Raw genomic sequence first — 60948 nt, forward strand, 5'->3', positions numbered from 1 at the left:
CAAAAGACGATTACCGGTGCCTACATTTGCTTCATCGCCTGAGAGATTCTATCAAAGAAAAGCGGCGATGAAAGCTGACTGCTGGAGTACTATTTTTTCATGACAATGCCTCTTCTCACACCTCTCGACTTACTATGCTGTGCGACAATGTGGGTTCGAAGAGCTTCTTCATCCTCCATACTCGCCAGAACTGGCACTAAGTGATTTCCACCTGTTTCCTAAACTGAAAGAACACCTTAGCCGAACGCGCCATGCAATGTCCTCCAACACACGTAGAATCAGTATAAGGATGGCAACTGTCTAAGTAAGGTTGTACTCATGTCCATGTTAAATTATCAACTTCATAAGACAATATCTGGTGTAGCCACCCCGTACACAGATCACACACACAAGACGTCTTCTCATACTCAAAATGAGACGCATGATCCTCAACTTTGGGATGTGTTGCCATTCCTGATGCAATGTCTGGGTCAATTCTTCGAGCTTCCTCGATTCTGTACTGGTGGGTCACTGGTTCTAACCCTACGTTCCAACGTCCCAACGATTCACATAGATGCTCGATTCGATTCAGGCTTGGGCTTCGAGACGACCAAAGCAGACTCCCAATGGCGTTGTTCTGGAGATGGTCAGTCACATCTCGGTGGGATCGGGCATTGTCGTACATGAAAACAGGTGGTGAGGCAAGTGCAAGGTTATCAAAATGAGTCCAATATAGTATCGTGGTACCTTTGTAAATTTAATGTCCCCTGTGAGACGAAGGTTAACAGGTGTCAGCAAAAACGTGAGCGTGACTATCCTGCCCAACCAGTGGCACCCTCACAAACACATGCAAAGGCAAGTGAATTGTTCACCTGAGACACAAAAACACGCATCATTTGGTACAAGTCAAAATAGGGGATCGTGCTTCCTGACATCATGTTGGTGACTGATCATGATGTGTTTAAATTAGAAATGTCCTCCACATGTCGTCTTCATAGAAAGAGAGCTACTTTCCAAAAGTGTAATTACCTGCAGACATATTCTGACTATTCTCTATTCTGTAACATGACATGTTACCGGTTGTACAGAACTTTGTGAACCCTAACCCTAATATCCGGAATCATGATCCTTCAATCAAATTGTCTGTACAGACATAGTCTGGTGCAGCGCTACTGAACTAGCAAGATTCCTCTTAAGTTGGTCCTTTTTCCTCCTGTGTCCTGAACAGTAAGAACAGAAGCATCCAGGCAGCATGTTGACATCAGATTGCCTCCCTCGGCCTCCGTGCCAACATGCTGAAACTGGCTCGAACATCCAACCTCCAATCTGCAGAATGGACTCACAGCCCGTAAAATTACACTAGGGCACATTATGGCTTAATGGAAGACAGTTTCCTTAAGACACAGTAGACGATGGTTGTGAGTATGAAATATCAGCGTCTTGACGTCGTTGGGTCTACTATGTATACATCATAGCCATGTTACAGAGGATAGTACCTCATGGAAACTGGTAGTCCTAGCGCAATACCTTATTTATCTCTTTGAGTGATGATAATGATTCAAGGTGTACTCTTACGAATTGTGAACGATTTTCCTGAAAGAGGACCACCTCCGTGGTCTAGTGGATAGCGTGTATGCCCAGAGAACGAGAAGGTCAATGATTCGATCCACGAACGGGTCATACCAAGAGACGTTAAAAGGTGGTCGTTATTAAGGGGATAAAACAAGGACTGGTCGGCTTGGAAAGACAGACAGACATACAGTTTTATTCAATGATAGGCCACTGGCCAAAAAACAGGCAGTTTGTTGTTTGACATGCATGCGCATTTTCACACATGCGTTTGTACTTTTTGTACGTTTGTATGTATATGAATACTCGTATTGACGAAGCATTGAATATTGTAACTGATTTAAGATATTTCTGACTTTAACAACTTTGTTTGATATAAAAATAAAGAAGTGTCATATATGACATCATAGTGTTCATTTACTTTGTTTATAAAAGTGTAGATAGTGCAGGGTTTCCGAAGATATTTTCCAATATATTTAAAACTAATATCTAATGTCTGAGTAGGACATAGAATGCATTTTAAAAAATAAACAAGATCTCGTGATTTGCTAAACTCAAAAACCTTGTATAAATTATGTATTTGTAGATCTGTATTTGAATTTCAATGCCATTTTAAAATTACTACACCTACATATGGAAATTACTATTCTGTAATGATGAGCAACATCACAACATAATTATCTTTCAAGAATCCTTAACTGAAAAGTTCCATGATTAAGATTATCAGCTTACCTTTGCTTAAATTATGATTGAAAGAAGATAAAGTATATTCATACAATTGATGCTCAAGTAGAACGACCAACACAATCGGGTTATCTCAACACCAGATATCATTGACGTGAAAGTCTGTTTTGTGGCAAGTGCACAACACCGCACGAATACTTAATATCACGTGTCATATATTCATACTTAAGAGGGCATCTGTAACACTCTCCAATGATCATGCAATTGTTTATTCACTTTAAGGTTGTGTTTACAAATGTTAAACTGAACAGCCTGTATTACCTTACACTGAGAAATGCTCCAAATGTCTAACCCCTAGCAAAGGATTACCACTATCATTGACTTAAAAAATATTACCAATATGAAAACCAATTTACTACGATAGAGTTGTTCTATTTACTTATGATGACAAACATGTTTGAGCTTTACTTAATGAAAGGTTAGATGTAAAATGAAGTCCCAAATATCTTTAGCATGACACCGTTTCAATAGGAATGTCTCAACTAAAAGAAGACCAGCTGCACTAAACAGCAAGGTGTCAGAAGACGGATGAAAACCACGCCCAAGTGCATATTTTATTATACTCAACAACAAAAGTTCCTGTGACACCAATAGTTTGGTGTATTCTTAAAACAAGTAAAGTTTGGTTTTCAATAGTGTAGTACATGTATGGAATCAAGTCACAAAAACGCAACTGCTACAGAAAAGCATGCATTCCATGCAAAAGTTGACTTTTATGCAAGCCCAATTTATGTCACTACCCAAGAATGGGTATAAAAACATGTGCGTTAACGGGATGCCATATGCATTGTATAGCATCGTGCTGACAACAACCACTAAAAAACAACAAAATTACGCAATTATTCAACATTACGAAATGCCACGCCTGTCCGAAAATGAGCGTCTGCGAGCCATTGGTAGGCTTGAAGCAAGATCCAGTCAACGTGATGTTGAAAGACAATTTAACGTCCACAGAAACACCATTTGGTGTTTATGGCAACGTTGGCAACAGACGAATGCAGTCAGAGACCATCCTCGGAGTGGCAGGCCACGCGTAACCAATAATGGACAAGACAACTGGATTCGAACAACACACCTACGAAATCGATTCCAGCCAGCAACAGTGACTGCAAGGAGCATCCCTAGCCTTCGACGAATATCTTCACAAACCGTACGTCGTCGCGTCAGATGTGCAGAGATTGTCGCCAGAAGACCCGCCAGACGTCCCATTTTGACAGGATACCACCGTCAAGGATGTTTACAGTGGTGCAGACAGCGTCTACGCTGGACGTCCATGCAGTGGGGACAAGTTCTATTCACAGACGAGTCTCGTTTTCAACTCAGCCACAGCGATTGATGGATTCGAATGTACCGACGTCGAGGTGAACGTTACGTCAATCATTGTGTCATAGAAGAAGATCGGTTCGGGGGCGGCAGCGTTATGGTATGCGGTGGGATTACAGCAAGACAGAGGACTCGTTTGATAGTGGTAGAGGTAAATCTCAATGGACAGCGCTATCGCGACGAGATCATCGGCTCTGTTGTTCTACCGTTTTTGCGTCGTCATGGCCCAGGCATTACCTTTCAACATGACAACGCCCGGACATGTTCAGGATTCTCTCCACCAAACAACGTGAATGTCATCCCTGGCCGGCTCGCTTCCCTGATCTCTCACCAATCGAGCACATGTGGGATGAGATGGATCGGCGCCTTCGACGTCAACCACGTGTTCAACAGACACTTCAGGAGCTTCGAAACATACTCCAGAAGATATGGACAGATATCCGACAGGACTTTGTGCGACACCTGGTCCATTCTATGAGACGAAGTTGTGTTGCATGCAACGCAACCAGAGGTAGACACACACGCTATTGATTTGTAAATTGACATTTTGGCATGTTCATGTCTTTTATGAAATCACGCATTTACTGAAGTCAGTGTGGCAAATTAAACCATTTGAACACTTACAGGAGTCTTTTATCTGTTGCAAACCGAAATTGTTTCAGATTTGGTAAAAAACATAACTTTGCATTAAATCTTATTCAATGTCACAGGAACTTTTGTTGTTCAGTATATAAGAACAAGTTACCACAACACAAATTGAACACCTTGTTCTGAAACACGTGCTCGTGACAAAGACAAAAGTTCAATTCTAGAAACCAAAATGCTGGAGAAACAATTCTAGATTGTTTCAGTCATTTGAGAATGATCTAATAAGATACAGAACAGTTTGCGGCATTGTGAATACAGTGTCAGGATTTGTTACTTTGAGGAATGAAACAACATCAGCCCAAACAATTCAAGTGTGCCACATGAATAAACCATAAGAAGTCAAAACCAAAGAACTATATGCTCATGATGTGCATGCTCTTCAAGAATGAATTTGAAAAACGGAGATAAAGACCAAGAAACCCAAATGGTAATGGTAAGCTTTGGTAAGCAGGGTACATCATCCTATGTAAAGCAGTGTACAGCATGCTATGGTAAGCAGTGTACAGCATGCTATGGTAAGCAGTGTACAGCATGCTATGGTAAGCACCGTACAGCATGCTATGGTAAGCACCGTACAGCATGCTATGGTAAGCAGTGTACAGCATGCTATGGTAAGCATGTACAGGATGCTATGGTAAGCAGCGTACAGCATGCTGTGGTAAGCAGAGTACAGCATGCTATGGTAAGCAGCGTACAGAAAGCTATGGTAAGCAGCGTACAGCATGCTATGGTAAGCAGTGTACATCATGATATGGTAAGCAGTGTACAACACGCTATGGTAAGCAGTGTACAACACGCTATGGTAAGCAGTGTACAGCATGCTATGGTAAGCAGTGTACAGCATGCTGTGGTAAGCAGTGTACAGCATGCTATGGTAAGCAGTGTACAGCATGCTATGGTAAGCAGTGTATAGCATGCAAAGGAATTTTGTAGGTCAAACCCCCAGGATAGAAAAAGTAAATTTAGTACATTGAACCACAGTCAAATTATATGACTATGGTTATTGTGTAGACGAACACCGCATCATTGAGGCATATTGTACAGAGACTGTAAACAATCATAACAGTTAAGTTGAAATTAGACACCGGAGCAATGTGATATGTCAAGAAGAATTCAATAGATGAAAGGCTATGGTAGATATCTGATAGATATCCTAGGATGTGTCGTAGTAGAGAGTCAACACAGTGGCAGCTCACATCCAATAGAATTTCAAGTACTGGAAAAGACACTAAAGACACTGAAAGACACTGAAAGACACTGTTAGAAATTCATGATTGTCAACAATTGGGACATTCCACGAAGAGGTACATGCAGAAACTATCAATGAGCAACCCAATCAGAGTACTCAGATACCTTTGATGGGACACTGGTGGGTGTCAACCATGGTAGCTACACTGACAAAGACGACATCAAGACTTTAAGATCCATGAGATCTAAATCGAGCATTGAAGTGTCCTCATCATCTTATGAGAACAATAGAGAAACTAGTTGCCGAATGCCAAAATCTTCTTGACAGTTGGACGCTAACGCAGGATTCTAGCATGTTTGTCTGGATAATACGTATGTAAATATATTTTTTTCCGTGAGCATAATTATGTTTATGAATGAATCACTATCAAATACTGATGATACCATGTTTTCGCGAAAAGGTGAGCGTATCCTGTCCCTCGGGCGGCGCCCATCACAAACACATACAAAGGCAAGTCAATTCTGAAAAAAAACCATGGGAACATATGTTTCAAAATTGGTGATTGCATCAGACATAATTGTTGTCCCTGGTGCGTCACATTTGTAAAAAATATTTATGTGAAAGCTTTACTGAGTCCGTAGATGTTGAAAGCGTTTTGTCACTCTTAATCCTTATGCCAAAACCTAAATATGAAAGAGAAGAGGATGACTTCAACATTTCAATCGTCAAGTTTCCCTTTATATCAAGTAGTATTCCTGCTGCCCCAGCCATTGGTGTCTACATTTCAAACTTTTGAGATACAATCGAGCATAAACTTTCTACCAAGATTTCACCAGCTTTCTTGGCATGGGATCAAGTCCACAGAAGTATAATTAACTTCCTTTATTAGAGAGAGTACACCTTTTCGGTGTACCTCTGGAATTCAGTGGGAGGTTTTTCAGGGGAAATCTGTGCCTAAATGTCAGATGAACCCTCTGCATCATCGTCCAAATTGGGAACGTGGGAGCTGTACGTTTGTGATAAGATACTCTGAGAAATCCTCTGCTATCTGAAGATTACCTTCAGAAGATGGAAACCTAGTTTTTCCCATAATTGAGAAAAGTAGCCGATAGAGAGCTTTTGAATCAGTCATGTTGTCTTTGATCTTGTTGTTAAGGAAGATGCGCCAAGTGAGCCGTACAGCCAAAGTGAGTTCATTCCTGGAAGAGACATAGATGTGATGGTGAATCCCTTACTCAGTTTTCCTAATTATACAATACATTTATGAATTTAATAAGCATTTGTGAACTTGTGGGTGCATCCCTGACGGATACAATGTTACAGTTGTAAAAAGCAAAATATCACTTTTGGTTCTACCACAGGATGTTAAATTTGAATACACTGAGGAAATAACATTGTAATACTTGCCAGATATCTGGTTGGCTTGGAGTCAGTGTACTGTGTCTGAGTGGGGTATCCATGTTAAACAGTATACTGACTCCGAGCCGACCAGTCCTTGTTTTAGCCCCTTAATGCCGAGCGCCAGACAGGGTAACAACAAGTACCATCTTTTAACGTCTTTTGGTATGACGCGGGCGGGGATCGAACCCCGGACCTTCCGCTCTCCGGGCGGACGCTCTACCACTAGACTACGGAGGCGGTCTTTATTATCTTAAAGGGCCACTGAATGTCAGTGATGACACCTGGTGTTCGCGAAAAGGGTAAGCATTTCCTGCCTTGTTGTATGTAGATATTTAAAAAAGATACATGTAAGTTCCAAAAATAAGAAACTATAGAAGAAGTGGTGCTTAACGTTTTTGCTGGTATTAAAACTAAATCCCAAAAGATGGTGTCTTGTACTAGCAGCACATCTCACCATGTCCTCAAGGACAGTCACCATACGGGTGGCCCTGGGAACCTTTCCACCAAATTAAGGACGCATTCTCTCGAGTAATTTGAGTGAGTGAGTGAGTTTGGCTTAACGCCGCTTTTAACAGTATTCCAGTTATATCGCGGCGTGTCAGCTTAATGTGGGAGGAAAGCCCGAAGTGATGCAGGTCTCAGACGTTTACCACTTCGGTGAAACCCAAGAGCACGGGTATGGTGCTGACAAACCTAGAAAGATAATCGGGGCGAACCGGGATTCCAACCCACAATCATAGGTTTCTGGCGTGCCCAAGCAACGCAACTCACACAGCGAATCGCGGCTCCTTAGACGTGCCCCCTCGGGTAATTTGAGGATGACGACCTCATGTCTTGGTACATGTATGTCATGTATTGCCTTCGGTAGTAAGGACGGACCTAGTCTGAACTGTATGTGTATAATTTTAATGCACGAAACCAGCATCTGAAGTATGTATTTGACATTCTCTTCCGTTCACCACTCACATGTTTGAGGTATTTATTTAATACAATGCAAGTAGGGTGATCATGTAGTATGATCATACTAAGTTGCAGTCTGCATGTTATTGAACATATTGTCATCATTACACCAGTGCGTAGTTAAGATGTAGCTTAATGAGGTTTTTTAATTGTTTGTTGAAGACCAAAGGATATTACATCTTGCATATGATTTGTCCATCGGACACCTTGCTTGTCCCGACTTTTTCAAGGGAAACGTTACAGTCGGATCAACGAGGTTTCACGGTATTTTGTTGTAGACATCATTTATACTAACTGTTCACGGTAGTATGTCGTTATAAGGGTGTGGTGGGGTATCTTAGATGTTAAGACGTCAGCTCGTCACTCAATGGTTTCGTCACCCCACAAAGGTGCAATGTGTGAAGCCCATGTCAGGTTTCCGCCTCTTTCATATTGCTGGAATGTTGCTGAATGTGGCGTAAAATAATGCTCACTCAGTTATGTCTTTATGTGTCCCACCCGTTATATATTTTGTCTCCCCCTGTAATGCGAAACGCTCATGCACTAAACCTTCCATTTCGCTTGGTATGTGAAATACATGGCAAGACGCACACAGCGGTTTCAAAAGTTTTACGCTGAGGTTCATACGAAGACGTTTATGTATAACTTCCTTTATCGCGTGTTAAACCAGTGCTTGGAGAGTCACTGCCTATCTATTACGATATCGTATATCAGTATTCTGGGCGTCCGCCGTCCGAGACATAATAGGCTCTCTTAACGAGACACGACATTTAAATCTGACGAAGTGCCCTCAGCATATTGGGAGAGCGAGTTTTTCACCCTTAAATCTCAACAGACGTTGCATGCTAATTCATCAGCCGTCAAGCCCTGTGTCTCGAGGTTTGACAAAAACAGATAGAATAGAGGCTACAATTAGAAATTTTATGAGACAGAAAAATCTGAATTGCAGGAGACGTATCGCTTTTATTCACAGAGAAGTGCTGAGAGGGAATCCTCTCGGGAATATAATGAGATTGAAGTTGTAAAACACCTTTCAACTAGCTATTCCCGATGCTTGGGGAAAGTATATACCCGTAAAAAGTTTCAAAAGGTTATTGCAGCGAGGGAGCATGTGATTATACCCGACCCTAATCGGACCATAAACTCAGATTAAATACGTTTAACCTTAAATTAAAGTTGGAAATTTTAATGAAATCGAACCAGATTGAATAAGAATCCAATTTATGCCGACCAAAGACGTTAAACTCTGATTCGCTGTCAGCAAAACCCAGTAAACTCGTTAAAACTTTCTTGGTGACCAAGGAAGACTCGTTTCCAAGTGCAAACAATTCTGTTCTTTCTGTGGGTCATTATTCTAACTACAATAAACCTTTAGTGAAAACACCGATGTAATTGTGTCAGTATCTTGTTAAATGAAGAACTGTGGAAACGTGGCATTGAAGCCTATTGAGACAGTTTTTACGAATTCTTTCATGTGTCATGTGCCGGGGTTTGCGCCAGATGTGCTGTTTGTCTGAGGGTGTGTATAAGGTGCGTAGAACCAGAAGTTCAATTTCGTATTCCGGCATGTGAAAATTTTCCTTTAAAATAATCGGAATCTCACGCGCTGTGTATACATTTTCTTACAAATAGTGTGTAATATTTCTTTAAATATATGCAGATACTTATAAGTATATAACTGTTTCAGGCGCTCGATACAGTCAAAATATACTGAACAACAAAAGTTCCTGTGACATTGAATAAGATTTAATGTAAATTTATGTTTTTTACCAAATCTGAAAAAATTACGTTTTGCAACAGATAAAAGACTCCTGTAAGTGTTGAAATGGTTTAAGTTGCCATACTGACTTCAGAAAATGCATGATTTCATAAAAGACATGCACATGCCAAAATGTCAATTAACGAATCAATAGCGTGTGTGTCCACCTCTGGTTGCAATGCAAGCAACACATCTGTGTCTCATGGAATGGACCAGGCGTCGCACAAAGTCCTGTGTGATATCTGTCAATATCTGCTGGAGCATGTGTCGAAGTTCCTGGAGTGTCTGTTGAACACGTGGTTGACGTCCAAAGCGCCTATCCATTTCATCCCACATGTGCACGATTGGTCAGAGATCAGGGTAGCGAGCCTGCCAGGGGATGACATTCACTTTGTTTTGTTGAAGAGGATCCTGAACAAGTCGAGCAAAATGAGGCGGGCGTTGTCATGTTGAAAGGTAATGCCTGGTCCATGACGACGCAAAAACGGTAGAACAACAGAGCCGATGATCTCGTCGCGGTAGCGAGATTTACCTGTACTACAATCAAACGGGTCTTCTGTCTTGCTGTAATCCCAACCCATACCATAACGTTGCCGCCCCCGATCCGATCTTCTTCCATGACACAATCATTGACATAACGTTCACCTTGACGTCGGTACACTCGAATCCGTCCATCGCTGTGGCTGAGTTGAAAACGAGACTCGTCTGTGATTAGAACTTGTCCCCACTGCATTGCCGTCCTCCGTAGACGCTGTCTGCACCACTGTAGACGTGCTTGACGGTGGTTTCCTGTCAAAATGGGACGTCTGGCGGGTCTTCTGGCGACAATCCCTGCACATCTGACGCGAAGACGTACGGTTTGTAAAGATATTCGTCGAAGGCTAGGGATGCTTCTTGCAGTCACTGTTGCTGGCTGGAATCGATTTCGTAGGTGTGTCTTTCGAATCCAGTTGTCTTGTCCATTATTGGTTACGCATGGCCTGCCACGCCGAGGATGGTCTCTGACTGCATTCGTCTGTTGCCAACGTTGCCATAAACACCAAATGGTTTTTCTGTGGACGTTAAATTGTCTTGCAACATCACGTTGACTTGATCTTGCTTCAAGCATACAATGGCTCGCAGACGCTCATTTTCGGACAGGCGTGGCATTTCGTAATGTTGAATAATTGCGTAATTTTGTTGTTTTTCTGAGTATTTGTTGTCAGCACGATGCTAAACAATGCATATGGCATCCCGTTAATGCACATGTTTTTATGCCCATTCTTGAGTAGTGACATAAACGGGGCTTGCATAAAAGTCAACTTTTGCATGGAATGCATGCTTTTCTGTAGCAGTTGCGTTTTTGTGACTTGATTCCATACATGTACTACACTTTTGAAAACCAAACTTTACTTGTTTTAAAAATACACTAATATATTGGTGTCACAGGAACTTTTGTTGTTGAGTATATATCCGTATATATGTACTGGTGGCCAATTTTTTAACATTCCCAGTACGACATTAATTTATCACAGGACATAATTGTGAACATTTATTCTTTAAATGGAATCAGGATTAAAAGAATTAAGCCGTCAGAAGGTTTTCATTCAACCAAACTAATAAATAAGATAAAAAGAGGCCACAAAACCATTTCCATAAGCTTAATAACAATAAAAGCCACACAGTCCTTTCTATTTCTTCAACACACATAATGTTTCTCTGCCAAAAACAGAGTCGATTGTACGATTCCGACTGACATGAGCATGATTGTGTTCATGAATCATTATTAAAAAAAGTGACGATACAAAGTGAGCGTGTCACAAACACATGCAAATGCAAGTCAATTGTTCTGCAAAAATACACACGGTAACATATAGTACAAATGGTCTGCAATGAGATTTCCTGAAAGTTTTGATAAGGCCATGAACGTTGTAACCCCAATCAAAGATCATTTGAGGAAGAATCGCTCGACACTCTTTAAAATCTTCGTAGAAAGAAAGCATTCTCTACATTCACAAAGAGCCATTACCTGCGGAAATATTGTGACAGCAACTTTGAAGTGCAAGGCATAATTCCGTAACATGATCTGTCACTGGTTGTACAGTTCTTTGTGAACCCTAACGCATATCCAATTGTCCGTACAGAGACACATTCTGGTGCTGCGCTGCTGAACTAGCCAGCTTTACCTTTCCAATCCCAGAGAAGTAGGCCCTTATTCCTTCAGCAACAAATTAGGTAAGCCATTCCCTTTAGAAGTGTTCTGGCAAAGGGCTGGGAGTCCAACTGATACTGTGGCGTGTTGACTGGTCGTGCAATACTCTGTTAACCCTTTAAGGCACGTCAATTCTTCAAGCGTCGTGAATCCAACTGTCCTTTCGGACACACATTCTGGCGTAGCCCGAAGAAGTTCTTATTCCTCCAGCAACATAAACATCATTACAACAACTTCCGGGTAACATGTTCACAGCAGATTGTCTCCCTCGCTCTCGGTGTCGTCCTCCGAGGACAGCATGCTGAAGATGTCTCAAACATCGGCGCTCGAGTCTGCAAAATAGTATCACAGCCTGTCAAATTACACCATGGCACATTATGGCATAATTTGAGACAGTTCCCTTAAGATACAGTAGACGATGGCTGTGAGTATGAAATATAAGCGTTTTGATGTCGTTGGGTTTACTTGTTATCTATGATGTGTAGCCATGGTACGGTAAGTGAGTGTGTGAGTTTCGGCACATCGGCAGTATTTCATCCATATCGTGACGAGGAGTACATTAATAATACATATATTTAAACTAAACAAAAACCTGTCAACGATGAAAAGTAAAATGACTAGATGTATCACAGATTATAATTAAAACTAGTAGATAACCATAAAAATATAACACCATACATGACAATACAAGATAAAAATGACCTATATATCGCCAGCCACTGAAGAGAGATCACCATGCAAGGGTCCATGGGGACTTACAGTACTTTTGCTACGTGCATGGACCCCAGCCGGAAGCCATGGTACAGAGGATATTGGCTCATGGAAACTCGTTGTCCTAGCACAATACCTCGTTTATCTTTAGGGTGATTGTAATGAATAAAAGTGTTATTTTCCAATCTTCGAATGCTTTTCCTGAAACCAAGGGGTTTCTATGTACGATATATGGTACATTCTGTGGCGTCTGTTCTTGGTGGCCTATGCCGTTATTGCAATAATCCTTCTCGCAGCGGAGTAAAACCGTATATATTCACCCATTCTTCCCCTTTGAGATTAGATAAAATAAGATGCGGGTTTCAGTAACTAACCTATGTATCCTATCCCATAGATTGTATCTGCAATGGAACCGCCTCCTTGTCCTCGTGGATAGAGTATCCGCCTGGAGCGCGGCCGCGTCATACCAAAAGTCGTTAAAAAGTGGTACATATTGCTATCGTATAAGGCGTACACACACGCGTGCATGATCATCGCAATGTAAGTACAATAATCGTGAAGGCGACGTTAAACCCCATTTCAATTCACCTGTCCAACTTACCTTTTGGTGTAAGTAAGCGAGAAGTTAGATGTGGGTAGGTAAGAGTGCCAGGTAATGTGTATATGTGTGCTGATAAGCCTCTTCCATATATAAAATACTCATTTACCGCAGATCTGAACACTGGATGAGTCATGACATTGGACATGCCTCCAACATACAGACATTACGCGAAAGCAATTCAAAGATCGAAGTCAAGAGAGCTCAATATTTCGATATTATGTCCCTAATCTGCGTCAAGTAATGCTTGGCACCTCATCCCTTCGTACAAATCACGTGTTAGGGAGAACTCTCTGGTGTGCGGTGATTCACCTCGGTCCTTAGCCGATCTGTAAGATTAAATTCTGGCGTGTTAAAGGGCTACAGAAGAATCCTTTAAAAAAGTAAGAGTTTGTGTCTTGCCTGAATAATACCCCTGACAGGTTGTCTGGCTCTGAAACAAGCTTCGTGAAGACGGTTCCTCTCTGTCTGGTCAGATATCCTTCTTAATCCTAAACTTTTGTAAAACTGGGTCGGCCTGACCGTACTCGGCGACGTGACATACGTTTTCCATGATGTTGGTACAAAAATGTACCGCAATCTGAAGATGATGGTTTTGGACACATTGGATACACTGTCAACATCACTGGCCGAGTGTGATTCCCCTGCTTCCAATCGTTCGAAGACGTTGTTTTGTCAGTTAGTCGTGGAATCGCAGTAATGTAAGGCTTTTTGTTGTATTAGATAGATGGTTCGATCTCCTAGCAACGTCATCCCTAAAGACCCTATGACAGCTTGAATGTGAAGTTACCCTGTCTGGCGCTTGGCATTGAGGACATAAAACAAGGACTGGTCGGCATGGTATCTCAGTGGGCTAGCGCTTTTAAACACACGCACGCACGCAAGTACGCACGCACACACACACGCACATTTGGGTTATTATCCCCAGCCACGAAGTCGAAGTGGGATATAGGAATGTTGTCCGTCCGTCCGTCACGTTTCGTTTCCTGGAACAGTACTAAAAAACCACGAGAGATATCTTAACCAAACTTGGCACATGGATAGGTCTAGTGGTGAACTGGTGCCTTTTGACAGTATGGGATTTTTGAAAGTTTTATTTATTGAGTTTCCATGCCAACAACATTGACTTCGACTGAAAATGGCGGTAGTGCTCCTTGCCGGAGTAGATCTTGAAAACCGTACGATTTTTTATACCTTGAACACAACCGGGCGTGTCATATTGGCGGGGGAATATGAGTATTTCCTGCTTGTTTATTTGGTTTTCGTTTTAATTATTCCAACACTGGCATTCTTAATTTGGCATCAAATGATATATTCATGCTACACATATAGTGTAATTGCGTTTTTCCGATGTCCTTCTGTTTGTTTAAAATATAAATCAAAATCACATTATCAATTTATATTTCAGCAAAGACATTCAGCAAGTCTTCAATATACTATTTATGTTATTCGTGATAAAATATCAGTAGTATTCAATACAATTTGTCCTGAAGTGCATTCGATGGGATCGTGACGGAGAAGCGTTCTGTTAATTTTCTCCCTGAAAGACTATTTGATTTCTTCTTTAAAGCACTTTATGAATAACGTCGACGTTTCGATGGCTGGAATCATCTGCAGTTAATACCGTATCAGATGGTTAACGACACTGGCATTGCACAAAGTTGGATGTTTATAACTTTAAGTAGATTAAATACCTAGTGTGGTATCTTCCTCTTGCTAAATGACTTAAATGAAAGATATTGATTATAGATAAAGATAAAGATGAAGAAGGATGAAGGAGCATGAAGGAGCATGACGACTTAGAGTGTCTGCGTGTGCCTGTGACATCTGTGCTTTGAAAAGATATCGACATTACGACATTATGGTTAAGAAATGTCGGTCAGTGACGTCCTTATATTTTTTATGTTTTAATTATTTCCCATTTCAGTTTTCAATGGTTAGTGTAGCATGTTCTAGTGCGCATAAAATAATACTCAATGGTTCTCATGATTTCAAGTACAAGTTAGTTTTTCAGTTTTATTGCAGAGTTTTCAATTCACAGTATTATATTCCCATGTCAATTTCAGTTTTGTTGCTCATATGACTGAACTAAAAATATATAATATAAATCTCCTTTACACATGGATTATGAACGATGAACATTGGCATTTGACAGGAGAATGGAAACATAAATAGAATGTATAGGATTTTGCCTGATTGCAACTTGACATAGTGAGTGAGTGAGTTGGGTTTATTGCCGCTTTTAACAGTATTACAGTTACATCACGGCGTGTCAGCTTAATGTGGGAGGAAAGCCCGAAGTGATGCAGGTCTAAGACGTTTACCCCTTCGGTGAAACCAACCAGCACGGGTATGGTGCTGACAAACCTAGAAACATAATCTGGGCGAACCGGGATTTGAACCCACAATCATAGGTTTCTGGCGTGCCCAAGGGACGCAACTCTGCACAGCGAATCGCGGCTCCTTAGACGACTGGGCCACCCGTGCCCCCTCAACTTGACATAAAGAAAGGAGTATTGTTGCAGTATTGTTCTTATGATTCATTTTTATTCTAAATAGCAGGATATATGAATATAAGTAAATTGGTTAGTTGCCCTAAATGTAGAATGTATCTCCATGAAAAATATTATGATTACATTTAATCATTGCTGAAATGTCCAAGTCTCGAACATTTGCCATGTATAACCTTTATTAAATTATTTGAAATGACAAATAGTCTTGTAGTGAGTGAGCTTGTAATATTCCAGTTATGTCACGACGTGTCCCTCATTTGGGAGAAAGATCGGGTATAGTGCTCACAAAACAAGGTCGATACTGGGATTCGAACCCATGATCACCTAACTAAGGGACGCACTCCGGCGTCTTGGGAATCGTGGCACCATATACTTGGCCAACAGATAATATAACAGACAATGTTAATTTAAGTGTCTGCTCGACTCAAACTCTTAATCCAATCTTGAATCTACTGCTATTATATTTCAAACTACATTTCGGGTACCGCCATATTTACCCACCCCAACTGACGCCCAATTGGTCCATTAATAATCTTATTAGTTAGTGATGAATGTTTAACGCCTTGGTCTGCAACATTCCCGCAATATCTTGACGAAAATCTACAGTAATGTATTCCATGTACTAACCTTAAGGATCCATTAAAGAAAATAGTAATATATTTGGTTCGTAAATTTCTTTACTAGTTACTAATTGGACCAATGTTATTGACACGTTAATCCAACGTGTTCAATGAAATCCTGGCTATTATCAAGAGCTAGACAAGTGCAATTCAAGGTGTAATGCTTAAGGATGAAGAAGCATATAATGCTCCAACTATATTCACTATATACCCGTGAAGATTCCGGGGTAGAATAGGTCTACAGCAACCCATGCTTGCCGTAAAAGGTGACTATGCTTGTCGTAAAAGTCGACTAACGGGATCGGGTGGTCAGGCTCGCTGACTTGGTTGATGTATGTCATCGATCCCAATTGCGTAGATCGATGCTCATGATATTAATCACTGGATTGTCTGGTCCAGACTCGATTATTTACAGACCACCGTCTTATAGCTGGAATATTGCTGAGTGTGGCGTTAAATAACAAACAAACCAACCAACCAACTTCGGCCTGATCAATTTGGAGACTGGTCAAAACAGAACCATGACGTAATAGTGTTTGATATGATGCCACTTGCTTGTCTGGTAACCATTGAAGCAGTTACCATGTTTAATACAGAGAATGAAACTAAACATGATTCTCAAAATGTTTCAAACACTTTCCCAAATCTGGACATATTTGAGTGAAGAAATTGTAAAGATGACAATGACACATGCTACTTCAATGGGAGGGAGTAGGATTAAGTTCACACATACATTAACTCATATAGACCGCCTCCGTGGTCTATTGGTAGAGCGTCCGCCCGGAGAGCGGAAGGTCCGAGGTTCGATCCGCGGCCGCGTCATACCAAAAGACGTTAAAAGATGGTACTTGTTGTCTGGCGCTCGGCATTAAGGGGCTAAAACAAGGACTGGTCGGCTCGGAGTCAGTATACTGTGTCTGAGTAGGGTATTCATGTTAAACTGCGGCATGATATCTCAGTGAGCTAGCACTATAAATCGGCATCAGTCCGGACTAGTACAAGCAGCCACACAAACACACACACGTACATGCACGTCGCTATATAAGTGCAATATGGACGCGACGTTAAACCCCATTTCACCTCACTCATATGATGAGAATAATGGAAGGGGATAGTTCACGAGTCATCAGCATGTCATCAGCAAGGGATTGTGCAGACGCTTCATGCTGCTTGTGGTACCTGGTGATACCTAAACACCTAAAATTTTGTTTGTGGTTGAATACCGCACTCAGCAATATTCCAGCTATATGACGGCGGTCTGTAAATATTCGAGTCTGGACCCGACAATCCAGTGATTGACATCACGAACAACGATCTACGCAATTAGGATACGGTGACATGGACCAACCAAGTCGGCGAGCGCTGATCATGACCACCCAATACCGTTAGTCTCCTCTTACGACAAGCATGCGTTGCCAGAGACCAATTTTAATCCCGATCTTCACGGGCTTACCTAAAGGATTTACAATGAGTTTGATATCCATATGGTTCGAGATAAGCGCATTAAAAAGCGCATGTGTAATAATTTCAAGCGCTGTCAACAAAGCCGATTGATTGAAATAGACCTTGACCTATTACCAAGAATGGCCTTTTCAATCATAACATGTTCCTGATAATTCTTTAAATTTTACTATGGTCAAACGTTATGAGATTCTACTTTGAAATAAGAAAACAATCAATAAAGAGGACACAACGAAATGAGACAGATATGTTTTTATGCGTACTCACCGTCTTGGTCGGCGTTAAGATGGGATATTCTGCTCGCTCAAACACTGATGTTCACAAGTGTCGTTTGTCATACAGTTATCCTTGCCTAAGATTTTGCTCTGCATCAACACACCTAATATTTATGTGATTTATTCCAGTCAATCGCTTACCAATGACTAGATATGACTTTAGACGAAACTGTAGATCACGGAAGTATACAAACACGCCACACCAAATGTGACGTATGGATGTATGAATCCCCAAAATAGCAACATGTATTTGCCCTCTGTCGGCATTATATGTTGTCTGTTTGATAAATCATGCATTACTTCGTAATCTGTTCTCTGATTTTATTCAATGTTTGTTCCATTACAGGGACCAGTTCCTAATCTCACGACGAATTTGGTGTGGTGATACTTTACGTAGTCTGACAGCTTTCTGAGTAAACAGTTGTGAACACGTTGAATGCATTATTAATTTAATATACATTGTTATTTATTTCAAATGATAGATACCATCATCTTGCAAACTCCCGCTTACTTGCTTGGTTTTTAAAGCAACGTCCCGCTTGCTTGCTTGCTTGGTTCTTAAAAGTAAGCGCATTACATTGACACGATCAAAGGTGTAACTTTAACTTGATGTAACAGGCGTACTAAGTCGCAGTCACATTGATCTGCATATATCGATTCACCATGTGACCAAGTAGGCACTCATTATCGCTAATGGATATATAGTTTCTCTCATGTTCATCAGTGCTATCTTATCAAATTGAATGGATATTAATGAGGGTGCTATACTCGCTTGTGTGTCATACTGATTTTTAGAAGTTCGTGTAAAAATGTTTGTATTTTCCTAGCTTCCACTCGGGACTCTCGTGCCGTAAAATCAGGTATGACACACGCGAGTATAATAATCTCTTTAGTTCATATGAACTAATACTTACTGTTATTCCTATTTTCAACTCAGCTCCATGAGGAGCACGATGAAGTCGATACTCAGTACACATGCGTGTATTTGGTTCTTATTATTCGAAGCCAGATCTGGTTCATTTAAATGAATGCATCGATAGCGTCGGGTTGGTGTACTAAGATCATATTTGCTTGGTATTATTTCATCACACGCTGCCTCATAAACTTCATAAAGATTTCCTCTGCAGTGCCATTGGGTAATATGAGAAGAGTTACTCATGGTGGCTCAACTGGTAATCGTCAACGGGAACATCGCCCATTACCATGGACTGACAGGGATGGGTTATGAACCTCTACAGGGGTTGTAAGAGGCGGGGGAACCTCCAAGTTTGGAGTGCCTTTGCCCTTCTCCCCATTTTCATTTTTAGTTAAGGTGGATTCGCTACTGTTTGAGTGTCATGTGTTTAATGACGTTTCATTCCGTGTAGGTGGCAATACCTGATTCTTCTTTTGGGAGGAAGAGGTCGAGAGTAATTTTACTGGCTCTCTATGATGTATCTGAGTGTCTTCATCGTGGATAACCTACTGATCTTTGGCCCAATAAAGAGCAGTCTGGCAGAACATAGATAGTGTATCAACTGTGGAAACCGGAGGTGGTGACAAAATGACAGCTGAAACGTTTTGGTGGAAGGATGGGACAAACTATTTTGCTTCTACATAAAAAATGTTGTATGTTTAAGGTTTTTAATATTTTGGATACGTGTTATAAAAAAACCTATGTGATACTTGTTATAAAAAAAAAATGAAACATACGCTGACAGCTGTAGTTAGAACACTTGATTTTTGTATCAACTGTGGAAACCGGAGGTGGTGACAAAATGACAGCTGAATACGTTTTGGTGGAAGGAGTATGAACTACAGATGGGACAAACTATTTTGCTTCTACATAAAAAATGTTGTATGTTTAAGGTTTTTAATATTTTGGACACGTGTTAAAAAACATGAAACATACGCTGACAGCTGTAGTTAGAACACTTGATTTTTGTGCACTTTGAGCTGTCATGATCTCCACCACAACGGAAACATGCCGCGTTGTTACGGTTGTCTTGGCATCGTGTCTAGCTGTCTGGCATTTGAAACAACGGAATGTATTAAATCTTGGGTCATAGACCTCCACTCCGATGTTGAAGTAACTAGTTTTAATTGATTTAGAAAAAAAACCTGAAATGGAGAAAGTGAAAAGAGAGACGTGGGTTTTGCCGCTTAACAGAAGTGACTCCTTGACTTTTCAATTCAGCTGTGATTTCTTCTTCACTGCTCATTTCAGCCAGACAACGAGCGCGGTCCCGTTTGATGCCTCGGGAAGAATTAAACGTCTTGTGTACAGAGACAACAACCAGGCTGTTGACTGATTGCTGTAAAGACAATAGATTAACTGCTTGCTACCTCCGGGCACATTCCTCCAGTATTGGACCACCTCGAAAGCGTTTGACGTTGTTCACGTCTCCATAGGCACTTTGAATGGCTTGGATATCGCACATGGATTCAATAATAATTAATTGTCATCTGCATGAGCAATGGCAATAATTCTTGGATCTGTGACAGTATGATACTGTGAGTAACACTTCCTTATCAGATGGCAAAGCATGTAGATGTTTAGTGTCCTGAGATGAACCAGAAGAATTGTTTGAAGAAGCTGTTGAATCAGCACCCTACCCACTCCTCCCCAACCCCCACCCCCACCCCCACCCCAACCCCAACCGAAACCCCCACCCCAACCCCAACCCCAACCCCCAACCCCAACCCCCAACCATCTGGTGTCAACACGGACTGTTCCACCAGGGACGCAGCCTGCAACACCAGGACAAGGCAACTCTTATCACTTACTCTTGGTTCGTATCACCAGATTTGTCCATGAGCCAGCGCTTTCTGGCATCGGGCTCCAGGTAAAAACAATAATACAATCATTTTTTGTGACCACAAAAATCATGTTTAAAACAGTTTGATATTGCATGATATGTTCCATGGTGATGGCATGGCGTGCCCAGCCATTTGATAGAATCGGGCAATCAACATGACGTGATCGGGACACGTGCACTTCGACGTCAAATGCCATCCGCTACGTTAGCCGAACCATGCCACGCCGCACAAACAAATGTTTGACAAATCGCCAGGGACATAACCCACTATTGATCAAGTCATCTCCAACATTCACATCTTAATACACACTTCTGTCGTCTTTCTGGGCTCTTGCACTCTTACAATGCACCGCTAACATGTTCTTTTGATTGCCATGTTACGCCTTATCCTTTTTTTTACATCCATCCATTGTCATTGATATATTTTTTGTATGTCTGTATTCATCTGGGTTTTTGTTACTTTTACATCTCCTACTTTTGTTGGGAGAGCATACCGTATTCGACGTAATAAGCGCACAGGGCGCTCTCAAATTAGAAATAGGGGGGTCTTAATAGAATATTACTTTGGTGAAAATAACAGAGTTGAAAGATAAATTTCGTGGTTTATGCTGATAGCCTGAAATGTTTATATACGACAGATACATTTTTCCAAAATTTAATTGTTCGTAATTAAGGATGCATATAACACACGAGTGCGTATTATACGCGAATAAATAAGTCTTGTGTACATTGATTTATCGGAAGGGATGCTAATTATATTAGCAAATATCGCCGTGGGCGCTTATTAGAGCGGAGCGCTTATTACGTCGAATACGGTATATATCTGAGCGGATGCTATTTACATGGAGTGAAGTAGTAATCACAAAAGCATTGTTTACTGTTACCGAATGCCACGCACGTATAATATTCCTTTTTTCTTCTGTTTTTGCCAGGGTTTATTATCACATGTAGACGCCACGATTTCATACATATCCCTTGCATGCCTGCGTGGCTAGAGGATACAGGGTTTTGTCTGTTAGATAGTAAAAAACACGGTTTTCATATATAAGTGGAAAGCGAAATAGAAGATATGAAGGATAATGGAGGAGTAGGAAAGGGATAGTACCAGATGAGAAAGTGTTCAGTCAAATCAAACATGTTGTTACTGAACGATAGGGTTGTCGTCTAAACTGATCTTCACCACATACACTGAACCGCAAAAGAAACGTCACCCCAAGTAACACTGCATGATAAGTTGTCATTTAAATATTTGGGTAATGTTTGTCAAATTTTCTAAAATTTAACATTACCTTGTCTGGAAGAAATAAAATTTGATGATAAAAAAACAAAGCAGATGACAATAAAAGCGATGGCCCAAACGCATCACGTCCATGGTAACCCGATGCACGTGAGTTCCGTGCAAATTCAAATGCATATGCGTTCCCCCATTTCTTGCCCTATAAAATCCACCCAGATCGGATAACATTCATTCGTTATTGAATTGCTACCGCATGCCAAGATTGACAAGAAATCAGCGACACCAAGCCCTTGGACGATCGCAAGCTGGACAAACCGCCCGGCATGCATTTCAAGTCCACGTAAGAGCCATAGACATGCTCCAACAACGGTTCCAGACCACCAACTCTACAGATGACCGACCACGTAGTGGAAGACTAAATGTCACCACCCGACGTCAGCATCGTCAGATTGTGCGACAGCATCTTCAAGATCGCTTTGTTACTGCTGCGGAAACTGCACAACAGACCATAGGTACACACCAGCGACACATTATTGCGTACATCGTGCGTCGACGATTGACGAGCAGACACCTCCACTGTCACAGACCCTACCGAGGGCCCATTCTGACACCACGTCATCGCCGGGACCGTCTTCAGTGGGCAACACAGCACCAGCAGTGGAGAAGAGTCCTCTTCTCAGACGAGAGCCGTTACTGTATCTCAACAGCAGATGGCAGAGAGAGTCTGGCGACGCCGTGGGGAACGTTATCCAGATTTTTGTGTTGTTGAGAGAGACTCGTGGGGTGGTCCAAGCATCAAGGTGTGGTGTGGAATTGGTCTTCCAGAACATCGGTCCAGGGAGAGGCAATAGTGTCACAGCAGCTCAGTACATTGATCAAGTCTTGAGACCACACGCCATACCTCATTTGGCATGTCGCCGCAACCACGATTTTCAGCATGATAACGCCCGAGCCCACACTGCGAGAGCAACAAGAGACTTCCTCCAGCAGAATGGCGTCGGAACCATTCAGTGGTCTGCCCTCAGTCCCGATTTAAATCCAATTGAGCACCTGTGGGACGAGATTCAAAGACGGCAGAATGACGTCCGACCAAGGCCGACAACTGCAGCTGAACTGCGCCAGGTGTTCCTCAGAGTGTGGGCTCAAGTGCCTATGGCCTTCATCAACCGCCTCATCCATTCCATGTATCGGTGTTGCACGGCAGTCATCAATGCACATGGCGGACACACGAGATACTGACTTGTGATGGCATTTTCTCAGAGACTAGTGTTGTGTTTCCCTTTAAGAACATTTGACACTTTAATTTCAACCTTAATGATCAGTTTTGCCAAGTTTCATCTTTTAAATATATCTCAAAGTATGTCTACAGTGTTTGGACAAATAAGGTTTCTCATATATTATTTATCCATGGCATTTAGAAGTACACATAAGGAAGAGAATTTATGGATGTGGATATATATACTGTATGTTCGCAGAAAGTAGATGTCATCACGCCTGCCCATTTTGTGTAAAAATTAATTTGTAGTAATAATTCTGTGAATTAGTTCATATTGAAAGTTCCGCGTTTTATTGTCAATTGTAGCCTGTAGCATATTCCTGAAACCGATTGGCTGGTCTCTGATTGACAGACCTTGAAACAAGAATATCCAAAAAACGCCAAGCAAGTCCAGATTTCTTCAGTTTAATAAAATAAGGAGATTTTCTGGGCTCATCTTTATTGAGAGACAGTTTCATAAATCTTCATTTCAGAAACTGAATGTCACATCAGCAAACTGTTATGGGCTTCAGTTCCGCGTAATTTGCGGACAATCACTGGGATTTTACGACGCCTCTTTAACCAGTGTTTATAACCGAAATATCCGGATACAATGACGTTCTTACTGATCCAAGAAACCGGCGGTAATGTATTGACACCTGATGCTTATCAGCTTTGAGCCTAAACATTGTTATTAAAATCAGGGATTGGGGGTGCGAGGGTGAGGCGATGTTTGAGGTGGAACGTACTCTTCTAAGGCAGTGCCGATTACTGTGTGGAGATGGGTTCCTTCGTCCTGTCGGACACTTATAATCGTAGGTTCGAATCCCAGTTTCGCCCTGATTATGTTTATCAGCGCTATATCCGTTCAGATCGTTTAAACCAATTCACTCACCCACTATTACATGGGCCAACGATGGTGTTTAAATTAATCATCAACAAATGACGCATTTTATGTGCCTCCTTTATAATGCGAGCAAAGTCTGTATGGGTGAGTGAGTGAGTGAGTGAGTTGTGTTTAGCACCGTTTTTAAAAGTATTCCAGTCATATCATATGTCAGCTTAATATGGGAGGAACGTGATGCAGGTCTAAGACGTTTACTACTTCGGTGAAACCAACGAGCATGGGTATTGTGCTGACAAACCTAGAAACATATTTGGGGCGAACTGGGATTCGAACCCACAATTATAGGTTTCTGGCACGTCATACGGAACTCAACTCAGCCTTAGACGATTAGGCCAGCATGTGTCGATGAAATACCCACTTTGCCACAGAGAAGATATAACTTGGGATATAACTATATCAAAGACCAGCTTAACAGCCATGTCAAATTCTTAGTCGCTATTTCTTCCAGCCAATGCCCATTAGCTTGTAAACACCTCTACTGAACACAGTGTCCGCCACAACCGGAAGACCTTGCATCGATGTATACCACTCTAGTGACAACACTTGGAATTAGTCAGCATTAGATCCGAAATGCAAAGTCGATAATTTGTAGATAAACCCCAAGAAATCTCAAGGTAATCTGTGTGAGGCAGGAAACTGTAAGACTTCCAGCAGCAGGAAGCACGGCCTGCCGACCATTCAGAGGACAGATATTGAACATCGACGCACACGAATACGATGGGCTAATGCAGTGCGACGGTGGCAGCGTCGGGATTGGCAACGCGTGGTCTTTACGGACGAAAGCAGGTTCTGTTTGTCTAGAATTGATGACAGCAGCGTGTTTACCGTCGCTGGGGTGAAAGGGTTGCTGCGTTCAAGAAGTCGTTATTACTGTAGAGGTGGCGTTATGGTGAGGGTGGAATTTGTGGAGGCCAGACAACGCCCCTCGTCGTCATCAATGGAAACCTCAATGCGCGGAGATGACATCCCCCGTCAAGTAGTGCTGCCCCACCTCCAGCAACAACTGCTCGTATCGTAGTGGACTTCCTTGCCAACATCAACGTCAACGTCTTACCGTGTCCGGCATGTTCTCCTGACTGATCTCCCATAGAACACCTCTGGGACATCTAGGACAAGCGAGTAAGAGTCCGACCACACCCTCCCGCCAACAAGCAAGAGTTGATACAAGCTCTACAAGATGAATAGAGCTGCTTACCTCGTGACCTCATCAGACGTTTGGCGTTTTTTCGTCGGAAGCAGAGTCCTTGCATTTATGGTGAGGCCACATTCGGTATTTAAGAGACATATTTTGTGTCCGTGACCACTTTCCGTGTGGATAACTAAATTTTGTTTGTCTGGTGTACAATATTTAAACACAAAATTTCAAGTTTGAGTTGTACAGTACTTTGTGGAATTGTAGGTTTATTAAACAAACTTTTGTTTTGTGTATAAATTACAGTCACTTCAATCTGGTGCAAATTTTCTTTTGCCGTTCACTTTAAATATATACACTGCCACAAAACATTATATCATTGTCCATGGCCTCAAAATTTCCTTTTCTTCTAATCCACAGATCATGGATAGAACAACAGATCATCTGTAGTCAATTGTGTATATGTATAAGGCAATATTGTCTTTTGGTCAGAGAGGGTGTGGTTGTTGTTTGTGATATAAACCAAGGATTGTCAATCCTTTATTTGTAGCAATACAGATCTCAGGTAAGCAAATTTTTTTTGTTATTTGTCTCTCCTAAACAAACATGTCTGGAAATGATCTGTGAAGTAAAAAGACTGGAGGACAGCTTTCACATACATATGAGGCAGCACTTTGAACATAATTATGTATTGTTACTATTATAGTTGTCTGAAGCAAAAAATTGATTGACATGCTGGTATTATGTGACTATGATTTAGAGTGACCTCCCTTGGCTGTGCATTGTGGAATCGTCTTGCCGCCTGCTGAGGTTACAGTCACAGGCCCCTGAAGCAGGATAGTGGCCATTGAGTGCGGAGATTTGTCTTTACTTCCGTGACCCACAGCCGCGACTGAGCCAATATTTCGAAAATATCACCCGATATAGGTAATAAATTGCACAAAATGGTTTGTGGCATGCAGGTCGTATGTGGAGGGGATGGGGGAGGTATTGTGAACATGACATGCATACATTTAAATTTAATTTAAACGATACAGCCGATTTCAGCTTCGGCCAAGATGGCGAGTGACGTACCTTGTCTATTTATATATATGGGTCGAGTGTTTCAGTAATATCACTATCCTGCTTCAGGGGCCTGTAGTGACAGTTGCTGAAGGAAGGTATTTATTCCAGACGCTTTGAGGCAGCATTTTCTGTAAGGCTGGTTGTACTTACTTAAGAGCGTAACTGAGGGCGATTCAACCTCTTCTTGCTTCCTGATTTCCGTCTTATCTACTTGCCTAGTGCGGGCGGGATTCTATCAAAAGTCACCGACGTTTCTGCCTACTCCCAAAACTGTTTTCTGGATTCAAAAACGGTTCATTCACTTTGTAATAGGCTGTGCACGTGTGGAACGTGAACTCTTAATCTTCATCTTCATATATAGTTTTGTAATCGGCCCTCGTGATACGCCTGTCATCCACAGAATCGCCGTCCGATCACTTGGCAATTGTAATATATTTATATCTATATTTATTCTCAATACGACGAATTTCAGATTGTAAAATCTCTTTAACGTTGCTGGTCTTTCCGTGCTAAACACCACATTCGGTCTGACGTGACACCTCTTATGTCTGGCAAGTGGGTTTCACCAACATGGTAAACGTCTGAGACCTCCATCACTTCGGGCTTTCCTCCCATTTTGTGCTGACACACTGTGACATAAATTGAATACTGTTCAAAGCATCGTAAAACCTCACTCACTCACTCACTCACAGTCCACTCACTCACTTACTCACTCACTCATTCACGTTAAACTTAAGCTTGTTTCCTTCTCGAAGCCAGCTATAATATTTCCCGGGCATCATTTTGAAGTCATTTGTTGGTTTTACAAAATTCTTCCATAAAAACAGCTAAACGTTCATGAACGTCAAGGTGGGGGTCACGTCTTTCGTTCGTCACGGTCTGACTCTAAGATTCCATGTCACAAAGGTGTACGTAATTTCGAATATGGTAGAGTTTTTACCAGCAACGATAATTCGCGCCGTTGGGCCCTTCTGGAGGCCCAAGATGAAGACTTCTGTGAGGCAGGGATAACAATGATGGATCATCGCTAGATCAAGTCTATTCAAGGTAAAGAAATTTTAATGAGAATTCTAGGTAATTTACTAAGAGATCGCAGGCGCCGACAAGACGTTATAGCAGCGATAAAGTACACTTTCTGAGTTACTTCAAAAGGTATCCTCCCAGAACTATCAAAAAACACAGAACGCCTTACAGGGTGGTGGGACAGCTTGAAAGTTGATTTGCATCACTTTTGCCTTCTCAGATGAATCTAAAAAATGTTTAGTTGGCGGTGCTGGATCGACTTGTTGAGGCTGTCCAGGTTGTTATTTCTTCTGGGCCCAACAGTGGAATGATATTTCAGTTGAAAGCGGGGCTCATCTTCCACCCATGTAGAGACGATGTAATCGTTCATCTCGGTGAATATCTGGAGTAGTTCATGGCATGTAACCAGGCATCTTGGACTTCCAGGATGGGAATTAGGAGAAGTATGGCAACTCTTTGGATCCATCGAGGGACGTCAGGAGTCTCTTTGTACAGGACATGTCGACGCATCTCCACCTTTACCATCTTCTCTTTGCAGGCGACAACTAGGTCGTCCTCGTGTCGCCCTCCATATGGCCTGGGAGAAGTGGAAGGGACATACTCGACATTTGTGTCATTAGTAGAAATGTGGTTGTGCTCGACGCGTTTCTGACTTAGTCCCTGACTGTGGTACACTACAGGACATGTCGACGCATCTCCACCTTTACCATATTCAACTCCCCTAATGCCTGCCATTTTGCATTAAGATGATATTGAATAGTCACATCTATGACTACTATACATACTATGTGTACTATATGTATGCTAACTGACAGACAAAAGATAAACCTGAAAGAAGCCATGGGAATTAGGAGAAGTATGGCAACTCTTTGGATCCATCGAGGGACGTCAGGAGTCTCTTTGTACAGGACATGTCGACGCATCTCCACCTTTACCATCTTCTCTTTGCAGGCGACAACTAGGTCGTCCTCGTGTCGCCCTCCATATTGCCTGGGAGAAGTGGAAGGGACATACCCGACATTTGTGTCATTAGTAGAAATGTGGTTGTGCTCGACGCGTTTCTGACTTAGTCCCTGACTGTGGTACACTACAGGACATGTCGACGCATCTCCACCTTTACCATATTCAACTCCCCTAATGCCTGCCATTTTGCAATAAAGATGATATTGAATAGTCACATCTACTACTACTATACATACTATGTGTACTATATGTATGCTAGCTGACAGACAAAAGATAAACCTGAAAGAAGCCATAGGGGATAAGCCATCTACTTTAACTTCATCTGCTCTATAAACTGTGTGTGCAGTTATTGACAGAAAAACAAAAAAAACAGTGTTATCCCTATCCCCCGCCATGGGGCACATGAGAATTTTAGAATTTTTAGAAATTTTAAAATTAAAAACCATAAAAAGAGTCCTGTAAAGCCTCAAGAAGAAATAGGCAATGCGGCCGCTTTATGTCATCAGATATGGGAATATAAGTGAAATTAATACACACAAAAGACTTCTTCTCTGGAAAAAAATACTCCACCTTGATGAGTATGTCTTAGATAAGCTAACTTCAATAAATTCTGAGAAAACTTGTCCAAAATGCAGACACTATGCACTAAGTAATATAACATGGATCAACAGCCGTGACTCTGTAAAATAAATATTTACTGAACCAATTTTCGAACTCAGTCTTCATAAGTATCTCTCAGATAAGCATGCATACTTTCATACATGTAACGCCAGTGGTTTCTGGGAAAACTTGTCCCATTGCACACACTATGCACAAAGTTCAAAAGCCTGAAGCAAGGGCCATTACTGAAGTGAATGTACGACACCAATTTTCGAACTCATTTGTGATCGTGACCAGTGACATTCAGTGTGTAAAATTACATTTCTCTAACTTGAATAGTGTTTGAGAAAATTTGTCTACATTGAGAAGTGGACGGACGGACGAACTCGGTTTCTGTATCCCCCGCCCTACTTCGTGGCGGGGGATAAAAAGATAACCTGAGAGATGGGTTGATGAATAAGCCATCTTCTCTGACTTCATCTATTCTAGTTCTTGGTGTCAAAACATAACGACCCATTGATTTTTAAACATTTATCCTAAATCCAAGAAATTTAAACTTCAGTGTATCCAGATATTTGAATGATCCATTCGTTAATTAGGTGTGACCGGCACGCATTATGTAATGGAAATCAATTTCTGGTTTTCGTTCTGAGAGTTCAAAGTTATGGGACTTCTGCGTTTTGGGATTGAACACATCCTAATAAGCCGACGTCATGACGATGTTCAACTAACATCTCCGTGATCTAACGTGTCCTTGGTAACATCGTTCAGTCATTCCTGTCAGTCAAGATGGCGCAATTACATCAATTATCGACCGGTGAAAAGTTTCTTACAATGAGTTTGATAGCAACTTTTATTGTGCTGTCAATTGTGAGAAGGAACAACAGACAAGGGTGTATCAAACAAAATTTAATAGTGACAGTTTTATACTCTAACCTGTTACACGAAAGCAAGCATTGATGGATCTTTCCGCGTCTCCTTTCGAATCCGAAATCGAAAAGTAGACATTTTCAGCAGCCAATGTGGGTAACAGTCTTACAAAAGATGATGTCAACCAACTCCCACGCCGCGTGTCTGTGCCACAATTTATGGAGCTGTTAAAAACACCAGTGTAGAAACTATTTAGAACTAGAGATCGATATAAAACGCGTATATATGTTAATTGCATGTGCAGATACACTACTACTACTACTACTACTACTACTACTACATGAATATGTAGAGGGCGTCATGGTAAATGATAAATACAAAATTCTTTAGACCAACAAACCTGATCTTGTGCTTTTTGATAAATCCAAAGAAATCATATATATGATTATTTTTTTGTCCCTTTTGACACTAATGTGATTGACAAGATTGAGGAAAAACATGGCAGATGTGCAGACCACGCTTGTCACGCTTGCATCCCAAGTACCAAGTTGTCCGACTCCCAATTGTTCTTTGTGCCTTAGGTTTGGTATCTCCCAATGTGTTGACTGACATTGGGAGAGTACCCGGGTTTGTTACCAGGAATACAGCCATTCTGACAATCTGGGTAATGCAGAAGGCTGCAGTGTTGGAGAGTCTTCACATTCTCCGAAAAAGTCTGGGTAGGTTTGACTTGGCAGCGTTTCCTCGTAGAAGTCCCATTCGCTGTCTGGGCTGCGTGTCGAGGGGGCAAGGACCCTAAGCTGATGATGAGCCTAACCAGCCTGACTGTGCCAGGATCACGCAAACCCTCTCTGCTGCATTTTATTATTTAAATCTATAAATAATAATATTATTAACGTCAGCTGCTCACCTGTCCGATGTTAGATTTATACATAGGTATGGTTAATATACTAAATATGTGCACATACACAGACATATAATTTTATCATGTTATACATTTTCCGACAAAACTCGAGCACGCGTGTTGTCAGTGCGATGATTTTGATCCAGATTTCCCTTCGGTCGACTAGACCCGGGTATCATATCTACAGCCTCTGGGTTAGAAGGAGAGGCGTTGGAAGCCTAGGGGTTGCAAAACATTTAAAAATATCATATTTAATTGAAATCCACCCTTTAGTAAACAATAGTTTGGCTCCTGCTGACACCAGTAATATTAGGAGGAATTCCAAAACAGCAATGAACGTGCGGAAAGGAAATAATTGGCCATCAGTGTGGTTGTAGAAGGGATAGCGTATGACAGCAGGGAAGTGGAACAGCTTTACTCCACTACATACTCTCAGGATGAAGGCCACCACAAACCCTACAAAGGAGCCGTACGTATTGCAGCTGCTTACGAAGAGAACGCAGATGAACTGTGGGAAGAGAATCACGTACATCAGGTCAGAGCAAAGTGTGAAAAGTTCATACACACTCTTTACGACGATGGCTATGGTGGCAGCAAGTGCGCCAGCAACAATGACAGTCAGTCTCATCACAAGCACCATTTCCCGATCCGAGGCCTGTAACATATGTAGAGCAGATGAGTAAGGATGCGGTCGTAAAACAGAACAGGGCTTTGTTGACCTTGTCAAATGGACCTTGTCTAGTGGTAGAACGTCCGCCCGGAGAGCGGAAGGTCAGGGGTTCGATCCCCGACCGCGTCATACCAAAAGACGTTAAAAGATGGTACTTGTTGTTACCCTGACTGGCGCTCGGCATTAAGGGGCTAAAACAAGGAGTGGTCGGCTCGGAGTCAGTATACTGTGTCTGAGTGGGGTATTCATGTTAAACTGCGGCATGGTATCTCAGTGAGCTAGCACTATAAATCGGCATCAGTCCGGACTAGTACAAGCAGCCACACACACACACGTGCATGCACGTCGCTATATAAGTGCAATAATCTTGGACGCGACGTTAAAACCCAATTTCACCTCACCTCACATCGGCATCAGTCCGGACTAGTACAAGCAGCCACACAAACACAAACACGTACATGCATGTCGCTATATAAGTGCAATAATCTTGGACGCGACGTTAAACCCCATTTCACCTCACCTCACCTTGTTAAATGTGTCAGTAGAGACAGTTTAAACCTTGTTCGACACAATTCACTGTATTATATCATGGTGCTCACGTTTGTTCTGATGATGCTGCTGTAAATGTTCTTTGTGAAGACTGAAGCTGTGGAGAGTGTGCTAGAGTCTGTGGATGACATGACGGCTGCTGAGACTGCGCCCAGTCACACGATGGATACAGCAACGGGGCAGAGATACTGCAGCGCCATGGGCAGGATAAAGTGCATGTGTTCCTCGGGAATTGGAATTTCACCCGTGTAACCAGTCTGATTCCAATCTGAGTGGTAAACTATATAAGTGAGCCTTATGTGGAATTTAAAATATTCTGCTTGGTGACAACTGTAAAACATTAACATTTTGTACTCGAATATGCCCCCTATACATATATTGTTCGACTTTAGCAAATATTTAATGTATTCGCCCGAAGCAGATATTTGTGTTACCCGGGAATTTTATCTTGGATGGTGGTGAAAAGGGACAATCAAAATTCTGCTTATAGCAACAATAACATGCATGAAATACTCATATCACCCGCAAATATGACATGTCAGGTTGTGAGCAAGGCAAGACATATTGTACAGTTTTCACGATCTGTCCCGGAAACGAGCACAACTGCCATTTTCAGTCTCGTTGCCATGGAAACTCGAAAAATCCCAAACTATCTAAAGACACAAGTTCACCACTCGTGCCAAGTTTGGTTAGATATCTCTCATGGATTTCAGTTTTGCTCCGGAAACGAAATTTGACGGAAGGACGGACGGACAGGACCCATTTCTATATCCCCCTTCCACTTCGTGGCGGGGGATAATACACATAACAAATATCAAAACATGGTACCTGCAGCTGATCCTGCGAAGTCAATGATAGCAGGTGGTATGCTAAGAAGAAGACACATGATGCCTGCAACAACTGATGATGCCAAAGATTGTCTTGTTGTACGGCAGGCCAAAGTTCGTTGATACATCTCCTGCGCAAAACACGAAATCAACGTCAAAATATTAGATTATACTTCCACTCTTCTTCGCCTGGTCCTGTGTTACTCTGTTTTCTCACCTGAAACTTATTCCAACATTGTCCCAAAAGACATACGGCTTTACAAGGTCTTGCAGTGTGGAAACATGAGGTAAAGTCATTATCGGTCAATATTGTCCAATAGAATAGAACATTTACAGCCATAACACTTGTCACATTCCACATGCGACTAGTGTTTATGTAACAAGTCTTCTATTTAACAATTGAACTCTGCAAGGAGTTGGCATTCAAAGCCTTATTTCAAACGAAGGGAGATCTGAGTGGTGCAGGTATGTAAACAGCTTCACATTTGACCAATGGGAATCTGAACCTTAAATTTTATGAATGGAGCATGTATATATCTAGCCTTCTTGTACCAACAATAGCTGGCTTTGACTACTTTTGTGGAAACTTCATCAATGACCAAAGAGAAAGGTCAACTTTCACCATGACATGTGTTTTGAATGCGCTGACATTTTTTGTTTCGTTTGTCTCTTTAACTAAAGCCTTGTGTCAAAACCGAAACCCTGCAATGACTACACAGTGATGTCTCCCATACTGCGGTTCCAAATGACAGACTTGGTACCTTTACCACACAAAATGAGAGTTTAGGTGTTTCGATGTGCAGTTATCCACTTACAGAACCTTACTAATAAAAGACCACCATACTAATACGTATCCGTGTTTCTTCCGAGAATGGCGGAATGGAATTACAGAACTACTAAAATGCAAGTAAGATCATGCCTACCTCCACATTAAAAAACACACCACATTCTCAAACTCAGAGTTTACTGCACATTTATCGTCTTCTAGACCTTTGTCCTCTCCCAAAACAAACATGTCAAACACATGAGATATAACTTACAGTAGCGCTATCTGACAACTTTCCATCAGAATTTTACCTTGGAAATGAGCTAGGTAATAGTAAGCTGCCGTGTCCGCCATCTTGGAATCACAGTATGGATGCCGCCATTGTATAATCATTTTCTGGGACTCGGTTTTGACCGATGACCCAGGGTATCCGGACGCGACTGTGTAAGGTGCCTGCCCTTTACTAAGTCCCACCTGCCACGTTGTTCCCCCAAATATTAGAAGGCCATATTTGTCGAGAAAGTATCCTGACTGTTGCAGTGTTACTTCCCCTTACCACGTTCCCTGGATCCTTTGTAAGTCAGCAGCATGGTTGGTCGCAATGAAAGGGGCTGCAAGCACCTAAGGAAAGACAAAATGTTATGTCAACAGTTAGTTTCCCTGACCACTAATAGCTGATGTAACGTTAAGCAATATTCGCCAACATATTAGGCACACCATCATCGCTCTGACACAGTGGTACCTGTAAACTGAAACGTCTTCAGTTTTCATGATACTAAATCAAACCTAGTGCCTATTTCTGGTCTATAAGTTCTGTGATTCCTCATGAATTTGCCAATGTCAAAATGTTTTGCTACTTTTCAATGAGAGAGTGAGTTGCGTTAATGCCGCTTTAAAACAGCATTCCGGCTACATCACGGAGTGTCAGCTTACTAGGGAAGAAAGCCCGAAGTCTCATGCTTATCACTTTGGTGAAAACCACGAGCGCGGGTATGGTGCTGATAAACCTTGAAACATCATCGAGGCGAACCGGGACTCGAATCAACGATTATAGGTTTCTGGCGTGCTCAATAACCTTTTTCTTGAATGTCAGTCTTTTTTTGTTTAAACATGTTTTCGATCTAGTAAGCGAGTGTAGTTATTGCATAGTCGATAACTTGTGGCGATTACAAGTGTTAGTCACCATTGATCAGTTGGACGATCATTGAAAGGTGTTCATAAAGATGGGTCAAAGAGAAAATTGCTGTACACTGCCAGTCTGTACTATCAGTTTAGGCATGCTAGACACGGACGGATCGAGTCGATAGATTGGTTGTACATCTTTGGTTGTGGTCACTACGATGGGTCGTAGCGAGGATATTCGCAAACCGGCATGCAGTGAAACTCTCTGACATTTCCCAAAGTAGGCTAACACTCTGAGTTATATATCAAAGGGTCTGCATGATCAGAAACAAAACTTCTGTACTTATTCGTGCTAGGGAATTCCCATGGGTTTCCCTGGGAATGTGGAAGTAGCTCGTCATTTCAAGATTACAGTCCCGTAAAAAACGTGTGGACTTCAAAATGTCGTCTAAATTAAAATAATTTTAGCACAAAATATATAATACGTATATGCGTGTAAGAAACTTTGCACGAAACTCGTCACTCAGATAGTCATCCCAAACATATTTGTTATAAATTTGTGAGTGTGTATTTGAAAAACTTGACACAAGGAGTATAGGTTTCACGTTTCTCATCTGTAACCTTTTCTGTGCTATTAAATTGATGTACTGAATACATCTACATGAAGATCAACCTGCATCAGTATGTTGGTCTATATGTGGACATCAATGTATTACGCATAGGTCAGCATTAAGGATAGGTCAGCAATAACATTCTATTACCGAAATGGATGTAATGACTCAGTGGGTCTTACCAGTCCTACAGTTAAGCAGATCAGCTGTACAATGTCTGTGTAGGCGACAGACCATATGCCTCCCACAAAGGTGTAACATATGCTGATGATGGCAGAAACAATGATGGACAGCGTTTCATTCAGGCCAAGGATGAGAGCCACAGTGGAACCTGAAGCAAGAGAGGTCTATTGGGATCCTTATGAATCCAACTGTAGGCTGGGGAAACTGCCCACTGACGACAGTTGTTTAAAGCACATTGTGTTAGTGACGTTGCTGATCACACAAAATAATAATATAAATACATTTACAACATTATAATTGGGAAATTGTTATGAATGTAATAGCAAAGCAATGACGAAACACTTACCGAGTGCGGACAAAATCGCGGCTGTCCAGAAGAGATCTCCCATAAATTGCGGTATGCACATGAGAGCACCCATGAGCCTGCCGTATCGCTCTTGAAAGGGGTCAAACATTGTGATGCAGTTGTCGCGACGTAGACGAGGACAAAAGAGAATACCACCTACATCAAAGTTATCATACTAGATCATAGCTCCCAGGATTGGCATTCAGGTTATGGGAATTTCAAAAAAATTATACCACTCAAAACAGAGGCGAGAAGAAGACGATTCAGTATCAATAAATGGTTTCACAATGTGCGTATGGTTGGTTTTCACACAAATTGGGTTTCATTACCATCCGAATACAACGCATTTGTAGAAAACCAACACACACACACACACACACACACACACACACACACACACACACACACACACACACACACACACACACACACACAGTTGTTAATTCATTGCAGGTGGGGAGGGAGATGTTGAAGACTTTTTCTTTTATCATAGCTCACCGTTCCTCGTTATACTGACATATTGACACAGAGACAGTTTCATTTTCTGATGATGATTATTTAGGACAAATACAGAGTCATGGCCAAGATTTCTGGCTGTGTAGGGTGTTGGTGGACTGCCACTCTAGATCAACCCTTTGGTTGAAGGAATTTGTGGTAACTTTGAAAATGTCACTAGTTGTTTTCCAAATACTGAGATTGTTGTCTATGTGCACAAATCAGTGACATGCAGAGGCATTGTCCTTCATTGAGCCAATCTGATGTCAAAAGGTCGCAAGGAGTGACATCCTTGAAACGATTTACCAGAAAAAAGTGAGTGAGTGAGTTGGGTTTAGTGCCGCTTTTAACAGTATTCCAGTTATATCGCGGCGTGTCAGATTTATGTGTGTGTGTGTGTGTGGGGGGGGGGGGGGGAAAGCCCGAAGTGATGCAGGTCTCAGACGTTTACCACTTCGGTGAAACCCACGAGCACGGGTATGGTGCTGACAAACCTAGAAACATAATTGGTGCGAACCGGAATTCGAACCCACAATCTTAGGTTTCTGGCGACGTAACTCAGCACAGCACAGTGAATCACGGCACCTTAGACGACTGGGCCACCCGTGCCCTCTTACCAGAAAAGATCATGACAGAGTAGTAAATACAAACTAATACCTGTTACCTCTTTCTACCATGGTTTAATTTTGAATGCAAACAACCCCGAAACGCTTGTAATTAGGCAGAAGGCACTATAGAGAAATAATTATAAACTCCCAGTATATATTTACAACTCTTTGTGAAAAGGCGAGAGCGGAAGTTCCGGGGTTCGATCCCTGACCGCGTCATACCAAAAGACGTTAAATGATGGTACTTGTTGTTACCCTGTCTGGCGCTCGACATTAAGCAGCTAAAACAAGGACTGGTCGGCTCAGAGTCTGATTTGGGTATTGATATTAAACTGCGGCATGGTATCTCAGTGAGCTAGCACTATAAATCGGCATCAGTCCGGACTTATACAAGCAGTACACACACACACACACACACACACACACACACACACACACACACTCACACACACACACACACATGCATGCACGTCGCTTTATAAGTGCAATAATCTTGGACGCGACGTTAAAACCCACTTCACATCACCTTGTGAATAGGCTGATGAGTAAAATGACAAGAATTTACCAATGATGAGAGACAGTGAGTAGCCAATAGGGGCCTGCATCCAGGCAAATCCTCTTTTGGCAACAATTTCTGCAGTCCCATTGATGAAGCCGCCACCGACCCATGTGGCTAGAACAAGAAACATAAAAGAATAAAACTTAACCTACTGCATTATTTTTAAAACTCGATAATGTCTTAGAGCCACATCTCGGGAAATATGGCATCAGTCAGGCAATACAGGTTAATTCGCTTCTCAGATTCTCAGAAGGCACTAGTCCTTGATAGCAAAAACATTTTTCTGAAAAGTAATCAAATTGGGTTTGAACTTCCTGCACGAAAATGGGTTTTACGTTTTCAACATGTGCTTACACTTTACCACATTGTTGTCTATGGTGGTTAGGCTTTATTTAACTGAGCTTGTTGATTTGAAGAGATTACCACACTCCTAAAGTCCTAAATGTTTAATTTTTTTTATATTTAAGTTGGTTGAGATTGGACAGTTTGTGAACTAAATGTTATTTGGGGATGCTTTGCCTGTTCAGGAGAGAGTACAATAACTTTGACGTTGGGAAGTTCATGTGTCATCAGTACCATCAGATGGGCCTGATTGTCATTCAACAAGTGGCCTAGGATCATGGACTCAGTTATACTAAGATTTTCTCTTCATGCTCAAAACTTAAGCCTTTTTCGCGCATTTTAGCTATATTTCACAATTTATTTATGCTAAACTTGAGAACTTCCACGTTTAGGAAAGGCAAAGGCAAGTTGTCAATCGTTTGTGCGTGTATTTTAAATATATATTAAATATATATACTGAGTCAAATTAAAAACTTTACATTTTTAAAAGTAATCCCATATTTCACATACAACGGAAAAATGTATCAGAGAAAGTAATTTTTAATCATTAATGTCCAAAGAAGGATTTTGATTAACAATGGTAACCATAATTTGTTCCAAGCACCTACGGTATTCGGTAATAACATCAACAGTTTAATTCATAAGTCCCAAGCACGAGAATCTGATGGCACACAAGTTCAGTAGCGTGTATGGCCACCATGTGCGTTGACATCTGCCACACAACGCCTCCGCATGGACCTTGTGATGCTTGTGAACACATGATTGGGAAGAAGACGCCATTGTTGCTGCAAACTGGTGCCAAGATCTTGCAAATTCTGTGGTTGGTTCTGGAGAGAGAGCAGACTTCTGCCAAGAGCATCCCAGACGTGTTCGATGGGATTGAGGTCGGGAGACCTTGAGGGCCAGTCCATGACGTTGACTCCCGCATTCTGAAGGAAATTCCTTTTCAAAATTGCTGTGTGGGGTCTGGCATTGTCGTGTTGGACGATCAAACCGGGTCCATGTGCTGCCATAAAAGGCAGAAGTTCTGGTGCCAGTACCTGGTCGCGGTAAGCAGCACCGTTGAGGTTGCCACGGATGACAAGAAGCCTGGAACGTGCATTGCCGCAGAAAGCACCCCACACCACGATACTTCCGCCTCGAACCCTGTCAACTTCCTGTACACAACACTGTGCGTAACGTTCATGACGGCGCCTCCACACCCTCGCCCTACCATCAGCAAATTGAAGATTAAATCGGGATTCATCTTTGAAGACGACTTGATTCCAATTCCTCTGAGTCCATCGTAAGTGTCGCTGTGCCCACAATTGACGTTGACGTCTGTGTAATTGAGTCAGAATTGGACCGCAGTATGGCCTTCGTGCTTGAAGATGAGCAGTTCTCAGACGGTTTCGAACAGTTTGCGCACTCAGTCTACCCCTAAACAGTTCATTTCTGGTTGATGTAGCCGTCAAAAATCGGTTACGGAGGTGACGTAAGACAATCTGACGATCCTCTGCATGTGACGCGTTTGCTGTAGACGCGTCTGTAAATCATAAACAGTCTGTCGACTACAACCCATCGTCTTTGCGACTTCAGCTACGGACGTTCCCGTCTGCAACATGCCGATGGCACGTTCAAGTTGCACATTTGAAAGGCGTGGCATGACAAATTGACGTAAAGACTTTTGTTTTCTTGTGTTTTTCTTTTTTTGTTAAAGACTGCTAACAAGTATGGCTGAAAACACATGCGGTATTATGGCCACGTGACCAGTTGCACGTTTAAAACCACTTTTGCCACTATAGTGCTGTGCACATGATTTTGATCGATTCACCTGCACAAAAACGGGTGTTATCTGAAGACAATACGTGGCCATTACTGTTTAAATACACAATAAGGGCCCACAATGACAACTGGTCAATATGTTAACAGTTTAGGATTGTGAAGTTTTTAATTTGGTTCAGTATATATAAAGGGGTCTTAACCGAGCTTGTCCTACAAGAGGACCACCACCCAGAGAAAAGACCTCAAACTAGGATTGCATGGCTTCCCACAATCCTTGCAGTGTCAATGGTTTCTACCTGTTAGCGTGAAGAAAGATATGACAGCACCCATGTTTCGATCAGCCAATAAGATCCCAACGATTGTCGTGGATTTTTTCACCCTCCCAGCAACGACGCCTACGACGACGATGACGAGGTAGAAGATGATGACGGATATTATCCCGGCGATGTTGACTGTCATATTGACCTTGTGTTAAGACTAGAAACTAAGGAACAAGTCGATTACATGGTTAAATATTATGAATCAGCAGTGACTTTTTGCTATTACAGAACATACAGTCATATGATCTGTATTTTTAGCATGTAAACAAAAGAACGCAGTAAAGGTAGAAGGCTCGTTTTCCTTGATGTTGGGGGAAAGGCCCGTTTCGGCCATGCATTTCTCAGACATGTAGTACTTTCTTGAAATTCACTAGCACAGGTGTAACGCAGAGGCGCTAACCCACGAACATAGGTTTCTTGCGCCACTAAGAAACGGATTTATGTACATGATTGGGTCATCTGTGCTCCCCACCCACCCACCCTCGTTACATATGAAATTGGCCAATATTATGGACAAGTTTTTCCTGGAGTGACTCACTACAGGTGAACTCCAGAAATGATGAGATTACTTAACTGAAAGAACAATGAACTTTAAAAATATTGTAACATGTGAATCTCCATTCCTTGTTGTCACTACGCCTCGTGTGCACAACACACCTTATAGAAGACATCTGTGATTGTGGTTACCAATGGTTACATAATGACAAAACAAATGCTTGTGCCTCCTCTTCTTGTTGCGGTATTTGCGATGCCCATAAGATGACACCAGATTGAGCGCCGTTTTTAACAGTATTCCAGTTATATCGCGGCGTGTCAGCTTTATGTGGGAGGAAAGCCCGAAGTGATTCAGGTCTCAGACGTTTACCGCTTCGGTGAAACCCACGAGCACAGGTATGGCGCTGACAACCCTAGAAACATCGGGGCGAACCAACAATCATAGGTTTCTGGCGTGCCAAATGGTCGCAACTCTGCACAGCAAAGCGCGGTTCCTTAGACGACTGGGCCACCCGTGCCCCTGACACTAGATTGAAACTGTTTCAATACAAACAGCTGAATTTAATGTGTAACCACATAAAGATGCAAAGCCTATGGGAATGCTGAATGATGACATCCCCAATACCGGTTGAGTCTAGGTTTTTTTCTGCTCCCCTTCTGACTAATTGTTAGTTTGATACAGTAATTTGGATGCTGTAATTTGGATGGCTTTTAATGATTTTCCCATCTATGAGGTGTACATCATTACACTTTCCACCAAACCTCATTTGCACAATTCACCATTATTTATACGAACAATGTAATCTAACCTTGCAGGCGGGTGACGTCTTCCTAGCATCCGCACAACGATGTAAGCACACACCGCCTGCAGCTGGTTGCTGGTTGTGGAGGATCATTACATCCATTCGTGCCTGTTCATCTAAAGAATTATTGAGCTGATTTACTAATTAATACTGACACATAATAAGGGATACAGAAGAAAGCATGAATATTTGGTAGGACTGGATATCACGTCTTTTTCCTATGTGAATTCTTACTTTCTGGTGGACACGGCTGATATCTAAGGTATCATCATATGGGTATCATTTCGAAGATGCATTACATTTTCTATTCACATGCAGAAACTACGCAAATATTAGAAATAAAATGTATTTTTACAAGCGTGGATCTAACCTGAAAACGATCTTATACTGCAACTCTTCATTTACTGACGCAATCAAGAAGGAAATGTATTAATAATCTAAAAACTTTTGGATACAATATATGAAACTGAGATACTACATTCGTTTAGCCGCCGTATAGACGGAATATTGCTGAGTGCAGCGTTAAACAACAAACAAACAAACAAAACCTTTGTTCAGTTCGGTTACGATTACAGATGAACTTCATGTATTGTACATAAAGTGACGGCCAAAAGAAACTTCAGCACCAAAAATTGAAAAACACGAGTTCAAACTTAATAAAATGCATAACACATCGTTCAAACACACCAATGTTCTAAGCAGGAACTGATACACGTCCACGGCACGTTTTTTTTTACAAAATGCAAAACGTTACAAACACGTGCCACCTGGGTTGTCGCAATAAGGGTACATAAATTGTACACACATGACATAAGATCACCACAGAAATGCCACTATTGATACCCCACAGACAGTGGTCAGGCAACTCGGGGCTCAAGGAATTAGGGCCTACAGGCCATACCGAGGTGAGGTGAGGTGAAATGGGGTTTGACGTCGCGTCCAAGATTATTGCACTTATATAGCGACGTGCATGCACGTGTGTGTGTTTGTGTGGCTGCTTGTACTAGTCCGGACTGATGCCGATTTATAGTGGTAGCTCACTGAGGTACCATGCAGCGATTTAACATGAATACCACACTCAGACACAGTATACTGACTCCGAGCCGACCAGTCCTTGTTTTAGCCCCTTAATGCCGAGCGCCAGACAGGATAACAACAAGTACCATCTTTTAACGTCTTTTGGTATGACGCGGTCGGGGATTGAACCCCGGACCTTCCGCTCTCCGGGCAGACGCTCTACCACTAGACTACGGAGGCGGTCAGGCCATACCGAGAGCATGAATACGCAATGTCATTTAGAAAGTGGTCAAATGTGACAAATGTTATATTTGGGATAACACTTTCTTAGTTAAGTACTGATTCGAGAAAGACAGAGCCAGCGAGGCTTCCAGGGTGGGTTAGATTGCTAACTTTGTGTGTTCTGTTCTTTACTAAGAAAGTGTTATCCCAAATATTAACATTTGTCACATAGGCCTTGCAGAGGACAGTTATTGACAGCGCAAAATCGAGATGGGCCCGGACTGAACGTCGTTGACAGTGACGTGACTGGCAGAGGCTCGTCTTAACAGATGGAAGCTAGTTTACCGCCAAAAGGGAGAAACAACGGCGGCATGTTGCGTTAAGGAGGTCGTGCCGAAGTTGGTGCTATGGTGTGTGTGGCAATTTGTGGGCAGAGAGAGTACAACTGGTCATCGTCAACGGAAATATAACAGCTCCCCATCCAAGCCAACTGACAAGAACAGTTGGTTTGTTGTTAAACGCCGCACTCAGCACTATTCCATCTTTATGACGTCGGTCTGTGAAATAATCGAATCTGGATTGACATCATGAACATCGATCCAGACGCAATTGGGATAAGATGACATGCCTCAACCGAGCCTGCGAGCCTGTTCACCCGATCCAATTAGACGCCTCTTACGACAAGTATAGTCGCCTTTTCCTGCATGCATTTTTTGCAGAAGACCTATTCTAACCCGGATCTTCACGGGTCACTCCAAGACTTTTTCTGTGCGCCGGAGAGATTTTGCGTGAGTGTCTTGTAGCTGGGCGTGGTCATACACGCTATTAATGACGTATCATTGAACTTGAGCGAGTATAAATGTGTGTGGCCTTTGTCCCTTACGTTGAAAGCCTGTGTTTGCTACCCAGCTCAAATCGAGTAACTGTCATGCCAATATCGGGTGATTATGACAGTGTTGATTTCGTTGAGATTTGGATCGTTTGAATACCGTCTATTTCAAGTATCTACCATTTCCTGGTTTTTAACCTACGTTTACAGTGATTAAAATATGGTAAAGTTTATGTTGGCTGTCGGTTAATATATATTCAAAATGAACATGCTTATATGAAGCAGTCCAATGTTTAGCTCGTTTACCAATCCAGATTTCATTTATGAAATGAAAATATGTTTAAACCATACCTCACGTCAGAAACCTATGATTGTGGGTTCGAATCCCGGTTCTCCCCGATTATGTTTCTAGGTTTGTCAGCACCATACCCGTCCTCGTGGGTTTCACCGAAATGGTAAACGTCTGAGACCTGCATCACTTTGGGCTTTCCTCCCACATTAAGCTGACACGCTGTTATATAACTGGAATACTGTTAAAAGCGGCGTTAAACCAAACTCACTCCCTCACTCATTAAACCATATGTTGGCTCCGATTTGCAACAACGGTGATGGGGTCGTTCGCGAGTAATAACCCGCTCCAGAACACCAAAGGAATAAGATAGTACCATGGGCATATATCCGCGAAACACTGTGGCTGCATATGCTTCCCAAACCAGCATGTGTGTGTTTTCTTTCAATGAACTTTCAGAGCCATTGATAGGAAAAACAACAAAAAAACGAACTCCAAATTACTGGTTCACATTGCCTGAAAGAGAGATATTTTTAATGGTGGCAAAGATTATCCCTTTTCTTCAGCTGTAAATTTGAAACAATGCCGGGCAGAAATATTCGTGGAAGTATACGCCACGTCTGCCCTTCATTTCATGAGTGTTAAACTGTTCCTTTCAGATGTGCCATTAATACTGCTCAAAATCAATGCGCCTATGTTCACGTCACAGGTGGAAAAGATGGCGATTCCCGCCGTCGAGACGTTTTTTGGGGACAGATGATGACTTGAGCTGGGGCATTCCAGTGTATTGAAGATGGAGACATACTGAAACATGGTGTGTGAACAATTACGAAAATCGTTGAGAATTAATGTGAGGCCACGAATTTATCTATTTACTCTCCCGACCGCCTCCGTAGTCTAGTGGTGGAGCATCTGCCCGGAGAGCGGAAGGTCGGAGGTTTGACCCAAAAGGCGTCAAAAGATAGTACTTGTTCTTACCTTGCCTGGCACTAGGTATTAAGGGGCTAAAACAAGGACTGGTCGGTTCGGAGTCAGTACACTGTGTCTGAGTGGGGTATTCATGTTAAACTGTGGCATGGTATCGCAGTGGGCTAGCACTATAAAATCTCCATTAGTCCGGATTAGTACAACGTTAAACCCAATTTCACCTCACCTGTTTACCTTCGTATGAGAGTAAATAAAAGCGACTAAACACTTTCCATATTCATGCGGGCGAAAATCAATTGATCACCTGAATTTAACACGGGAACTCTCTCCACATATCTACCATAAAACGTTTTGAAAGCTTTACCGAGGCCTTGAATGTTGTTACTTTTGAGCAAGTGTTATATACAAGCCCTTTGACGATTTGATAGAAAGGGCATGCTCGATTATACCTCAAAAGTTGTGAGTTGCTGGAATATTGCTCAACATAAGTCTTGTTGAGAGTTATTTGTCACTTTGAATCACTATGCATAGATCTAATTATGTCGTTGTTGTTGGTTTGTTGTTTAACGCTGCACTCAGCAATATTCCAGCTATATGACGGCGGTCTGTAAAATAATTGAGTCTGGACCAGACAACCCAGTGATTGACATCGTGAGCATCGCTCCACGCAATCGGGATACGATGAATCTAAATATCAACCCCACATAGGTACAATGTGTGAAGCCCATTCAGAGTATCCACATTTTTTTAATTCCACTTCCCTCAAATACTTTTGGAATCAATAACATATGGAGTCTCCAAAACTCAAAGGACCTGCTTGAGTTTTTGCAATCTGAGAAAAGAACCCAGTCCTGTCTTACCCTCATACGCTGACAATTTATTTTTACTTTTAAACTTGTTAAAACTTTAATAACGACCAAGATGACTGTTCAAACTGCAAACAGTTCTACTTGCCGTGTTTTAACAACAAACAATAAATACAGAACTGTACAATCCCCCCGTGGTGCTAAATATTTGATGATTTGATATAGGTGCACAGGCAATAAGTTCCAGTTACGTATTGAATGCAATGGAAAACTTTAAGTCACTCACTCACTCAATCACGCCATTATTTACGGACAGCAGTTCAAGTAAGAATGAACATGGTAGGCCTTTAGTGTGTTGGTCCATCCAATTAAAGCCCATTAGTCCTACAATCCCGCAATTACTTTTGGGAACATATTCTAGGAATATTGCTACATACCATCCATTCGTAAACTTGGAAATGTGGATATTCGAATGACTTCGCTGACAATATAAGAGCCCTGATTATCGAAGTTTCACTGCAAATGTATTTGCTCATTTTTTATTTTTAACGCAAAAAGTTTAAATTTGGTTGCACTGGATGTTGTTTTTTGTTTTTTAAATACTGGTGCGTTAGGCCATTTAGAACTCAGATTAGAATATGTTCCACATTATCTATTGCTTGTCGTTAGAGGCGGCTAAATTAGATCGGTCATGTTCCCTTAGTTCGTTGAACTAAACACAAGAAACAAGCACGTCGGTGTAAAGGGCAATGACAAAAAGCCCCAATGACCAACCATCATAAACAGTTATAGACAGACATCTGGATAACACCAATTTATGATTCTCACGGGGCCGTGTTATGTAATAACAACAACGTCCGACATTCTTGTAACTCGTGACATATTTCCTACCGTTTATTCCGTAAATAAAACAGCCTATAATGATTCGAACGATAGAAAAGATGATACCGTGAAACCGCCTTCCATCAACCAAGAACAAATTAGGTAAGCCATTCCCTTTAGAAAAGTTCTGGCAAAGGGCTGGGAGTCCAACTGATACTGTGGCGTGTTGACTGGTCGTGCAATACTCTGTTAACCCTTTAAGGCACGTCAATTCTTCAAGCATCGTGAATCCAACTGTCCTTTCGGACACACATTCTGACGTAGCCCGAAGAAGTCCTAATTCCTCCAGCAACATAAACGTCATTACAACAACTTCCGGGTAACATGTTCACAGCAGATTGTCTCCCTCGCCCTCCGTATCGTCCCCCGAGGACAACATGCTAGAGCTGTCTCGAACATCGGCGCTCCAATCTGCAAAATAGAATAAGTTGCCCTTATGAGATAGTGGATGATGGCTGTAAGCGTTAAGGATGTAGCAAACTGCAGTACCATACCGAAATGTCAGAATGATGAGATCTGATGGGACAAAGTGATACAATCAATACCGCCTTGGAGTGAAATAAATATAAATCCCGTATACCCCGCCACGAGCAAGTCAGGCAGCACGGTAATTTCTGAGAGGCGGAATAAATCCCCCATACCACGTTTGGAAGCAAAAAGCAGCACGCTTTTTCCGAGTCAATGAATGTCACGTGGGATTTTAAACGCCAAGTAATGCCAAATATAAATATATTTTCTGCAAGTGTCACCTGCCTCTAGTTAATTAATCATAATAATATAATAATAATATTTAACCTCGCATGATTGCTGTCTGAGTGTTAACTTTTATTGCGTTTGAGAAATGGTTAATTTTTGGAACACGATAGGAAATGACAGACATAAAAGGTGCAATCAACTGTGAACGTTCATTTATATGTAAAATTAATTGTTTCTGCATATGTGGAAAGTATTATTTTTTTAATTTATAGCAATATATTATGCTATGTTCCGTTTTCCGACTTGTCGGGATTTGCCAATTACATCCATATTGGCACTTTGAGTAATGATTTGTGTTGAATGGTAGGGGTGTCACTTTTGGATCGTCCATTTAATATTTTGTCTTTGGCTGGAATTTGTGTCAGAAACAGAATACGTTTTCGGTCACTGCTTCAAAACACCAACTTTAACTTACACGGTAAAAGGAGGATTTGAACAATTTCCTATCTTTACACGACACATATATTTTCAAGATGTCCAGCGAACACTGTATTTTACGGAGTTTTAATAAAAACCTGAGGCCATTAATTCATTTTCTCTTAAACAAATTGTATTTCCAAAAGAATTCAAGGCTAAAATGACCGGAAGTTGTGTGTCATTGTACCCATCTGCGTTAATGGTTGCTTATGCTCACATCACATTGCTCACTACAGCGCCAAACATCATTCACTCTGAATATGAATAATAACTTATGTAATACCACTAAATATATACACCTGGGTTTGTGTTACAAGAGACATTGATTCATCAGTTTATATATAATGCGTTAACATATATTTATTTATCTGGAATACGTTTTCACGTGGCATTGACTCATATCTTTTGTTCCTGAGACGTATGATTATTGGCGGTGGTAACTCACGAGTCTTCGGGATCTCGATCAATTGAAAGTTCTGATGTGATATCAATTGATTTTACGGGCGTTTCATGCTGTGGATGATTAGCATCGACACTTGGAACTTGTACTAAAAGGAGAATAACATTGAAACGATGTACGTTGATCGGGAATACTGCCTTGAATTTGAGAGAACGATTTCTGTTTTACCCGATTCTATCACAAGACTGATGAATTAGTTTATTGATGCATATGCGTGAATTGACACGGGACCGTCTTATTTAAAGCAACTTTTTCGTTCATTTATTCGTTAATTCGTTCAATGAGCAAATAAAGAGAACAGTTAATCGTAGTTAATCTTCAGCTCGAGTGCGATTGAAGCGTTACATCAAGATGTGTTTGGGGCGTGGTTTGGTGTTTATTTAGTTTTCCAAATTTCAATTTGGTGTTTATTTGTGAACTTATTTACAAAACTGTCCAATATTAACAAGGTCAAAGTTTACGTGAAAAGGCTAGAACTGTTCCGACTGGTGGTCAAGTTTGATATAAGCTGGATTAGTCAGATTAGAGATCACAGTTATACATCTTCTTTGTGATTTATTACCAGATGATAAATTAAACAAAATATTATGGATCTAAACCAGTTTGTAGAAATGCTATACGTGTATAAAAAACTATTAAGTTTCATGATTTGCTGAATAGGTCCCTATTAAACGGACCAAAGGGTACGTGACATTGTCAAGCTGGACTGAGACTTGATGGGTCTGAGACTGAGACCTGAGATATTGATGGATCTGAATTCAACTTTAAACATTACATACAAGCAATAAAAGCAATTACATATTTTGAGGGAGCTGTTATTTCTTGAGGTTAGTATTATCAGCCAATTTAATAACCGAATAGAGTGTAGGATCCATTTGTGTCCTGGTACCCATCGGCACGTGTGTAAAATATGACTGGACCCCACCTTGACTTGGTTTGGCTGTTGCAATTTTACGACGCTTCTGCAGTCAGATGAGTATTTATCGAATGAATATTGAAGGCCACGACACTAACCACGAATGTGATGTCCAGGATGGTTTTCCAACGCAGGATATTAATACCAAGACCGGTAGGAAGTGTTACACTAATTTATTAATCGTCTCTGTACACCAATAATATTGGCTCTATTATTCCATTACCGTCTTGGCCATGCTTGTTGTTTTGACACAGACGTCCATCAATGGTACGACCCAGAATATGTGGAGGGCGTCACGGAAAGTGATAAATACAAAATTCTTTGGAATAAGCCCGTATACAGCCTCACACCTATCCAGGTCAACAAACCTGATCTTCTCATTTTTGATAAATCCAATGAAACATTTATATTATTGAATTGAATTTTCTATCCCTTTGGACATTTGTGTGTTTGGCAAGATTCAGGGAAAACATGGCAAATATGCGGTCCTCGTTTTCGAAATGTCTGACTCCCCATTGTTCTCGCTGCCTTAGGTTTGGTGCCTCCCAATCTGGTGACTGACATTGGGAGAGTACCAAGTATGCTGTCAGGAATACAGCCCTTCTAACAATCTGGGTAATGCAGAAGCCTGCAGTGTTGTGGAGTCTTCAAATTCACCGAAAAGTTCTGGGTAGGTTTGACTAGGCAGCGCTTTCTGAAAGATGTCCCATTCGCTGTCTGGGCTGCACGGAGAGGGGGTAAGGGCCATGAGCTGATGAGGAGCCTACCCAGCCAGGCTTGATCACCCAAACATTCTTTGCTGATTTTTCTTTTTTAATCTGTACATAAAAATAATAATACATGCATCGACTGTGACCCATCTTCCCGAGGCAAGAGAGTTAACTGACTTTAAAAGTCCAGTTTCCACCTTTGCCGAACTAGGCTGGAATTCCTGGGCTCGATCTTAGCGCCACAGTGGCTATTACGAGTTATGTCCTTTCTATGCCTCTCCTATTGACCAATCAGATTCAACCTCTCGTATCACTTGCATTTGCTTCAAACAAAATGGTGGCGCCCAGTCAAGACGATCTGATTGATAACCATATATATTGTGATAAAACGAGTCTTACATCGCGAAGTGCATCAAATCACGTGAGCACCTTGATTAAAAGCATGAAAAGATTTAGAAAATATCTGTTGACAACGAGTTAACGTTAGCGGTGCAAATGCTCTGCAAATCCTGCAGTCGACCGAAATCTGCATGACACTTTACAAGCCGGATTTCGATTTCGGTGCGCGATTTTGATTGGACTATGCATAGACTCGTTATTCCAGCCAAAATGTAACTCCATAATACCAGCCTAGTTCGGCAAGGGTGGAAACTGGACTTTTATAGTCAGTTATCTCCCTTGCCTCGGGAAGATGATTGTGACCAGACACTGCATAATAAGTCGCAAGGGGATCAACAACACGTGCACGTGATATGAAGTTGAGACCGCATCGAAGCAAGTCGTCAAAGCAGCAGCATGCACGTCTGATGACGAGTCAATGTATTGGATGGCAGTAGATGATGGTGATGAAGACTTCTGCGTTAGGTTTGGAGATCCACTTACAGAAGATCGAAGATATTGATATTTTCAAAGGGAGTGGATGGAGGGCGTCATTATAAGTTTGAAGGGGGGGGGGGGGGGGGGGGCGGTTCTCATCATCCTATTTGGGATAACCTGGCTTTGCATTGTATATATTCAAAAGAAGATTGTTTGTTATGGAAGCAACTAAAACTGATACTGCTCTAAAATATTTTTTAATTGAAAACAGAAGGCGTGAGGGTTCTTGTTACCCCCTCCATTTCATTATATGGTATGCTTATAGGATAAAGGCTCAGCTCTTAAATGTGACATGAAATGTGGTTTAGATTATTGCAATTGTATTAAGACGTGCATGTTAGTGTGTGTGTGTGTGTGTGTGTGTGTGTGCGTGTGCGTGTGCGTGTGCGTGTGCGTGTGCTTATACTAGTCCGGACTCATGCCGGCATTATAGTGCTAGTCCACTGATACCGCAGTTTAACAAAGATATCCTACTCAGGCACAGTAGACATGAACTCCGAGCCAAATAATCTTTGTTTTACCCCATTAATGCAGAGCGCCAGGCAGGGTAACGACAAGTACCATTTTTAAACGTCTCTTGGTATGACGCGTCCGGAAATAATGACAACTCTGAAGGAAACCGCCACAGCCAAATTATTTCAAGTCAGTGTTGATAAGAGGCGTGCTAGCTAGCATTCTGGTGGATTTTGTCTGAATACAATGATATCTTTGTTCGATGCAGTATATAGTGATGGTTAAACTTTGATTACGTCATAAGTAGGCTTCTTGCAAATTAAGTTCACAGCGAGACATAAATGGCTACTGTATGATAACCGATAAAGTGCCATGCCAAATTAACAATATTGGACGCAGTATTGGCTTTCCTTGTGTATGGCTTGAAAGCGCCCAGTTGCTGCGATTGCCTTTAGAGCGGTTAGTTTGTCTACCACTAATACCAGGCACAGAACAGATTCTCTTCACCGTGCGCTCTAATTATGTAATGTGGCCAACAACATTATCACAGTACTATCGATCGGTTTTCGGCCTTTTCCATGGATAAAAATAGAAAGCCTCCTTTTAAGGGTTCTGGGCACTAAACCGAAAACATGCATGTTCCACAGCACATTCCTTTTGAATTATAATGTAATGTAAGGCCATATAGGCGCAAAGAGATGAAAATCAACAGAATGACCAGCGACGATCAGATGTTTCCCATATTTTATGTTGTAAGCTACCTTGAGAAAGAACCCAGTACATGAAAATCCAACTGGGTATTACACATGCATCATTTTCAGTTAATTTCCAATAACATGGTTGTCAGAAGACGTGGATTGTTTTATGCATCTGTACACGTAAGACCTCTAAAGAATGTATATAATGACGATGTACTGTTGAAAGGCTAAATTGTTTTGGTCCATGCATGTAGCAAGGGTACTGTAAGTCCCCATGGTCCCCAGTGTGGTGATCTACCTTCGGTGGCTGGCGATTTATAGCCCGTTTTTATCATGTAATTGTAATGTATAGTTGTTGTTTTTTATGATTCCATACTAGTTTTATATCTTTTTCTGTGATAAATCTAGTGTTTTTAATGTCCTTCGTTGGCAGGTTTGTATTTTAAGTTTAATAGTATTTATTATATCAAACCCTTGATAGTCACGATATGGCTGAAATATTGCCGATGTGACTTACAATTTTAACTCACTCACTCACACTAAACTGTTTTGTTTATTGAAAAGAATATGGCTCTCTTTCTCTTCAGATAATTCCAGAGACACACGTATTTAATTCTCATCAGTTATCCTCCTCACCTGAAGGGATAGATTATGAACTTCGAGATATCCGGACATGCGAGAAACACGCACAGAACCGATATTATCTAAAACAAATTCCATCGGTAACATATTAAGAGTAAAATACTGTAGGGAATAGCCATATGCAGATATGGTGGTTCGACAAATCGCGTGGTCTATGTCATACGAACACCTAGTTCAGCTTGACCTGTGTATGTCAGCGGTAATGTCCGTCCAATGGTTATCTCAACGACCAGGAAGACAAATACTGCAATACTGCGAATTGGAAATGCATTGCGTTTGTTGACAGTCGCACAAAGTTGTGTTGTATTTACTCAGTCTTTCTCGCCAGAGCCAGTGCATGTGAAGTGTGGTATGTGTTGATGACGAAGATGTCATTTGATGCGTGGTGTGTGTTGATGATGTCGATACTGTTTGATGCATGTTTGAGTGTCGATGGAGATATACTGTCTGAGGCGTGTTGTGTGTTGATGATGCTACTGTTTGATGATGACGAAGATTCTTAAAAGTTACAAGGAAGTGGCTCACCAGGATGAAGTCGGATACTGGACATTTGTCAAATACAGTTCATTCGTTATCAAACCTTTTATCCAACTTGAGTCAGATGCATCTACATTATATGAATACAGAGAGAGAGAGAGAGAGAGAGAGAGAGAGAGAGAGAGAGAGAGAGAGAGAGAGAGAGAGAGAGAGAGAGAGAGAGAGAGAGTTGGGTTCAGCGCCAATTAGATAGGTAGTTAAGTTACCTCCCGGCATGTCAGTTTAATGTGGGTACAACCCTAGAGTACGGGTATGTAGTATATACTTCAATGTGAAGACTGAGTTTTCTGAAGTTGGGAAATGTGATATTGCAGTGAACATAACGCGTGATGTTTCATTGCAGTGAACATGACACCAGATATTTCACTTCAGTGAACATAACACTTTGACAGAACAACTGTCAAACAAGAGTTAACTTAAATTGTCTCCCTTTATCGCAAGTGTCCAGCCCGTACACAAACTGTTGACGTCCTTTTTACGTTAGTTCCACATCGACAAGGCAAAATAATGACAGATGGCCATTTATGGAGTTAATATCACTTCAGGCTGTTTGTTAATATTCTATCAAAAATTTTTCGTTATAAACTGTAAATTTCTCATTTGACTCGTCAATCGAGACTGGCATTTGACTCTCAAAGCGCCATTTTTGTTACTTGGCCAGCGTGTATTCTTTCGCTTCCAACAGCGGTCTTCTAGTTTTGAAGAATATTTTTTGGTTAAAGTTGATTTTGCATATAATCATATCTTAATATCTTTTTGTACTTTTATTTATATTGTTTAAGATTTTGCTAACGCGAAACTACATTTAAAGTCGCCCTGTGTGTAAGGTAGGGAGAATTTACATTTCAAGGTTTTACATTTTTAATGAAACCATTCATTTTCCGGTTGACTAATACACAAAAAGTATATAATAAATAGGATATTCCATGTGTCGAGTAAGCCACTAGTGATGTCATTTGATTGTGACGTCATGGTAACCAATGACGTCACAATGGTCTGAAAAGCATTGTGATGCAATTTCATTGCAGCGTTATCTACAGTGTAGATAGCGCTTGATCTCACCAAAGCGATATCTCATGTGGGAGCCAGTTTTGGATGATAAATCATGTTTCTCTCATCTTGAAACGGGGGAAAAAGGACTACTGATAATATCTTCTTTCCCCCGTCACTCGATGAGAGAAACATGATATTTCACTCGACACATGAACTATCCTCTATATATTGTGCTGACAAATTAAGGGTTATGATCAAAAGGCGAATTCGGGATTCGAACCTTGTACCACGCCATGACTGCTACCTTTGCACAATCGAGGGAAGAATATAACGTGAATGGCGGATCAAAATAATATGATAACAGCTCTTAATGATCATAGAAAGTATCGTGCACAAACAGTGTCATTATTTATAAATGTCGACTGCCAACATGTTTCGCCGTGGAAACAACAGAAAACTCATCCTGTCGGTAGGGGGATATGCTATGGTATCTGGTCTTACCACATTCGCTGTCTGTGACTTGGAAATCAGAATCGTCGGTGTCGTCGTCCGTGATGCCGGTGGCGCTGTTGACGCTTGTTAGCGACGTCCTTCTCTCCAAATGTAGAATGTTCAATAGTTTCAATGGACCTTTACCTACAACATAAAATTGCGTGGTTCATTGGGGTTAATAATGTTGACTGTCGGTTTTCACATAACAGCGTAAATTGTGGACTCTGTCAAGCCAGAAATCCGTCTTTTCTGACGTCTACAAATATACAGAGATTTATTACATTACCTACTAACACCGTTTAGTAAATCCCGAAATGTGTTTATCCTGACTGGGCGATCTCAAGAATCTATCAATATTTATTAATTTAATATTTAAAGCTGTAGAATATATAAAACAGAAAGAATATGATACATTCACGTCTAGTAATAATTACGCATGTGTATATGCTTATTTTTGTTCTCCTTTGTAAATAATAAAACATCAATGCAAAATAATAACAAGCCTTGATTATCCGCCGAAACAGATTTTTTTATGGCGTAAATGGCAGTAGCTGTGAAGTTATATGAATGGACCTCTGAAAATCAGTAATGACACCAGGTGTTCGCCTGTGGTTTGAAGAAAAACTGTTCTGTTGTGGTACAGTCCGTGTTATCGGGGTTTCACTGTACACAATGTTTAAACGGTGATAGAGATAGGAGTATGAGTAACACTAAGGATTGACGTTTATCTTTATTACACGTGACCCTGAATAAGGTTCAAACTATAAACACACATATACTAAGATAGATAAAACCTTCCTTCCTGGTGACATTTTCAAGAACTCACAATATAGTCACTGTTTATAACACGTGCGTTTGCGGCGTATAACTATTGATACATTATCATGTAATTAATATATACTTGGACACTTCCGGGTTCTGTCAGAAGCATAAGGTTACAATAAACTATCATGTAGTTTTTGTCGAAATGTTTGCACACTGATAAGATGTGCAAACACAAGGGTGTGTCATACATGCAGGCCTGAGATGTATCCATGTAATGCAGGTCAGCTACCAGAGAGGTCAACAGCTCTGAATGTGAACGGGGCCTCTTGTATTTTTAACTGATGGCTTTTAGGAAGGGACATAACTTTTGAAGGTATGTTACATTTATAATAATACAAATTATATATTACGGTTGTAACGATTATGTGAATCGTGTTTGTTGCCGAGCATTCGTCGATGCCCAACATGTAATCGGTAATTATATTTTACACCCTTTCTAAGGAAATCGATGAGACAAACATGACGTCAGTACACTTGAAGACAGCATATGCTTCCATGACAACTAAACCGTCTGGATAGTAAAATGCAGGGGGATTGAGGTGATGTCAGGTGAAATGGGGTTTAACGTCGCGTCCAAGATTATTGCACTGTGTGTGTGTGTGTTTGTGTGGCTGCTTGTACTAGTCCGGACTGATACCGATTTATAGTGCTAGCTCACTGAGATACCATGCTGCAGTTTAACATGAATACCCCACTCAGACACAGTATACTGACTCCGAGCCGACCAGTCCTTCTTTAAGCCCCTTAATGCCGAGCGCCAGACAGGGTGACAACAAGTACCATCTTTTAACGTCTTTTGATATGACGCGGCCGGGGATCGAACCCCGTACCTTCACCTTTCCGGGCGGACGCTCTACCACTAGACCACGGAGGCGGTCTGCAGGGGGGAATGAACACACGCGAAGCTGATATTTAGCAATCCAAGTAAATATACAGAAAATTCTATGTGCTGAATACTTATTGTTATCAAATATAGCCCTATGATTATACAAAATGAAAATTTCAAAATATGTTTTACTCTCATTTACATTTATACCTACATTTGTTTCATTATTTCATAAAACATCATCATTGATGTGTCTACACCACCTACTCAACGCCAAGTCTGAAAACTATGTAAACTGGTCCTACTTATGCCCAAAATTCCTATCACGCTCACTCCCCGAGAGCGTTGTCGAGCAAAATATGTTTCAGTTCTTGGCGCATCATTCATATCAGTGGGTTTACCACCCGTGAAGATCCGGGGTAGAATAGATCTTCAGCAACCCATGCCTGCCGTACAAGGTGACTATGCTTGTCGTAAGAGACGACTAACGGGATTGGTTGGTCAGGCACGCTGATTTCGTTGATGCATGTCATCGTATTCCAATTGCGTGGATCGATGCTCATGATGTCAATCACTGGATAGTCTTGTCCAGACTCGATTATGTACAGACCGCCGTCATACTGCTCGAATATCGCTAAGTGCGGTGTTAAACAACAAACAAATTAACAAACAGTTGTTTTACCCGCTTCTAACACCAAAAATGGGCTTCACACATTGTACCCATGTGGGAAATTCGAACTCAGGCTTCCTTCGTGAAGAGCGAACACTTTAACCACCAGGCTACCGCTGCACACATGATATCAATGTGGGGAATCGAACCCGGGGCTTTCTTCGCGAAGTGCGGACACTTAAACCACGAGGCTACCGCTTCACACGTTATATCCATGTGGGGAATCGAACCTGGGCTTTCTTCGCGAAGAGCGAACACTTAAACCACGAGGCTATCGCTTCACATGTTATGTCAATGTGGGGAATCGAACCTGGGCTTTCTTCGCGAAGAGCGAACACTTAAACCACGAGGCTACCGCTTCACACGTTATATCCATGTGGAGAATCGAACCTGGGCTTTCTTCGCGAAGAGCGAACACTTAAACCACGAGGCTACCGCTTCACACGTTATATCCATGTGGGGAATCGAATCTGGGCTTTCTTCGCGAAGAGCGAACACTTAAACCACGAGGATATCGCGCGGCCCCCTGCTTAATAGCACGCGGTTATGTTATCTTTTACTTAACATTACACCCTTCACAGCGATAACAGTTGTGCATATCATTGTAACGTTCATATAAACTACGTGCGTATCATTCGTTGTGTCACCCGCTGTGACTGGAGTTTGATAAGCTAGAATACGATAGCGACAACTTCTAGTCAATCAGCTGGTAATCACCACAGCGCACATGGGTTTACATGCATCGTTTCATTAATCAATAAATGTCAGGTTAGACAGTACTCATGTTGTTGTGTTTGCACAACGACGTAATCTATTGTACACAATAACTCAAGGGATCGAACATGCTGAATAACAATCAGGTGCGACCTATCGATCATGTCTGACCTGCCAATAATACGCGACCTGTCTATTATGTTTGTCCTGCCAAAAATGTGTGACCTGTCCATAATGTGCGACCTGACTACATGTCTGACCTGTAAATTATGTGTGACCACCTGGCCATACAGGTATAGATATAACTATAAGCACTGGACAGCATTCCACAAGGCGACCTTAGTTACAAATAGGGGTTATGGTCTTCGTGAACCAGTCTCCAGAACCAAGTGTAAAACATTAGCAGAATTGAGTGAGTGAGTGAGTGAGTGAGTATGGTTCTACGCCACTTTTAGCAATATTCCAACAATATCACGGCGGGAGAAATGGGCTTCACACATTGTACCCATGTGAGGAATCCAACCCGGGTTTTCGGCGTGACGAGCGAACGCTTTCACCACTTGGCTACCCCAACGTCCCATTCAGCAGAAATATACATGCAGGATCCACCTAATATCAAATCATATGGAATATTTACATGCTTAGACATTCGTTTAAAGATAAAGATTAAAATAATGATTTCACAGATAAAGATATAGATAAATGGAGGAATAACATTTAGACACATATGAACAAAAAGGTTTAAGTAATTTGCTTTACGTATCCGCCTTCCAAACATTTAAAACATATGAATCAAAATTAAAATTAATAGTTTCTTGTCATATTTCATTTTAATCCAAACAAAATTTGCAGAAATTATTTCTGTGAACCCTTCACAGTATGTCATTAGAGGATAGAGAAAATAATCCTCTGATTTGACTTTGAGAAGAGAACACTTTCATATTTTCTTATTCACCGAAAATTGTTTTGAGATAACGTTAAAAAACTGTTTTTCTTATTTAATTTGTTAAAACTACATCGACATTTTTAGGAAAGCTCATCAACCAACTGCTTAAAAACAGAGGTGTTAGAATACTTAAAAGATGTCAACGCACTTAGATGCGGGCGTCAACATGAACCATCATCAATCTACAGGAAAGCACGGATGTCAAGGCCGCCATAATAACAGTGAGCCATTGAGTAAGGTTTTACGCCAGCAATAATCACGGGGGAACACGCGATATGGGCTTCGCACATTGTACCCATGTGGGGAATCAAGCTGTGACCTTCGGTGTGACGAACGAATGCTTTAACAACGAAGCCACCCCGTCGCCTCTCGCATACTAATAAGGCACTGGTGCTGGCTGTTGGTTCTAGCTATCGCTTTCCATTACCTCGAACTCAGGTCCGATTCCTCACATGGATACGGCGTGTGTAGTCATGGTGTCTCCGTTGTTACATTGCTCTAATATTGTGTGGAAAATGCTAGCTCACCCACCCACCAAAACACCCCCTACTCTCTCACTCACTCACTCACTCACTCACTCACTCTTAAACTCACTCACTCACTCACTCACGCATTCACTCACCCACTCACTCACTCACTCACTCACCCACCAACCCACTCACTCACTCACCCCCCCCACCCACCCACCCACTCACTCAAGCACTCACTCACTCACTCATTGTCGACAAGAACATTATCATTTCACATGATGACGCATGTTATTCTGAATACATGTGGATACATATCGGTAAAATATGATTCATTGATTTTCTGTGGTTCGTAATAGGAAATTAAATCCATTAACATTCAATATCCAACCCATTTAACTAATTAGGTATTTAATTATTGCACAAGATGAACATAAACAAGATGCTTTGATTTAAAGATACCCATACTGATAGTACCTCTACGTGGTAATGTTTACCTAACATTGTCAATACATTACCATACAATCTCCCCCGCTGTCGAACAGGCTGCACCGGTACGACCATCACGTCCTGGAGCCCCGGGGACACGTTCTTGAGCGGCACCTGCTCCACCCTCACCCTGGCGCAGCGTCCCTCCCGCTGAAGACGTTTAAGAAGCCCCAGTCGACCGTTGTCTAGTGAGAAGTAGACACCACCCTTCTCCACCACCTGGAGACAGGCCTTCTCATCACACAGATCCATCGGCTGGACCTCTTGGGCGATGTCGGCGGTGTTGCGATTGACGTCGTCCTTGGTGCCAGCACATGGCATGTAGTGGATGTCGGCGGGTGACAGCAGCATCTCCCCAGCACTGTCCGAGTTACGGTGATGGATTCTTGCGTCTGGGTCAGCCTAAATCAGTAACATGTGTTGGGATGGTTTGTCGGGGAAGAACATGTACTCGGAGATCAATTATTACAAATAGGCATTTATGAAAGGACATGGACGATGAGTACAATGATAGCGTACACAAAGGATATGATTCATCGCCGTCGTGTTTACAAAAGGATATCCTTCAGACATTGCAAATATCATTACAAATACCATCAACGTAATTGCACTTTGTGATCAAGTTAAAATCTCGAGTTTGCCACAATCGATATATCGATAAAACAAAATGATTACGGCACCTGATTGACAACTTCTTCCGACATGATGGCCCAGTCAATTCAGCGTCCTCTGTGTCGGGTAGTACGGTTGTACGGTAGTACGGCTAGTTCAAGGCTAGGGGACGTGTTCATGGGACCTACACCGCTTGTCCACTGTTCCCATCTAGTCAGTAGCTAGCTGTTGCGCCCGGACCAGATGGGACTGCGGGATCTGATTGCCTTGAGCTTCTAGTTGCCGGAGGAATCGATCGGCAGCGATGTTGTATAGAACTGGGTCTGGTGAATCTCCAGGGTCTAACCTCATGTTATTGTTATGCAAGAAATGAATTGTGCATGCAGTACTGATGTGGTATTTTTTCAAGAAAATTCTTGTCGCAGACACCCTTAATTTCAACCAGACCCAGATCCGCTGAGAGAAAGCAGTGGCATTTAGAGGTTGTGCGGTACACTATCCCCAGACAAGACCAGGACTGCATTATAAACATGTGTGACTTGTCGAATCCACTCTATTGCGCTCCAGGGGATACATAGAATTGCTTATCAGGTCTAGGCTTGCAGACCTATATAGTTTACTCAATATAAACGCATTTTGCCGCTGTTATATTGAGTAAAGTAAGGACCGTTGCGTGTGCGAACACTGGCACTGAAATCGACGTATTACTCTTATGTGTCTTAACATGAATACCATTGTATGAACGCTTATTGTCTGTTCACTTATCATGAGACAGCCTCCGTGGTCTAGTGGTAGAGCGTCTGCCCGGAGAGCGGAAGGTCAGGGGTTCGATTAGCATTAAGGGGCTAAAACAAGGACTGGTCGGCTCGGAGTCAGTATACTGTGTCTGAGTGGGGTATTCATGTTAAAACTGCTGCATGGTACCTCAGTGAGCTAGCACTATAAATCGGCATCAGTCCGGACTAGTACAAGCAGCCACACAAACACACACGTACATGCACGTCGCTATATAAGTGCAATAACCTTGGACGCGACGTTAAACCCCATTTCACCTCACCTCACTTATTATGAATAGAAAACGGAATTATGGAATCCTCACAGCTATAATTAAAGCTTGTGGTATACTTGTTTTCATTTTTAATATCTGAGTCAACAAATATGTTTTCCTCTTCTTGACCTGACACATTAACGTAAACGATTTGATATTTAGTGTCGCTTTGGCAAAATATATTCAAACTCATCGCGATGATCAGAGTTATACAACTATGCATGTCTGACTAAACCATCACATGGTTCAAATGAATCAGGACTTATGCTGTTAA

The 60948-nt window shown here is 41.6% G+C and overlaps 1 protein-coding gene and 1 pseudogene across 1 annotated transcript; both read right to left on the reverse strand.

The window, feature by feature from the left end:
* Window positions 1-30781: 30781 nt before the first annotated feature.
* On the reverse strand, window positions 30782-39996 carry LOC139467568 (high-affinity choline transporter 1-like; annotated as a pseudogene).
* A 6130-nt stretch (window positions 39997-46126) lies between these two features.
* On the reverse strand, window positions 46127-59876 carry LOC139468987 (uncharacterized). Its single transcript, XM_071251125.1, has 4 exons — window positions 59695-59876; window positions 59044-59416; window positions 54087-54221; window positions 46127-46538 (listed from the first exon to the last, which is right to left on the reverse strand). Exons 1-4 carry the CDS (start codon window positions 59716-59718, stop codon window positions 46456-46458), a joined length of 615 nt encoding a protein of 204 aa, XP_071107226.1. The 5' UTR covers window positions 59719-59876; the 3' UTR covers window positions 46127-46455.
* Between the last annotated feature and the right edge of the window lie 1072 nt (window positions 59877-60948).

The sequence above is a fragment of the Haliotis cracherodii genome, unplaced genomic scaffold (genome assembly GCF_022045235.1).
Source record: "Haliotis cracherodii isolate W230 unplaced genomic scaffold, xgHalCrac1.p SCAF_2, whole genome shotgun sequence".
NCBI lineage: Eukaryota > Metazoa > Mollusca > Gastropoda > Lepetellida > Haliotidae > Haliotis > Haliotis cracherodii.

Bases quoted from the DNA above. Each gene is read 5' to 3' on its own strand.
- LOC139468987 (XM_071251125.1), bottom strand. From the start codon at position 59,718: ATGTCGGAAGAAGTTGTCAATCAG. The intron at 59,417-59,694 runs GTGCCGTAATCA...TTACTGATTTAG, and splicing joins CGGAAGAAGTTGTCAATCAG to GCTGACCCAGACGCAAGAAT. The intron at 46,539-54,086 runs GTAAGACCAGAT...TCTATTTTGCAG, and splicing joins AGTCACAGACAGCGAATGTG to ATTGGAGCGCCGATGTTCGA.